The following is a 72089-nucleotide window of genomic DNA, read 5'->3' as shown; positions in this document are numbered from 1 at the left end:
TCATGTTAGCAATTTTTGGCAGTAGATTAAGAAAACTTGTGTTTCAAAAGGGATTCACGGGATGCACTTAGTGCAGTGTTTTAAGAGAGTTGGCATCCAGCCATCTTAACTTAGGTAGCATCGGCTCTTAGACAAATTTATGTGACACTGAGCCAAGCATTAATCAAGATTTAATTGATTTGCCATTATGAGGCAGAAAAAAGTAGGTCTTCTTCCATGCAGAACAGGTGTTTTGCTATTCTACACGTGTTGTGAAGAACAGACTTTCTCTTTAGGAAAATACCAAAAAGATACCTTAGGTATCATGTATAGTACAGATTCAAATCTAAAACTCCAATAATTCAATAGATAAATGCTTAATATAACTACTACTGGCTGGCAGTTCTTCAAAGGGGAGATTAATAAAATAATTGGTCATTAATTTCTTCATAGCAAGAGGTTTATACATTGAAATCCAGTGCTTTGAGTAGCTCTTCAACCAAAAAAAATGAACTAAAAAAATGGTATTGCAGAACAGAAATTTAGAGTTTGATATTTTAGGGTATGATAAGCATTATTATCAAAGTTTTTGAAAGTATAGTACTATATTTTAGTTTAATTTTCTCTCATTTATTTGTTCATTCTTACACTACTTTTATAAATAAATTGTTTTGTCAGTTTCTACATAGTTCAAATAATCTATAAGATTTTTTTAAAAGTTCACACATAAATTATATGTCTTGTTTCAGGTATGCCATTCCTTAAATACAAATTCTAATATAAACACTTTTGTTTGTTAATAGTAACCACAAAGCTGAGAAGACTTAACTGAGCTGGATCCAGAATTCTGTTAATAGGCATGGAAACACAATAACTATTTGTCATATTTGGAATCAAACAGGACTGCAGATTAATAATTTCAGTAGACAAAACTAATGATTGATTTACAAAGTTGAAACAATATATATTATTGTTCTGTTACATACAATGCCTTCTAAAAACACAACTAAAAACTTGTTTATGTTGTTCTTTGGTTTTTTTGCTATATGACAACTTGAAGTACTCTTCATTTTTAAACTATTTTCCAGTAAATGTTTTGCTAAAAACCAAGAGCGAACTCGTTAGTGTTTGTTAATGAAGATGCTAAACACACATAAAGGTTTTTTTGTGACTAAAAGGTAAACAGATGATCATTTTTCTCTCATATCATCCCTCAAACACTTGTGAAAGTGGGAACAAAAAGTATTGCATGCATAATTTTGAAGCCAACATTCAATGGAGAGGATGGCACATTCTCATGTCTGTGAAACACTTGGTGTCCCAGAGGGATTCCTAAAGACTTCAGAAAATACACAGTATAAATCTAGCAAAAGAGCCAGGGTGGAACAACATACCAGCCAAAAATTATTCTAAAGCTTGTAATATGGAAATTTGGATGGCCCTTAAAGATGTTGAAGAGCTCATAAGGCTGTGCAAATGGAGGGCTTGTGGGGTGAGCTGGATCAAGCAAATGAATTTACTGGAGCTTCTTTGGTGGAAAAGAATTATAATCCTGTATTAACTGTACTGCTGTTAGCATGGGACAGCTTGATACGAAAGTAAGTTGCACATAAATCTAGGAAAGCTACAGTTTAGTTCTTCAGTTTCCAAATGCTCTGTTAGTATTTGTATCCTATACCTGTGGGACTTCTCTCAACAGAACATACAATGTGAAGATCACTTAAGATCACTGGAAGCTGTAGGAAGTTGGAAAGGGACATTTTACGCTGGCAAAAAATGGTCATCAGCATTTAAGAAGATATCAAATGTTGTCATTTAACAATTAGTCAATAGAAAAATTAGTTTTCTAGAGGAAAAACTTGCATAGTTCTCCCCCCACAAGACTATTTATTTTCTTGTATTCAGAAAAAGAACATTTGAATTGATGATAATTCATATTAAATCTTTTTATTCTTCTTATTGAAATATCTTTTAGTGTGCTAGAATAAACAATTCGAAGTCAACCTTGGGTTTAGAGTGTGGTTTTGAATTATGTTAATATTTCCTGACTTCAAACATTGTCAAGGTGTTGATGCAGAAGCCTTAGCTGGCACTTTGGATGGTTATGCATAGAGGTGGTGCAGAAAGCTGCTGACAAACAGCTTTGGGGAGCTGGAAGAGAGGAGGCTGGCTGCAGGCAGAGCAGCCTTTGCCCCTACAGGATGCGTAAAGAAAAGTTGTGGGTAGGCAGTGCTGGCTGTTACACCAAAAGGAAGGCAAAGTTGTAGTGTAGACATTTAAGGCAGTCCTGGCAGTTTAAGATCACCTGAAATGGTGAGAATAGATCAAAATCTCCTTTAAAAGTTCTGTAAAATATTTCTTATTTCCAGACTTAGCAGGCTGATTACCTGCTTTATTTTTTTAATTTAGGTTTTAGTTGCCTTCCTTTGTATAAGGCTAAGAGAAAAAAGTATGGGTTAACTGAATACATCTGTGAAATGGGAGAAACAGAGACCTTTTCTGCGCTATCGCTGGAATGCTCCACTTTCCCTTCTGAAAAAGGGCATTTATTAAAAAGAAGAGGAAGGTAACAGTTATATTTGACATTACAGATAGCTATATAGATGCTAAGAGTAAAGAATTATAAACAGAATCATGTGAATTTCCTTTCTGCTTGCCCAGAGCAGCAGATACTGAAGAGGCACAGGTAACATCCCCTTTAGCTATGGATGTCACTCATAAGGATGTAGTAGTTTAAGATAGCTGGCCCCACTGCACAGTATTTCTAGACCCATTCAATTCCTGGCAAGAGTAGCACTGACCCAGATTTCTAAATAACAGTGTAAGAGAATTTTGTTTTACTGCCTGCAATTTTAATTAGGAAACTGTTTTTCTTATTTGGGTCCTATGTTTCATTGAAGTAGGAAATGGTCAGCTAATACAGATGTCTCAAGAAGCTTGAGCTAGAGTTAGCTCTCAGCAGTTGTATCATTTAATTCTAACAAACAAGGGATATATTTTTCCCTCAGACTGAGGATTCAATTTTAGGAAAATTTTAAAATTAATTTCAGTATTTATTTGGACTCAGGTGAAAATGCACACAACTCACACAAATACATCAGCTGGCTGTAGGACTGTACTGTGGCAAAGGGAGTTCACTCAGGTAGGCAGAGTAGTCTCCCATTTTGTTTTCTTAGTAATTTAACACAGGCTAAAATTTAAATAAATGGATGTTAGCCACCTGAGTAGCCAGAGTAGTATCTACTAAATGGGAATGAGGTTGCTTGATTTGAATTAAGAAGAGTAAAAGACAGAAGAAAAAGAAAGAAGGCACAGTAGGACACTTTCCAGTTACTTCTGTGTGTTCTTGACTCTTGCTCCTTGAGGATAGCTGAAGCACTTCAGTTTCATTGTTCCCTGAGTATCTCATGAATATTTCAGTTCCAAATGGTTGAATGTTGTTTTTTATTAGTCCATTTAGATTGCAGCACAAATATATTTTCCTGCATGTGGCTGAAATTTGGAATAAGGGAATATTTGTGGCATGAGGCAATAAACAAAAAGAAATGCATAGTGTACAGTTTAATACAGTTGCAACAATTGAATGCTTTTTACAGTTCACACATAGTATTTCACAGTCCTGAGACTTGACATAGAGCACCTTTTATTTTATATTTTAACATTAATTTCTTGCCAATAACACTGTGTGTTTCCCCCTGAAAAGTCATCAGACTGTGAGAAATAGATAATCCTTATAGTAGTTTCTTTTTATTTTTCTGATGTAGTTTTCTTGTTTGCTTTTTCAGCTGTCCTCAGTGCACCAGTTGGCATCATTGAAAAGAACAGTTGTGCTGAGCCATTAGCAATAAACATTTGTAAAACATATTGTTATGCATGACTTTGATTACTTTTTTTTGTAATTGACAGTATATTGTGGGCACATATAACAGATCCCTGTCCAACTTGGATATCAGGTAAGCAAAAAACTAGGATCTATTAAATATCTGATATAGACAATCTGTCTTTATATTTGTCAATTGGTCTATGCATAATTTTCTTATTTTCATTTTTAAAAGTATTTAATTATTATCCTTTCTTATTGGTGAAGTTACCTGGGTTTGGTTCTTTTATAACTAAGGCAGACAAGAGTCCTCAGACACTCACTCTGGCCAGGTTTCCTGAAATGCTTAGCAAATGTCAGAATGTGATTTCCAAAGAAGCTTATTTTAAAATATTTTGCATTGGTAATGAGAGGCAGGATGTTAGAAAAAAAAATCCCTTTTTTGATGCTTTCTGCTGGAATATAGCATGGAGCAGTTTGTTGGGTAAAAGCTTCCAGTCTAAATGGTCAGGTTATAGAACCAGGGATAGTTTGGAGATGTCAGGTAATGATAAGGCCCAGAGGCCAGCAATTGATGGACACTGTTCCAGCATCCAGAGGTATCTGTGTTGCTTCTAGATTTTTTCTGGGTCAATGGAATGTAATTAGATTGTTGATGGATCACCTAATTTGTTGTGTTGACCTTGATCCCCTTTGGGGTTTGCATTTGACTTCAAGAAATTAGAACACCTTTGTTTGGGACTTGGATAAGGTATTTTCTGAGTCTCCCATGAGATTTATGCACAGCATGCTTCTGTAGTAAACAATCTTCACCCACCCTTCTAATCTTTTTTTTTTGCAAAATATACTCGGCCTGGGGCACATCATACTTATCCACCAAGTAGCATCTGTTTAAAAACCAGAGCTAAAATTTGCAGCATCTCTGTCACCAAGAAAAAAAATTGCAGGTTTTTAATATGTGCATGCATAAGCTAATTCTTTAGGAAAAGGGCCTTAAGTTATAGATACAAAAAAGAACATCAATGGAATGTTGTTGCTGCCAATCAAATCAGATGTCTCTGAAAGGTGTCCAGCCATGTGCATTGGAAAGAACACCATTCTTTCCTCATTTTCTTTGCTGGCACAAGCAGCAGTCTGCTGATTTTCACATAATTAAGGATTGCATGATGAAGGCAAGAGGCATATTATTTGATATAAAGGCTTAGATGAAGGTTCCAGCTAAGTATGGAAGATTCTTTAATTTGATGTGACTGCTGTCAAGAGCACAGGCTTGATGAAATTAGATCTACTGGCTACCAGCAGAGTAGTTGGTGAAGTGAAAAATGTACATGCAGGGCTTAGATGGGTTTTCCTGAAATCATTGACTGTATATTTTCATCTATCACTGCAGGGCTAGGAAGTGCAGTGTTAACCTTCTGTGTACCAAAGCTGAAAATTTGCATTTGATAAAATTCTAAAGCTTCAATAGCTTTAGCTGTTTTGGATCCTGACTGTCAAAACAAAAGCAAGGCCTTACACCATTCAGAATGCTTGGCTCTTTGCATCCTTTATTGATCTGCCAGTGATGTGGGCAGGGCATTCTTAACTGATAGCTAACCAGAGATCTAAAAAATATGATTTTGCAGGGCATTTGAAATCATTTACAATGTTTCATGCATCTAACCATTGTCAGAGAAGACATAGAGAAAAAATATCTGATTTCTAGTAGGCTACTCAATATGTGAGCAGAAAGTCCTGCCCCATTCTTCTCCCCATCTCTGGCTTGCACACTCTGGAGCAGGGGCTGGAGACCTGTCTGACCCCTGCCCTTCTTATTTGTACCAGCAAATTGAAGGTGTTGCATGTATGGGTAATTTTCCCCTAACAAAACCAATATTTGTCTTATGTCTTTCTAAGCTTTGGAGAGATTTTTATTAAGTTGTCTTCAAAACAACTGAGTAGGGAAAATCTGGATTTGGTCATCAGAGTGTGAAACAGAAACCTGGTGTGTCTCTGAATCTTGTTATGTCATATGACCTGCTGGAGTAATATACAATTTTTTGCATCCCTGGTTTGAGGGAAGAGCAGAAGAAAAATTTGCAATTTGCTCTTTTACCTGTTTTTGGTTTCCCACAAACACATGACATCCCCTTCTCAAAATTGCTGGTAAACTTAAGAACTTGTGGGCTACCTGCTAGGAGTCTAGACTGAATCTTCATTTGATCTACATACCCCTTTATCTTAATACTGTAGGGAATAGAAGTGTTCTTGTACTTCATTAATTGTCAATAGCCACAATATGATTTACAGATTTACAGTTTTTTGTTAATATAGGCAACAACATCTAATTAGAAAGAAAGATTTTCAATGAAATGAAGTAATTTCTGTGCAATTTGGTGCTGATTGATAAGACTGTGAGTTTTCTGAAACTCCATTTAGGTTATTCCTTTAGCCTGGGAAGAAGGGATATATCAGTATGCAAAGGCTACAACTGCTTGAAGAAGCTATGAGGGGTTGGTAAAAAAAATTTGAAGGCAGCCTGCAAAAGTAAACTGTCCATTAACCACTTAATTACTAATCTTCTGAGCCACATATGTCTACAGGCTAAATGAAGGCAATGAAATGTGTGGAATTTGTATCCAAGGTAATTACTGGGACACTGCAATTTTCAAAAAATATTGATTTTATTAATCTTAGGAATGCAAATGCACAGAGGAAATTTGTAAAACAAAAGCTATGGCAAATGGGATGAATAAAAATACTTTAATGCCATTTAAATTAGTGTAAATGTTTGTTTTATGAAGCTCTATTATCACCACTAAATTCATTTGCAAATGATCTACTGAAAGATCTAAAAATGGAATGTGGTCATGTGCATGTGTAAAACAAAAATGTGAGGCTTAAATGCTTGTAAATTATCTGATTTATTGGCAGCTGGAAACTGGAATCTGATTTACAATTGCAGTCTCCCTCACAGCGTGGATCAGCTACCTACAGTTGAGGTATAGATATTACAAAATTAATTACTGTTCAGTTATCACTTCACTTGCAAAGTGTGTGCTTTATGAAAATAGGTCATTACAACCGTGTCTTCTACCCTTTTATTGTTTCTGTTTCCAGTTCTTTTGGTTTATTCTTTTGTTCTTTTTAAAACACCGAATACTGTCTTCTAAATCAATGTTTATTTAAGCTAGACTTTTCTGTGTTCTCGTAATGTATGGCTCTCCCCATATTATTAAGAATACACATAAATGAAGTATGCATAAATTACAGGAATAACACAATTTTAGTTCAAAAAGTGCCAAACTTCCTGTTTGGGCTGCCAGAAATATCTTAATCACAAACTCCTCTCCCCTCTGTTTTCCAAATCTAGAAGAACATAAATCCTGTATTCTGCTATGTTTTTGACTGAGCTCTGGGGGATGGCGCAGTTTCCCAAAAGGGATGGCAGAGCCACTGATCTCCACTGAGTTGGACCTTTGCTGTAACTCTGCATGAGAGATCCCCATACTAGGGCTAGAATGGGGATAAATTAATTATTTGATAAACTGATACATTTTGATAAATTTTGAGAGGATGATAGGTCCCCAATTTAATTCAGTCCTGTCACTGCTTTAAAACAAGAATCACTCTTGATGATGGAAACTGGTAACTAGTGGAGGGCAAAAAAAAGAGGAAAAAATCCAAACCAAAATGCTTATAACTATAGAAAACCTTAAAAAAAAGTTTTCTAAGTTTTTTAATGAGCTATTAACCCTGAAGACCAGGCTTGATAGTTCATTCAACTAGATTTTTTCAAAAGTACTCCTGTTAAGTGTTGTGCTGAGGGGGATGAATTCAAGCATGGCCATGGGTGCAAGAAGACTTGGAATTCCCATCCATTAAGATGATAGACAGTTTGCCAGATGGAGCCATTGGAAGCAGCCCTTTTCCTTCCCAACTGTAAATGCTGCACAATGACTAAAATAATGAGACTGAACTGCTGCAGTGGCTGGGACAGAGTTCTGTTTCCATTTGAAGGGGGTTTGTTGCAGCAAACACCTCTTTCACTGTCTGAAGATTTTTAGATTGGAAAAAGCCAAGCAAACAAATCAGAAAGTGGACAAACCTGGGTTATGGAATTATAACAGCCATGTCAGCAGTAAAGGCCACAAAATAAGATATTTTAGTTAATATCCATGTTTTTGTGGGAACCAGTATCCATAAATGATTTTAGGAAGATCCATAGATGATTTTTTCCAGTAGGCAAAAGTGTAATTAGCTAAACTGTATTTAAACACATTAAACAGAAGAGGTATAAATACCATTTCAAACATAGCAATCTAATGTGTTCAAAATTTTCTTGAGATGAATGACTTCTTTGCTAAAAGTGGTGTCTCACAAAGATCTTTGATATTTTCTCCCCAATCACAAGTTACTCAGTATTTTTGTCAGTCTGTTGTATAAATAGAAGTTTTCATTCCTACAATAATTTTACTTTTGTTTGTAATTATTTGACTCTCTTGTTTGGATAATGATGTTTTGCACTTTTCTATTAGTTTTCATAGAATACTTTCAGTGACTAGTTTTCCACATACATTTGTAAGATTTCTGTGTGCCAGAAAGATTCTTACAAATAGCACTGACTTACCTGAGTAAGCAAAGCAGAGTCCTTAATGAGGGGAAAGAAATGAACAATTTTGATTTCAATTGTATTTATGTCTTCCTTTGGCCTTAAATCTACTTGGATCCAAAATGCTAATACTGTACATATTCTGCTTCCCAGTATTTTGTTCAACAGTTGGTATGTTGGCAAAATCAAAGGAAAATTATTTAAATATTTGGTGACAACAAACTATTAAATTAGCTAAATAAAGCCAAGGTTGTCTGTTTGGGATGCCTGTTTTAAGCTTTCTTTTGAGATACATAGTTCTAGCTAAACACAGGCTGTATTTTTAGAAGTCCTGGGGTCAATCTGAGCGTCAATTAAATTATAGAATGGAAAATCAAGAAACTGATTATTTATGAATGTATCTTCAGGCATTCAAGTATTGGGGTTAAGATAAATGAAAATGTGGGGAAGTATTACATTAATACTTTTTATAATGGTAACTTAGTGACCTAATTTTCCAAAAAGCCCATTGAAAGTTAAGGAGATATATGTGGCAAAGTACCCAGTTTCTTTTAGAAGAAGCTTTCTTTTAGTCAATAAGCTTTTAAGTGTCACTGAAAAGCACTATGTCACATTTTGGTTTTAGTCCAATGTCAGTAGTATATATTGGTTTTAGTGAGACAAAACCAATACTCTGTTTTCACATTGACAAGCTAAGAATATTATAATAATTTATATTTTTTCCAACTGATATATTCTGTAACTATCTACTTTTCAAGATGTTTCTTATAACATGATGATAACATAAAATGGATTTTCTGTGCCACTTTTCAGTACAATGGACTATCATGTGTTGAGGCAAGATTGTTTCATTATGATTATGTGGCATTCTTTAAAACTTTTCATCCAGTATGTTGTCATTAGAACTGATAAATCCATGAAAATATCTGACCAACTTCTACAAATTTTATTTTGATGTGATTAACTCTGCAGCGTAAACTGTATAGATTACAAATGTCATATCAGTACATGCTGATAAAACAGGAAAAAAAAAATAAAGAAGAAAACTAATGAAGAATATCCCTAACTGAAAATTTTGTAGATATATTTTGAGGTCATATACTCCTGACAAGTTCAGCATGACTTGTGGAGGTTAGCATAAAGTTTTATGCCTTATTTGAACAGAGAAGGAAGAATCTGTGCATGCTTTCTTGTAAAATGAATTAACATGATATGTTACAGAATAGCAAATGAATGGTTAATAACTGAGCAAATTTGACAAATACATGGAGCATAAGTAAGAGAGAAATTAATCTCAAAAACATTGTATTTATCTAGTTAAAAGAATAATGAATGAGTCTCTGTTAGATTTCTCTGCAGCCAACTTGTTCTCAAGAACCTACTTTGAAATGCAAAAGTTTCTGTGACTGTTCTGCATTTATTTCAGCTCCCAAGGGAGGTGTTGATCTATCTTTCCAAATACATCCGGGACATTAATGGATAAACCTGTTAAAACAGTGAAAATGTAAGTATGAAATCCCATCTTCACTGAACAAAATTTCCTCTTTTTTCAGTGCTGTCCAGAATTTTCCTCTGTGGCGTGCAGCATTTTGTTTTCAGAATTGTATGTGTACAAGTCCAATGATATAAATGCAAAAAGGGTCTCTTAGTTGATGATTTGGAGGTTCAGACAGGTGGAGCTCTGTTTAAGAAAACATTGTTTAGGGGGCCACTTGAGAAATCAGCATATGCAATAGAGCATTTTATTGTTTTTCCCTTAAGTGTGAAGAAGGCTTTCAGCATTTTATCCTCTTAAGTGTTATTCATAGATGTGTAAGCAAGATGCCATTCACAAAAGGAATGAGGTGAACCTGTGTTCACCTTGTTAGGTTGGCAGCTGGTAGAAAAAGGAAGGAAGAAAAAAACTAGAGGAAGGAATTAAAAGCAAATAGTTCTTTGTGGGGCCTGATTTCACTGATGATCACTAATGGGCTCTTTGACCAGCCTCACCTGGGAACTCCCACAAGCCTTGCACAGGGTTTGCCTGAGATGTGGACCTTTGCCTGGCCTTGTCTTGTCTCATCACCAACTGCTCCTGACAGGAATTTATCTGGACTTGGTTCACTGCCATGTCTAGGGCTGATGTCAGGCCCTCTCACCAGCACTGTATCCTGCCTGCTGTGCTCAGACCCTGGGGGTGCTGTGAGAACATTGCTATGCTTGAAATGGTATCTATACCTTTTCTCTTTAATGTGTTTAAAATACAGTTTAGCTAATTACACTTTTGCCTACTGGAATAATCATCTATGGATATTCCTAAAAACATTTAGGGATACTGGTTCCCACAAAAATATGGATATTAACTAAAATATCACAGACCCTGTCTGTGAGAGCACAGCCAGCATGGGGCTCCCCTCCAGCTCCTGGCTCCCCATCCCTAAGCAAGCAGCTGACTCTCGCTGTGCCCTGGCAGCAACACTTTTCAGCACAGTCCTCTGTGATGAGTTCATCTTGTCACAGTCAAAATTTGAGGCCCACCAGTTTTCCCTTTGATCTCCTTCCTTAAATGAACACATCTGTCAAGTTTACAAAACTGACACACAGCTATCAGATTCAGAAGCTTGAAAGAAAAAAGAAATAGCTCCTTTACAAAACCAAGGATGAAAACAAGAACATTTTGTCATACTACTTGTAAATACAATAATAAAGTCATTGCAGAACAGAGAAAGAGAAAATTATATGCCATTTTCTAAAGTTAGTTTTACACACAGATGTTCCATAAGTTATACTATTACCAAAATAAGATATCAAAAAAAAATAAAGCATGGACTCCATTGGAGCCGTAATTTCATTCTAAATCTTCATATTTCAGATGTCTGTGATAAAGAAATCCTGGCTAGTCTGACACCAGTAGGGAAGTTTCTTTATGACTTGTTATTGTGCTCCCAAGGTGGGTCTCATTTCTTCTATTTTCCTGGTTACATTGGCGAGACACCCAGAGATCTTTAAGCTAATCAAGGCTCTATCCCATATAGTTATACTAAATTTTAGTTTCCACTCCAGTGATTTTCTAAACAAATGTTGAGACAGAGCAGATGAGGAGCTATAAGATGAAGGCATCTTTAATAATGACATGACTCAGTTTTGTTAAGCTGGCTTTCCTAGATGAATTGTTTTGTTTCTTATCAGCTGGGAGAATTTTTGAGATGGCAAAGCAGATGAAGAATTTAGTCTGCAGTGACATGATGATGTGGTTCTGAGGACTTTAATCAATGTTGGTATAGAAGGACCAAAATAGGAGTATAGATAAGGGAGCTTATAAGAAAAGACCTTCCTGAGGCTGGTAAGACTTATAAAAAATATTGAAAATTAATAGCAAAATTGGTATTGATGCATTGGAATATTTCACTTTGATGTGAAACTGGGTGTTTAAAAATTACTAAATCTAATAATTCAGATGTCACAACAAATGCATGCTTGCCTCTGTCATAGGCAGGAGTTTGATTTACATACACCTTACGATGAAGAGTTTAGAGTGTTCTATTAAGCAGTGATACTTAATGACTCTTAGATACGAGTACAGGATGGTTACAAGAGGGGAATAATGAATGCAAAGATGAAGCCCATAAATATTTAATAACTTTAACCATACTTAACACGAAACAGAACAAACAAGTCCAAAATCTAGACCTCAGAACAGATAGTTCTATTACCATGACTTGACAGGGCCAAAATTCAAAGAGGAATGGGCTGTAAATGCAAGGCTCATGAGGCAGGAAGTACCAACTAATAATTACTTTGGTGTACCACTAAAACAAACAAAATGAACACCATTAAAAACAGTGAAGATTTCAAAAGACACAAGGAAAGAAATTCATCTAGAATGTTTACTGTGTACCCAGTAAATAGTACAAGTATCTTATCAGAGTACATTTTCAGATATATGTCTCAGAAATGCCTAATTTGGGTTTTGTTAAACAATTCAGTTAAACAATTATGTATTAAACTCTGATTTGGACCTTCCCTAAATGCCAACACCTAGACTTTACAAAATTAATGAAGACTTTCAACATAGTTTTATCTGCAAATGATTTACTTCATAAATCAATTTTTATAGTTGTACTTGATACCTTGAAAAATGTCTCTGTGCTTGATAAGCTACAGCTAGACTTCTCCCAGTTCTAGTACAATACATTTACTTCAGAGAGATTCCTTTGTTGACTTAATAAGCATTAGCACATTACACTGCATATCCAATTTAATGTGAAACTTTAAAAATACTTTATTTTCTGGTTTTGTTAATTTTTTAACCCTTGTAATTGAAAAGGGAATTCCTCTGGTATATAGACTAAGAAAGAAAAAAATCCCAAAAATGTTATAAAATTATTTTCTGACCTAAAATTTTATAATAATATCTTTAAATTAAAAGGGAATTATCTTACTATTCTTTCTGTATTGTGTATGCTCCAACTAAAATATGTATTAACCATTGACTGAACTATATATACAACATGTAATCCTTTTAGAATTCATATTTGTAATGTTCTCTTCTTTTCTGTTTTCCCATAGTGCAGTCTAGGACAACTGCATGAACCTATGATTAATCCTCTACATATGGTTTACACAGACTTTTTGTTTGAGTCTTTATTAAAATTGATATATCACAGGATTAGAAGCCATGCTGAGAATCTGTTTAGATATCAAGAACAAATCTGTACATAAAGCTGTTCATGTTTTACAAAACCACAGAATGTTCTCAGTTGGAAGGGGCCCACAAGGGCCCCAAAACCCAACTCCTAAGGGAATGGTCTACACAGGGATCCAACCTGCAGCCTTGGCATTTATCAGCACCATGCTCTGGCCAACCAAGCTAATCTCATTATTTACACTATAATTAAACAATATGGAGATGAATTTAAAATCAATGGTGCCTTAGGCCAATATCATTGACCCAGATAATCTGATCTATGTGCAGCCATACTCCGTGATGGAATTATCATTACATTTTACACAGTAGCAGCAAAGATGATGACAGTAGGAAAGTGACCATTAAATAGAGTCCATCTGCATTGGACTGGGGATTGGTTTTAGTGATCACAATAAAAATTACATGTACAACGTTTGATAGCTGCATAAGGTGAAATAGCCATCAAACTTTTCCAGCGCTGTATCCTGGCTTCATCAGTGTGAAGATCTTCCTTTCATCAATGTCATGGTCACACATGGCATGCTCTGTAAAATTCTTTCCTTCTGGAGGGAGACTGTTCCTGTCAGACACATTTTGTATGATTCTCCATGTCTCATATCACTGAAATTGAAATTAAGCAGCTACCGAGCTGCTTAGTTAGTAAAATTGTTGAAATCTTGAATCTCTGAGGATCATTTTGCTGTTGGCAGGTATCCTTTATGGGTCATAAAACAAATTCCTAATATCTTCTTTTTGGTGGTAGTGAAGTAATAAATATGTTTACATATACTTAATATAAAATGTAAATTATATCAATATAACTATAGGTCACCTTTATTATATAAAATAAGTAAATGTAATAAGTTGTGATAACAGAATAGTCCAACATTCCTCATATTTTTCTGCTGCTATTTAGAAGATTCCTTTCAGTTCTTTTATTGCTCTTCAAGAAGTTACTCTTCTCATTTCTCATGGGTTTATTTTTCCTGATCTTTAGTTCCTGTTTGCTTATTATCATTGATGAGCTTGTTGCCTGGCTAACAGATAACTGTGGCTGCAAATCACATCTCTTCTGCAGTTTGTTCCTTTGGAATACCAGACTCTTAACATGGAAGGAAATTAAAGAGAGTTTCCTAAATGAAACAAATAGTTTCAGCAACACCATTCATTTGCACAAGATCCTGTAGAGAAAGCACCACAGATTCCAAGGGAAAAAGGCAGATATATAAAACTCATCTTAGTCACAGCAGTTTTGGGAACTTATGCATCTAAAACTAAAGTTTACTTGGATTGTGTGGTCTGGTATTGAGCTTCTTTAGAGCCTTGGCTGATTTGTGACAAAGAAGATTAACTTTATCACTCCCATTGGAACCTACAAATAAATTCTATAGCCAAGCCAACTATCAGTGAGAGAAGTACCCTTCCCTTAAACTTGGGATACTTGGGTCATTGCAATCCTATTGTCTGCACTGCTGTCAACATCCAAACCCTGCTCTGGATAAACCTGGCTGGCCTATATTGCATTTTCAACTTTTAAAAGTAGTTTTGTAAATGTAGTGGTTGAAGCATAGATAAGGTAGAGGTTTTAGGGAGAACTGACACCTTTTGTTGTGCCAAGTGATACAGCTGACAAAAAAAGGAGTGCTCTACAGAGGGATTTTTAATCCGCCACAGTAACAGTGGAACAAAGAATACTAAAGAATGACAAAACTGAGCTGAGATTTTCTTCTTCTGGGAGGGAAGGAGAAATAAAAAAGAGGAACTTTTTTCCTCCATTGTGTAATGGGATTATGCAGAGGCTAAACAGTTGGGTGTCCTGCCCACACATAATTTGGAATGGAAGCAACATGTCTAACAGCCATTCCCAGCGAATCCACATGGAGAGAACTACTTTGAAGAATATCTGGAGAAGACTGTGTCCTCACCCAGGCACGTAAAACTGCCCAGTGCATAGGACCTTTGTGTGCGTCCTTATGGAAGGGGGAAGGCAAGAAGCCAGTAAGAGTGATAAAGGGAAGCTAACGAGTCCTAGGTCTCTTTGGAAGCAGAGAGATTTTGGCTGCAGTTTGGGACACCTGACAATTTGGATTTACTTGTCTGATTTATTAATATCCTGAAATGTATAGCAGGAGATTTGCAGAACTTTACATGCCTCCTCTCAACTAACCAAGACTTCTTTCAGTGGTCAGTAATTACTTTCTTTTGATCTTGGTTTAAAGTCCTCCCCCCGTACATTTAATTTTTTTCTCTGAAAGAGTTTCAGGAATACCATACAAAATTTTTTTCTTAAAATACACCAGAAGAAATTGGTGAACACCCTGCTAGAAATAGCACCTGAAATAGGGTAGCAATCCTTCCCATTCTCTCACAAGAGCCAGTTAGCTACTTGTGAAATACAGAGTTATCTTGAATCTGTTTGACTTTCCAAATCTTTTAGCTGCATTTATTTGCAATATATAACTAATTCTGAGGTGCTGGATACTGCATAGATTTGGTATTACAGTATCAAAACCTCCTTTTCAGGTTATTTGTAAAGCCTCAGTGATGAAGCACTTTATCAAAGCATATGGAGTGACAAAGCTAAAAGGAATTTAGGTTTTATTTTCCTATAGAAAGAAAACAAACTGCCAAGAGGAATAGAAAACAAACAAGACACCTGCAATATATCCTCTACAAGAATATTATAAAAGGTCTGATATTTTTATATGCTTTTGGTGTGATCTATGCCTTGATCTCAAATAACAAATCAATCTACTAAAGGAACATAAACCCTAAATTTGCATATCTGACTGAATATTCATGTGACATGTATTTAAAAGGCATTCAGCTGCAAAGGCTTCACTGAGTGTTTCTGTAAAGGCTACATAATACTTTGCATTTCTGTGAATGTTTCTGAGTTAAGCAGATAACACCTACTTCCAGCTTTCTAATTTGTCATAGTAAGAGCTGTAAGAAAAACTAAAAAAAGAAAAAAATTCCCAGCTACCCAGGCTTGAAGCTATTATATAAAGATTCCAAATCTATACACTGTGCTAAGATTAATTGTCTAAGAATAAAAAGGTGGGTAATTTAAAATTATTTTAAATATTATTATTTTATTGAAAATGAACTGTTACACTGTCAGTCCATCTAGAGTCATGCAAATTTTCCTCTGACACTATCTAAAACAAAGCCAAAGTATCAAAAGCAAGCTGCCACAGATCAAACTCCGTAAAGCCGACATTGCAGAACTACAATGAAGTCAGGAAACCATGTCTCAGAACACAGGCTATTGGTACTCACTGTTCTTAATTGGCATTTGTAAAGTTTTGTAAATTTTCATAGAGTTTCAGATCAGAAGGCATTATTTAACCTAATTTAGTCTCTTTTATATCACAGTCCTTTGTGGGTCATATCACCAGAGTCGGGAGATCTTAATTAGACTAAAGCATTTTGTTAGAACACTGACATAGCAGAGAGCACAGATATTTTGGTGTCACCAAGGTACCTGTCTTGGCAGGAGACTGGTTTGGTCATATCTACATAGATGATTTCAGCAGGTAAGTACAGCCTGCAGAGGAGGTGCCAAACCTCAAAGTTGTGTTCCATACTGAATACATTTTTACAGAGAAATTTCTTTCTGACACCAAGGTTGCTTTTGGCTAAATCTGTCAGTTTCATATGACAGGTTCATCTGTCCCTGTTTTCTCTTTTCAGGAAATCAGAATGAAGGATCTCTGGACCACTACCCTCCATGTGTTTGGGAGATGGATAAGAATTATTCCTTCACCTTAGGAGACCGGAATTCCTTTTTGTGCAGTGAAGTATAGCCAAAGAGACTGTAAATATGTGAAAAGGCCAGATTAGATACAAAAAAAAAAAAAAAAAAAAAAAAAAAAAAAAAAAAAAAAAGCTAATAAATCCTAGTTGCAGTAGTTCATCCTTTTCAATAAACTGCTTCGAGTTTTGGCCAATTTATCCTTCTTCAGCCAGAACAAATCCTCCATTCCACCCAGGTAAACTTCAGCATCCGCATGTAAAAGCTTTACCCAAGAAGATGACAGTGTTAAACTGTGATGCAGAAAACTGACAGTAATTCTTGTCTTTTATAGGAAGTGTCATAGGCATATGAGGTAGTCTGTCAACCTTCATCTTATTAAAGCCCCAGACTGGAAAGGATGAACAGTACGACTCATCAATCCACAAATTCCAAGGCCAGAGGCAGCTCCTCTTTTGGGTGAGATATAAAGCTGTTTTTTTAGTACAACTCCAAATGTTAGCTAGCTCTCAAAAAGGTCCTAGCCATGTTGGCTGTGAGAATCTGCCTTTTCAGTTTAAGTGTTTATATCTATCTATATCTATCTATATCTATATCATCTATATCATCTATATCATCTATATCTATATCTATATCTATATCTATATCTATATCTTTATCTATATCTATATCTATATCTATATATCTATATATATATAAATATGTGTGTGTGTGTGTATCATGTATATGTATATATATACACATGTGAACAAAGGCATTTTCCCTTTTTCACCCATGCTAAGCATTTATTTATGAAGACTTCTGAATATTTTGCCTTCTGTTCACACTGTCATTTTTGCAGTATTATGTGTGGTCTGTAACTTAGATTATTTCACAAGGTGATTGATTGTTAGAGAATGGTGAAAAAGACCACAGAAAAGATACCTCTAGCTCATTAATGTGTGAATGGGACAAAAATCAAATATCTTATGCTTAAAACAAACAGAAATTTTTGTGTTTTTTCTGGAATATTCTGGAAATTTTTACCAATTTGAAGCCTAGAGACCTAAGTATACCATTTTTATATCTGAGTTTCTTGGCTTTGTTTTTTTTTTTCCCTGAACTTGCCTAGTGCTTTTTTTGGACTTATATAAACACACCACCCAAAAAAATATTTAAGTTAAGAAGTTATCTCACTTAATGAGAGTGTTGTTAAGAACCACTTCATTTTTTTATGTGACTTTTCTTCTTGCTAGTTTCATTTGATGCCTCTAGGTCTTAACCTGGAAGACACAGTCAGTAGTTGATCTCTCTTCACATTCTCTTTTCCACTCTGTTTTATACACCTCAGCTACCATCCTCCCAGTCATCTGGATAATTAACTCAAAATTACTTTATCTTCAAGAATTTCATTATATACTAGTAGTTCCACTAATTTATAGGGGATAATTGTCAGGCTGATCTGCCTATAATTCCCCATGGTTTTGTAAATTGAATATATTAGGATGGTTTGGCAGGACAAGGCTGTCTCTGGAAGGTTTTTAATTTTGCAAGATTTGCTAAAAAGTATCATTAGTGGTTTAAAGCTACTTTGTTTAAGGTTCTTGGCTAAAGATTTCCAAGCTGCTGGTTTGAAAATGCTTTTCTTTTAGCTACAAGTAGGTAGGTCTTCCTACTTCTCAGCATCATCATCATGAATATTTGCTCTTTTTCTATTCCAGCTGTAGAACACAAGTATCTGCTCAACACACTCTTCTTTCAGAAATTCTACCAACTGCGTCAAACAATTGTTCTACAAAAACCTTGGAATTTTCTTTGCTTCTTTTGCTAGAAAACTTCTTTTCATTGAAAAGATTCTTCAGAGCAGTTTCTAACAATGTGGCACTTTCAGGCCAAAGATCTAAAATTCAGGCATCAGAATTTCCAAGTCCCCTTTTAAAACTGTGGATTACGAAACAGACAAACTAAAATTTTGTTCATTGGGGGCAGGAGGCACGTACTTTTAACTAGAATAGAAATTGCAGTGTTGTTTTACACACACATGAAATCAGAAAACTTTTTTTTTATATTCGGCAAAACTTTTTTCTATAGTGTAGGTGACCTGCTGTTAAGGAATTATTCACTGAAAATACATCCTTAAGAACAGGTTAAATTACAGCTAAAGAAACACAGAGAAACTTGTATTTTGTGTTAAAGTAGTGCCATAAAAACATACTGTTTCTCTTTGGTCTCCTAAAACATACACATAAGAGTTTTTGAACACCTGCTATAATTACACAATAGTCTACTGTAAGAAAAAAAGAGAACCCCTTTCTTCATCCACAAGATTCCTTAATTGGCCCTGCAGTCTTGGAGGAAGGAATTATCTTGCACAGCTGTTTGTAGTGTTGCATGGCTTGTTTAGAGTTGACAGAGATAAATGACACTATGATTGACAGTTTACTTTTCCTCTATGCAGTTTTTTAAGCTACAAGATCAATTGGACATCTCTAAATTTTGCAAGGGAGAAATAGATCTATTTCTACTTCCAATTATTTTTATTCTACATGACATGCTGAAAGCTGTCATAGCTAAGACCAAATTGTCCAGTTTTAATATGGCTTACTCTCTTTCATCAAAATAACTTCTATTACACTTCATCAAAATAGATGACACTGCTAAGGTAATTGGAGGCATGTATCTCAGCTTACTGTGAGCCTGGAAAACTAAATGTAGAGAAATACCCAAGTAACTTCTTTACTTCAAATTAATCATGCAAACAAAAGAGAGGACACTTCTGTGGGCAAACAGAAGTTGCCTCTTCGTGGAAGTCTTTCTAAAATGGTAGTGGTACTGGGAACTGGAGAACAAAAGCATGCAGTGACCTGCAGCGTTGCTGCTGCAGGTTTTCTAGGTAGCAAATGACTGGATTGTAACTTGTTTGTGTTGGAGATAGAAGTGCTGACCTTAATGGTGTACAGGGTGTGCAGTGTTTGGATAATGGAGTGCAAACACGCACAAACTCAGGAAATCAGGTATGAGACCTTTTCCTGAAGGAGCAGCTTGCCTCTGTCTCCTTCATGATGGCCTACTGTTCTCTAAAATGCCTTCACTTTACTCACTCTCAATAAGCAGGCAATTATACATAGTGTGACAATATACTTCTTTTCCCTAATTATCCTGTTGTAACTAATGTGTATGCCCTTAGTCCAACACCGACCAGCAAATGAAGCTGAAAAATAGAGTTAATGAATTTGCCTTTCTAGAAAAAGAATGAAATGTCTGATTTTCCTCTCTACATACTCATTTTTGTACTTCTGAGGAGGAAAGATACACATGATGGAGAGTCTAGGTTGGGAAGGTAAATTGTTCTTTTGAAATAAACAGTGACTCCTTCCAAAGAATCCTTGTGTGTGTGTGTGTGGATCTGCACCTGGGTGTGTGTACATGGGGAAGAGACAAGAGCTTGAGAAGTTGCTGGTAGGTGTGGGGATGTGCTGGGGTTTGTCTAGAGGCTCCTGACAGGAACTGACAAAAATATAGAAGGGAAGAGGTGATGGATGTGGAAGGCTAAAAGGAACAGATAGGAGACTGAAAGCAAGCTGTACAGGGAAAGAGAGAAATTAATTAGATGGGAAAATATGCCAAGATAAATACCAGAGTAATATAAATTTAAAGAGGAAAAAATTACAGCAAAGCAAAATGAAAATGAAGCAAAATGAAACAAAACAAAATCAAGACAAAGTTTAAAAAAAGTCCAACACATGCAGGGAGACCTAAGAGTTGAAAAAATGTTTACTTAATGAAAGCTTGAGGCAAATATGTTTTCTCTGTTTTAAAATGTTAACCAGGAACAAATTAGAAAAAGAGAAATAAGAAGTCTCATTTCCTAGTATGCCTGAGGCAGCAAAGGGCCTAAAGCTTAAATGATGAAGGAACATTATCTAGCAGAAATTGGTGTTCAGAAAGGGCTGTGATCCTTTGTATTGTGAGAGAATGTGATTGTCATGAAAGAAAGAAATACTTTTTCTGAGCTGGAAGATTGCACATCAGTAAGCACTTTTGGTCCCACTGTGCTTTGATTTCATCTGCAGGACCTCCTGTTATATCAAGACACAAGGCATGCCTTTCTGGGATGTGCTGCTGTAAAGCAGAAAGCTGCAAGTAGCTGCAGTGGTTATGAATGATTGATGAAGGCCAGAGTAGTAGAAAGATGAATTTTTCTCTCTCTCTCTTTTTTTTTTTTTTTTTTTTTTTTTTTTTTTTTTTATTGCTTCTGATATTCATTATCTTTCACCGAGCCTGTCCTGGCAGCTTTTGATCATAAAGATAAAGACACACTTGAAGACACAGCACTAACTTCTAACTTTAAGGGTCATAAGGCTGAAATAGTAATGGAAGCCCACTGTCTTGTCAATGTGGAATCCTTGAACAATGTTTGTATTGCATGGAGAAGGTGGGAGAGCATTCTGTAATGTTATGGAATCAATTTTCTCTCATATTATTTTTTGAGGGGTGAGTGGGAGTTACAAACTTGCATTTGTACATATGTGGCAAAACACAAGGGTCTATAAATCTTCAAAAAAACTTAAGTAACCGGAGAAGCCAAGGTACAGGATCACTATTACTTGACCTCCAGAGAGTGGAACATGACTTTACCTTGGTAACACTATTTCAGACTGTCAGCTGTCTGCATATTCAACAGCAGCAGAACAGTCCAATGTAATTTTATTTTTGCATTCAGAGTTACTCCTTTCAACAGCTGTGCTTTTGCTGTAATAGGACAGGATGCATCAATTCACTGGAACAGCTTCTGTCCTTTGCTTTAGCCTTACTGGTTTTTTTTGTGATCAGTTATTTACTTACACTCTTCAGCAAGGCAAGTGCACACTCCTTTTCTGTGCCTGTTTCCTATTTGTTTATTTTCAGTGAAAGCAGATGCATGTTAGAGCTGCATTTTTGGGTAATTTAGCACGTGCCAAATTACAGTGATATCTCCAGCGCTTTGTACAACATTACATCAATGCAAAGCTGGTTGATTACTTCCTGTTGTCTTCCAAACATCAAAGTAATTATTACAGTAATGCATATTGTTACCTTGATGTTCTTTACACCCAAATGTTTTTCATCCAATAACAAAGTAAGCTAAATAGCTGTAAACTGCAGCCCTGAGTCAATACTGTATCCAGCAGCAAAATGCAAAAAAAAAAAAAAATAAAAAAAAAAAAGAAAAAAAAAAAGAAAAAAAAAAGAAAAAAAAAAAAGAAGGAAGTGTAGGCTCAGGCTATACACTGACAAATAGCAATGAACACATTGAACATAAAGTAAAGTAATAACTTAACCCTTCTCTTTCTCTGCCTCAGTGTCCCAGAAAGCTGTTATATACATGATAGTATGCTACTGATTTGTTGTAGCTGCTTCTGTTTTCTGTCAAAATGAAGCCCACTCCAATTTTGTGCTCTATTTTCACTTCTCTTTTGTACAGCTCTAAATCTCAACATTACACCCTTTATTAACATTTTTGTCAGATGTCTACCCTTTGCAAGAAAATTACAGTAATTCCAGTTTATAATTCATCTTAAAAAAAAAAAAAAAACTAATACCTGTGTACTCTGGGAATGTAAAATTGCTTTTTCTTTTTAAGCTATTCAGGTGTCAGTGCAATTGTTATCACTAGGACTGCAATCACTACAGATTTTGGTTGATATATGGGTGTTATGAATGTGAATGTAGCTATATAATTTTTTTCATTTTCAGAGTGCAGACACATTGAAATATGCGTTTGAGTAGTTCCTTGGTTTCAGTGCTGTTTTTAAAGATGTGATCTTTAGCTGCAAATCTTTGGTGGCCTGGAAATTTAGGTTTACCTGAGTCAATGGGCACCCAGATACTTTGAGGCTTATTGGCTTATCTCTGTGTTTAAAAACCTTTTGTGTTTAAAACCTCTGGGTTTAAAAAACTTAGCTTAGAACTTTGGCAAAATCTGGGAAATTTTCACCTTTCCTCTCTTCCTAGGTTCCTAAGCAAAATCAGAAAGATAGTAATTTTTCATTCTGAAAAGCTGTATTTCAGACACATGGAAATAACATTAGCTCACAGTCTAACTACCTGCTTTAGCTTTTGTTTGGCATAAAACTGAGATTGGGTTTTGTTGGATGTCACTAGAGTAATTCCTGTATTTTTAGAGATTATGAGATTGGTATGCTTTGATATTTGCTATCCAAAATAAAATGGTCATTAACAAGAGGTCAGAGGAAAACACATTGAAACATTGGTTTATAATGCATAACATAGACATGAATATGACAATTGCACAGACAACTCAGTTACTAAGATTTTGCCAGGTTTGCATGTTAGCTGTATGAAAAGATCTTATTTAATCTCTGTATTTAAGACTAAAATTAATATTCTGTTTCTTACCAGCAGTCACAGGTGGCAGTCACAGAACAGAACCTTAGGAATGTACTTTTTTTTTTTTTTACAGTACCATAATTCAAATGTTATTTTTCAAGATTTCATTTTGACTTAAATTTTCTTCATCTGTTTTTCCTTTTCTTTCCCCTAGTGCTGCTGTGTCTGAACTGTATGGGAAAGCACATTTAAAGCTACAAGACCAGGAAAACAAAAATAAAAAAGAAAGGAATGATAAAAGTCTTGGTATCCCTTGCTATAAAAGGGAAAGAGAAAACAGAGGAAAAAAAAAAGAATTTTAAAGGTGTGTTTTTATTTAAATTTTGGTGAGACAGTAGCAGAAATGTGATTCTTGTGATCATTAACCTGATTTTGGTCCTTGAAGCCCATCCTTTTTGGAGCAGGAAATTAATTAGGTGACTTAAGCTATGTAATGCTGATTGGGTTCAGTATTGGTTTTTAAGGATTAACAAAACTGGTATAAAATAAGGTAGCATTTAGAACTCAGATTTTAAATCTTGGTTTGATTGTACTTCAGTTTATTAAATGGCCAGAAAATATTTCTAGTCCAGGACTGCCACCATCAAATCTATTGTCAGGAGTAATGTATTTGGGCTGGAGTTTGTTTTTGTGAAATGGACATACATTTGCACATAATTAATGCTTACAAATACTTTATTTTTTGGAACATATTTTTTGGATTTTCCTCTATTTATTTATTCTTTTTCTGCAGAATGCATTCTGCATTCTTCTTGTTCACACTGATGTCTCTGGTTTTATTTCTTGAGCATTTAGATAATTGAGCTTTATTCCTAGTGTTTCTAATTTTGCATTTGTAATTAGGCTCAGCTAACCAAACTCTTCCAAAATTTATGAAAACTTGTGAAAATCACTTATCAGTTTTCCATGGCAGAAGATTTTGTTTTGTAGACCTTGATACACTACTATATATTTTTTTAATATATAATGCAAGCCATGTATTAGGAACCCAGTAGTAATATACATCTTCTGCATCATAGTGCTGTTTCTTTTCCACACCCATGGAAAAACAACACACACACACACAAAATCTTAGTCATTCTATTACAATAAATTTGCTTCCTAAAATGCAAACTATTAAACTTCATAGTCTCCTACCAAGGCTGACCTTGACGAACTTGCGTGCATTATGTGGTAGGGCTATTCAGTCTTCTCTCTTCCTGACTCCAAAATGTAGAACAAATTAATTATTAAAAATCTCATTGATACATTTAATGTCATTGTTGGAAGTGGAAACCAAAACATGGACAGGAAAATTTTAATCCTGCTCTGTAATGAACAGGCGCAACTTTTTTAGTTGCTTCAGACGTGAAGAATGCAGGCTTAGAAAATTAGATATTGCTCCTTTCTCATGTATTGCTGAACCTTCAAGAAAAAAATATTACCCAATGTGAACCTTGGTTATTTTTACATTTTCTTTTCCTTTTAATAAGGGTACTTACCATATTTGTGGAATGAGTGCATTCATTTTTTAGATATTAGATACTCATCTACATATTGCTCAATAAAAATACATTTAAAATATTTTCTCAGTAGCCAAAAAAATTTATCAAATATGTGCATGCTTCTCTCTGCATTTGTGAAAATAACTTTTGTATGTTGGTCAAAATGTCAAAACAAAGTATCAAATACTGCAATGAAACAGAAGAAAACAACAATCAAACTTTTGGACATTTTAAAGCATTGGCAAGGAATTTCAGTAACTGACTAGGCTAGAACCACACTGTGTACTTTGAGCAGGGGTATAATATAATTGCATAATTTTCTTTGGTCTGTCCTCTTTACTCAGAATCAGGAACAACTTTTCAAAGCTCAAAGTTACATATTTAACCATCTAAAGGTTTATGTGTGATATTCTCATTTACTGTCATGGGTGGCTTTTTCAGTATGAAGCAATATAAACAAGGAGAAAGAAATTCTAGCTGGAATGCAGACAGCATCCAGGAGGAGCTGCTCTGGTTACAGAATAAGATCTTTGGAATTTAGGCCCTTTGTTCTGGGAAGAGTAGAAAAGCTTGCAAATGCATTTTAGGAGATAAAATGGTCATTTTCCATGCTACATTTTGAGCTCTGATGTTAGATTACTTGCATAAGTACTAGACAGTCCCTGTACAGCACTGTGAAGCACCCTCATTCCTTAAAGTGTTTGAGGAACAGAACCTTACAGACACCACCAAAATAAAATAAACCATTCCATGTGTGAGCAAATGTGGAGTGTCCACCTCACAGCAGAATCCTGCTTTATCTCTTTTCTTGAAACATTGAGTCCAACATGGTTCCTCAAGTCCTTTTCAGAACGTTTGTGTATGTATTACACCACTCTTTTTATTAGGTATATTCTTTATGCTGGGGTCAGGCTAGAAGGAAATTATACTGGTAGGGCTTAGGATAGTAATGATGAAACAGACTTTTGCAGTTACTGCTGCTGAGATCTCCATGATTTCCCAGCAAGGGACTGCAATTTTGCTCACAATTGTTTCCTCATGTGCAGCACACAGCAGGATCATAATCCTGCTTATAGCAATGGGAAATGGGACAGAAAGTGACAAAAAAGCAGACCCCTTCTGCACTGAAGCAGCCTGATGTGCAATATTTTGTCTATTTAGAATCATCCCTGTGGTCTGTACTAATGACATTATCTCCCAGGAGACCATTATCTGATGATTGCATCCCATCACGGATTGCTCTGTGTGGCCTGAGTGCTTTTGGAAAATATTATTTTTGTGACATGTGCTACATCCCTGTCTTCTGTTGGAAATCTAATTCCTTTTTAGGCCTGATGCTTTTTTACATTTCCCACAGTCTGTTTTCCTCTGCTGCAAGGCCAGTTTGGATTCCTGTGGTGTAGCTGTACAGGGCTACTGCCCCTATCAGCCTTGTCTTCCTCATCATCTCTATATCAGTCTTATCTGATGTGGTGTTATCTTTGCTGCTGGCATATAAATTACATTGCTGATTTTCTGTGTTTTCTCTGACTTAAGGCTTTTAAAAGCATAGGATCTGATACTGACAACTTACCATTCCTGGAATCTGTGACTGACTTGTCATGTATTTATTAATCTTCTAAAACTCACTATTTCTGCGTTCAGCAAGAGTATAAGCTACTCTGTTAGAATTCTTCTTCATTACATCTGTCAATAATTTTCTGAAGGGTCTTGTTATATTTCCTATTCTTTTTCCTACACATTTTTTTTCATTTCTGTTATTCCCTCTCTGTCATTTCTAGGGAACTGACTATTTACGTTTTATTGTGTGGAGCAAGTAGTTATATTTGTATCAAAATATAGCTGAGATGAAAATTGCTTGTGTTTTCAAACCAGAATTTTAAACCCAGTATATTTATATATTTCTACACATGCCATATACTTATAACAAATTCACAGGTCTGGATTTGCATATGGCTTGCATTAAGCTTCCTATGTCTCCTGGAGGGTTTCCCAGTACTTTATTAAAATCATACGCCTTAATTTTTCATAATTAGAAAGATATTTGCAGTGTATTAAAATATTAAAAATTTGTAAAGATAGGATATGCTTTATCTTACAGCCTCATACTAGCTATTCTCAATCTTCTTTATCCGTATTTCTGAGGGATTAGTCATTCTTACCCACTGAGGTGAGTTACTTTTCTCACACTTCATATGAAAAGTGTGGAAAATGATACAGATAGATGGTATTTTTTTTGTCCAAAAAAGCTACATAAAGAAAGCCCAATTTTAAAGGCTTTAGGGCTTCTGAAATGTAAGAAGAAACAGAATTTTAAAAAGGGAAAACATCTAAAGGCTAATTTTTGTCTGTTTGAATCTTAAAGCAAAAGGCAGTCTTAAGAAAAGCATCTTAGATGAACAGTGCACCTTAAATTGCAAACTGAGAACTCATGTTACAAAGCCTTTTCATTTTCAGAACTGTATGCAGAAATTACTGTGAACTTTTATGCAGGTTTCCCTTTTTCAGGGCTTTTTGAAGTTCTCCTTTAACTGTCTGCTCGGCATCCTGATTGAGGTTCAGCACATTTATATCCAAAGGAAATCACATCACGGCTGAAAGTAAATGGCATTGCTTCAGAAGACTACTGCTTCTTAAAGAAATAATTTTTTCCACCTCCTTTTGATCTTCCAAAAGAAATATTAATATAATTATTTGAAGCAGAAAAACCTTTAAGCTTTCAGCCATTACTATAACCTATAAAAATAGCCCTTTGTAATAAATTAATTACCTTTTCAGTTCATGTATCCATTTAAAACTGTCTGTGCAGAATCACTGTGTTACCTGTGGGTGTATTATTGGGTCCTACATGTAAGTGAGAGCTTGAACAAGGTCAGGTTATTTTTTGCTTCTGAAAATTTTTAACCAAGTAACCATTTTTAAGTGATCCCAGACTGGAGAGGTATGGACTGGCTTACCCAGCTATCAAGAACAATGACTTATAACTTTTTTCCTGAATCTGCCCGAAAAGCCTGAGACTCTTTCAAAAAAATGATTTGATTTGCTGGCAAGCTACAGTTAACAGTTGGAAAGGAGGGGTTTGGGTGGGATCATTCATCTTGTTTTGGTTTTTTATTAGTTTTTTTTCTCCACAGAAAGTATCAGGCTGATTTTCATGCCAAATTGGAATTCTGTCCTGTGAAGGGGGGCAAGGCAGTATATACAGTGGAGGTCACATGGGTTTTTTTCTTCTCTTGATGATCTGCTTGGCAGAATCTATCACACAGTTAGACCCTCAAAAGGGTCTCTAAAATGTCCACAATGGTTATTGGCTACTGTGAATTGAATTAAGGGCCAGTTGCTGGAAAATATTGTGTCCATAGTATTTTCACCAAGGCAAGTCAACATGAGGTGACTTTTGCTTTTTTATTTTGTGAGAAAATGCAAAATCCATCTTTGAGCCCAAGCCTTCCCATAAATGCTTTTAATCAGTAAACTCATTAGCCTTAAAAATAAAACTATGTTACGTATGAAACTTTCTGCTTGCCAGCCAGCAAAAAGAAAAGAGAAATATATTTCTTATATTGCTCCTTGGAAGTAGATGCCTTGGTATCCACCTGAACACAGAGGTCAATTTTTAAGGTCAGCTGAGGTTGACAGAATTTATTTTAAACTGGTTTCTCATTTGAGAAGCTGCATCTCGGTTGAGTGGTCAGATTCGGTTCAATGGGAGGAGAAAAAACCCAAACAAACCACTTCTTTTAAGGATAGGCCCCTGTGTCCATCTACTTGTGTTAGGCAGTGCCCTATACTTATTTATTACCTTCAGTAATAATCTTCAAAAACTGTCTTTTATTCAGATAGAGGTATTTGGCCTGAAATGAGTGTCTTCCACTTGTAGAGTGAGACGTTTTGATTTCATCAAAATGAGTTATTTTTGTGGGCAGAAACATATCTGTTCTTTATTAAATACTACACTTCCCATGAACAGGAAATGTCTTAAGTTTTAAAGGAACATTTAAAGGCTTTCTTTCTCATGCAGTTGCTTTCTTTTTTTTTTCAAAATTTAAAAAAAAAAAATTATAGCAACAGGCTGTACAGGATCTTTGGCGAACATATTCTTTTGTCAACAGCAATCCAAGTTATCATAATGCATCAGATCTCCTTGAGCCCATCATTCATTTTTTTATTAAATTAAAGAAAATAATAAAAACAAAATTTCATTTTTTTAGCTTGAGATTTAGCTTTGAGTAGCATGGTGTTTCGCCTGTATTCCCCAATTGAAATTTATTCAGATTTGACACATGTAGGAACATTTCTTGCAACTTAATCCCACATGATTAATCCCACCAATCGCATTGACTTGTTATTTGATAAGTTTCTATGGTCCTTCTGGAGTGTTTAGTGGATACATTGGTTTCAAAAAAAATTGCTACATTGTTTTATGTGTTTTGTAAAATATGAATCTAGATGGGTAGGCAAAAAAAAAGGTATTTTCCTTGTCATTTTACCAGCAGCAGCATCATTGCTAGCAGCCATAGAATGTGTATAGTAGATAGAAGTCATGACATAAATTATCATAATAATGAGCTCTTTGGATCTATTGATCATTGAGAATTTCCTTGATATGTATATTGGTTCATTTCTGTTGGACTTTCTGGGAAAGACTAAGCTCAGGAAAAGAGGGGTGCATTCAGAAATAGTAATTAAAAGAAATAATAAATGAGTAATAATGCACAGGAGGAGAGGATATGATTATATACACTGCAGACTGGAACATCAGTGACACTGCACCAGCAAAGAGAGCTCCCTGTGAGGTAAAGCCTCCCTCACCTTTGCTTAGTGTTGTTAACACTGAAGGAGGCTGCAAAACAGCTCATTAGCTACAGCCAGATGTTTTTACTCCAGACCACTGCTGTTAAACAGCAGGTACTGCCTGGCACAAGGGTTAGGTACACAGAGCCGTGACCTGCAAAATGCATGTACTTACCACGTTCTACACAGTGCTCCTCTCCCTGGTTGTGGTTACTGCTCTGCCCTTTATGGAATGATGGAATATTGGATTTGCTAAGGGGGATTTATTTCCTTTCTAAACAATAGTGAAAAACAAAATTAATATGCCTATATACCATAGGGGAAGAGAATAGAATAACTAATAGTCTAAGTACCCTGATACCAATTTCCTTTCTACTACTTTACTGGAGTTAAATACTTGACCTGAAACACCAACACAGGTAAAATTAGTGTGAATTTAGATCTGAAATTTGGCTTTCCCCTGCTGTGGTCTAAGCCTTACTTGTAGGAGGCTGGATCTCTAGAATTTGATTTCAAATCTGTTTCTTCAACACTGATTCTCTTAGATTTTTAGAAGGATATTTTAACACAGGTCTCTCCTCGAAGAGCAAAGATAAGTAAGTTCATATAGAAAATCATCAGATATTCATTAGGAGAACTTTTCTTTTATACATTTCAGAGAAAACGCTGCTGCTCAGAGCAGACAGTCAGAATGGAAGACATACCTGTATGTATCTCTTCTCTGTCTTCTTCAACACCCTTTACATATCAGTGTTTATCCAAAATCAGGTTTTCTCTGGTTTTCTTGAAATTTTGGAACTCTTCCATGGGGTGCAGTCTGTCAAGGACAGCCTGCTCCAGGGTGGATTCTCCATAGGCTCACAAGCCCTACCAGGAAATCTGTTCCAGTGTGGGCTCCTCTCTCTATAGGTCTGCAGATCCCTGCCAGGAGCCTGCTCCAGCATGGGCCTCCCATGGGTTCACAGCCTCCTCTCAGACATCCCCCTTCTCCAGCATGGGTCTCCTTTACAGGGGAATCTCATCTCTGGAACACCTCCTCCCCCTCCTTCTCCACTGATCTTGGTGTCTTCATAGGTGCTTAAATATATTATCACAGAGGCATTAACATAGTTTCTAATTGGCCCTGCCTTGGCAACCAGCACCTCTGACCTCTGTCTTGGAGCTGCCAGGCATTGTCATTGCTGGCCATGGAGGAAGATCCTGGCAGCATCTCACAGGAGCCACTCCTGTAGCACTTCTGCTACCAAAACCTGGCGACACAAGCACTCTTGCTTTATAAATTGCAGTGCTGTGGGAGATAAGTATCTTCAAAGTAGAGGGCACACAGTTTAAAGCAGTGTTATTAGGGGGAAAAGAGCAATCAAGTTAACAAAAATAAAGTGTTGTAGAAAGAGAAGGGGGCTAGAGAAGGCTGCAGGGAGAGCTGGAACACCGCTGGTAACTGCTACCACTGAGAGCAAACCAGACAAGCCAGGTGATTTTTATGCATGTCTTGCCTGAGGTAGAAAGGGAATGAATGTTTTCTTGCTCTGGTATGATATTTCAGTGGGATTTGCCAATCTTTTCTGAACTGAGTTGTATGGAGAGTTTGCAGAGCAGGGCAGAGGCTATATGGAGCACTGAACTGCTCATTGTTTCCTAAGTGTGACACCTTTATGTGTCATGAGGATATTTAGTGGGTTTAGTGGTTTATATAACCTGTAGGGCACTGTTGGAAGAAACTTGCCAGAGAAGCTGTTACAGAACATATATTAACTACTGAAAAGGCCAGAAAGAAAACTCCTTTGGGCCACTCAAAGATATGAATTGCTGGTGCAGTTGTGTCTGTGTAGCAATAAAGAGTTTTATGCACTCCAGTCAAATGGCTTTAGCATGCTAACCTTACTGCAATCGGTCCATCGGAGATAATTTAGTGTGTGAAGGAATGTGTCTGCAGCACAGAACAGTAAGAAACTTTCTTGATTGATAAGGCATCAGGGAAAAGGCACTATCTTTCTGGTCAGCTGCCAAGAGCTCACCATCTGATTCATAAGCAAAGGAAGATGTGAAAATTCCCTATGGATTAGCAAATATCACTCAGAACAATTTACAAAGGCTGTCAGCATAAGGCAGAAGAGGCTCTGACATGTGGCAGGCTGTAGGAGAAAGATTATGCTACTTAATTCTGAATTCTCTTTCAAATCTGTCCTTTCAAATCTGTCCTGTTTCTCCATGTAGACTGAAACAAAAAGTGTCCACATCATGCACCCCATGACTCTGTGCACCTTGATCTTTTTGTAGGCTTTCTGCCTGAGAGGTGAATGCTGCTCTTTGGTGTGGCTGTCACAGCTTCTGCCTAAAAGCTAAATCCTAAAAGCTGGGTGACAAGTCAGAAGGTGGGGATAACATTCCCCTCCTGCCAGGGGGTTATTTGTTGCCCCTTGTAGAGAAATATTGTATAAAAGTGAAAGCAAACATGCCATCTCTCACACAGCAGCCTTTCATTTGCACTGGTGATGTTGTGAGAATTATGTATATCATAATAATATATTATGTATATCGTAATCATATATTATGTATATGGTTAGAATGCATGGTCTTTGCCAGTTTTAGGATTAGAAAAATGGATATATATATATATATATATATATATATATATAATTTCAGTCAGTAACAGCATAAAGAATGGATAAGATATAAAGAAGAGCTGAGATTACTGTGCATTTTTTTGGCAGCTGAAAATTTAAATTCTTTTACTTTTTAGAAAAACAAATTTCTGAGATTTCTCCCAATTCAGCAAATTTCTTCAGAATATCGCCAGTCTTTAGTAACTAATATTGAGACTATGTCACCTGACCTTTTGGATTGCTGCAAAAGATAAGAAATGTCAACCAGGAAATGGTTAAGCATTTTTTTAATGATTGGAAATAGAGAAGAAAATAACCTCTAAACCAATGGCATATATTTTAAAAAATGTAACATTTATAACAGTAAATATGCATTTAAGCATATAAAATTTCATTTTTCCATCTTCTCCAATTTACTATTAAAATCACTTCATTTTAGATGTGCATTTATTAATGGAAAAGTTAAAGCAATGGTAATTTCATGAAGCATATTTATTTTTAATAAACAATTTGTCCATTGAAATTTCAAAACTTAATCTTTCATAGAGAATTACAGATTGAGTCAGTGTCTATATTTATATGCTAATGAATCTAAGGAAGAAAGCAGAATTAAGAATTAATGCTTAATTATGAGAAAAAATGCAATAATCCTATAACTTGGATGTAAATTCTGGTGCATAATAGAGGTTTTAATTATATACTTGCAGTGTAGTAATTCTTAAGTTATGGTTCTGGCACTGGCTTTAAGAGAGAGGAAAAAAGTCCCTATGAAAACTATTGAAACAAAATAATCTTGTCCAGTTATAATTTTGGAAAGCTCATTACTTACGGTCTTGTTTGTGCATTTGCATCATTGAGTAGAATGGTTTGTCATTAAATATTTCACATGAGAGATTTGAATGCTGCCCAATGCCTGCCATTGTGCAAGGTCTGCCATTCTATTGTTCTTCAAAAAAGAATCAACAAAAATATTCAAAAAAGAATCTAAAAATAATCTTCAAGAAACAATCAAAAAAGAATCAGAGTTTTGAATGCTGGGTTTCAGGGTCATATTTAAGATCTTTTCCTAGATTTTTATACAAGTCATTGTTCCTCTTTGTACTGTTTTAGTGGTCCAGAACAGCACTGGTGCTTCAAATTGCTCCTGTGGTTTCTCTACAGGAGTTTACCAAGAAAGTGCACTTTGAGACCAAGAACCAAGTCCCTTTGGTTCTACACTCACCAGCTTTTAGCTGTGGTCTGTGTGGCTGGTCCAAAATAAAATGATGTTTCACCCAATTCAAATGGAAATTAATCTCAGAGAAACTGAAGGAGTCTACTATTCTTCACAGAAATTTTAAATAAATGATTTCTCAGCATTTTACTTTTAGACTTAAAAGATCTAATAAGAACAAAATTGATCATAAGAGGCAAAAAGTCCTTCATAACAATTTTTAATCCATTAGCCATAACATTTCAGTCCCTCACACCAGCTCTGTAAGGAAAATCAATATATCATATAAAGAAATAAAGAAATGCTAAATGGTCTGCACACATATATATCTCTTTCAGTCTTTGAATGATGGTATTCATGAAAAAACCTGACTACTGACTTTTTCTGAAGAACAGTGTAAATATTACACAAATATATTGATATCAGGAGTAAATAAGAAAAACTTAAAAAAATTAAACTGCCAGGCTCTCCAGATTCAGGACTGCTATCTGGTACTAGAAAACAATTCAAAAGAAAAAAAACCCCAGCAGCTGACTTACTGTCTGTCTGTGTGTGTGTGTCCAACTTTTGCGTCATTAATTGTATAATTGGGTTGAAGGTAATTTTACATATAGAGATATGTTCTGGTGAGCTGCAGCTTTCTGCTAGCTGGCAGTAAAAATATTTAATTTCGTGTTTCTCTACATCCAGACCACTACCATGGTGTTCGTATCCAGGTGTTAGGATGCTCTATGCCAGTTCACAGCAGCTGGCAATCCTAATCCCTGCTTTTAGCAGAAGCTGTGCATAAATTGGTTTTACTTGCTTGAGGGTAAAATCTACCCTCAAAGGATAAAAAAACCTGCCTGCTAAACCCTGTTTTGTAAATGTAAGTGAGATGACAATCGAGGGATACGAAATGTACTACTCATATGCCCTGTCTGAAGGTACAAACTTAAAGCTGCTTCTTGCTTGTAAAGTGTCCAATAAAATAGCAGGAGAACTCAACTTTGGGAAATTGGTGAATGGTGGGGGTTTGGGTGCAAACACAATAGGTGATTAGTAGCAGAGCAGCTAGAACACAGAAAATATTAGTTTTGTCACTGCTTTCCCAGACTCCTTGCCCATTCTTTCCCCACAGTTGTTTCCCACACACTGTGCTGATAAAAGATTTACTTCTGAGGTTACCTACCCCCTGTGTTCTTGATTTTGTGCCTGTGTTAATTTCTTCCCCCCTATTTATCTTATTCACTAATGTGAACTGCAGCTTTTGTGTTAGGTGGCCGTTCAGCTATGTAAGCCTTTGATGAAGCATTAGAAAAAATGTCAGTGTTTGTTGTATTCATTTTAAGATTTCCCAATGTTTTTTTTTTCCCTTGAGTTTTTTACAGCATAAAATTCAAAATTCTGAAGGCCTTAATTTGCCAACAGGCCAAATTACATATATAAATATTGTCTGAACTATGTAAATATTATAATGGGCACTTGAAAAGTAGCCCACAATTTCTTGCAGTATAACATCAAAAGAAAGCATTTCTGAGAAAACCATTTCCTATTCTTCACTATTTTAGTAAATGTGCTCTGAAGAAGCATAAGATTAAAGTGTGAGTAAATACAGGGCTTATAAGAAGCAGCTGGTCAGAGAGATTGGAGGTGCTTCATTTGAATAGGAAGGTGGGCTCTGAAAACAATTCCTGAAGGATGGTGATAGTTACTTGCATAGAGAGAAAACTTAGGAAATAACCAAAAGTTTTAGAGAACATTTTTAAACCCTTGATTCACATGTAGGCTATACTCTGGGAAATGTTTAAAGTAATCCATATTTGAACATAAACGTCAATTAACATTTTCTTTTGGTAAAAGTCACAGGCATCTACATTCCATTCAGATTCCTCAACCAGATAGGAAGTTCCCTGTCATTCAGAGGAATGAGACCAGCTTTGCAGTGAAGTTCTGATTAAGCTTCAAAAGGTAGCAATGCAGCTATGGCACTTTAAAGGCTGATTTTTTTCCATATGAATAATAACATTTACAGTTATAACAACTGTGATGAAAATGATGAGGTTAATGAATCCTTGGGGTCCAGGACACATAGTGAGTACCGATTGGGATCAAGAATAAGTTTTATCAGAAGCTGTAACACTGAGAAGTGAGGAGCTTTCTGGATAAGGGGTTTCTGCCTTTTACTCTAGGAGCCAACAGAAATTTGCTGGTTTGTAATAATCTCTGTTAGGGGAGATTATTACAAATAATCTCCCCTAACAGAGGAATATTATGTGATTGCTTGCTTAGATGGTATGTTTGCCTTAAAAATATAGAGAGAAGTTTTTCTTGTATTAAACTAAATAACCAGGACCTATAAGAAAATTGCACAAGAAAAACTGGCAACTTGTTTTAATTAATTCAGAACTAGAACTAATGGTATGAGTCCTAAAAGCACCTAAAGGTTCAACTCTTTAAGATCTCAGTTACATAATTTGTAATTGTAGCTTGTTAAAACATTGGATGGGCAAATAATAAATTCTTCACTCCACATACATGCTGTTTTCCTCTTTTCTCAACAAGATTATAGCTGTAGCAATAAAATGTAGCAATAATCAACATCAAAAAAAAAAAAAAAAAGGGAGTTTTCTGGAGGTTCTTCTCATTGCGTAGACCAGATAACATCACCATGAAAGTGCCTTTTTAATTGTTATTATTGACCAGAAAATGAGTCAACACCTTAGTTGACCCCATGGGGCCTTTAATGGATATGACCATAGTGGGATTTTGCAGATGAATTTCTTTGCCTGTGCTGAACAATTTAGACACAGAGTTTTGCTATTGACCATTCCAGAAAGGGAGAAACACAAATGTGGAACTATGTGCAAGAAAGACTGACTCATAATCTTTTAGCTCAACATCAAGCCTGCACATCATGTCTCTTAAGAAATAAAAGGGAATACTCAATTTTGTTTTAAACATTTCAAATATAAGGGAATCCAGAGCATCCCTAGTTAAATTTCCTCACTGGTTAATAATTCTTACTGTTTAAAACAGACCTTATTTCTAATTTCCATTTTGTGAGCTTTAACTCTCAGTCAAGGAATATAGTTGTATCTTAGCCTGCTATATGGAAAAACCCTCTGGTGAAAGATACACTCTCCCCCTGTCTGTTCTTACAGATCCCTTAAGCTTGACTTTGATGAGCTAAATAGATTGAACCTATTAAATCTCTTTCTGTAAAGCAGCTTTTCCAGTCTTTAAATCATCCTTGCTGTTTGCTACTTTCTCAAATTTAGCAGCATGGTTTTAATCATGTGAAGAATAGACTTGGATATACTTTTTCAGCAAGCATCTTGAATAATATCTTCACTTTATTTTTGTCCAGATGTCCACCTGTTAAACACTGCTAAAGACCTTACTAACCCTTTCAGCTGGACATCCTTCTAAGAAGTCAATCTGAAATGGACATTTATAAAGATTTCTCTCCCCAGGCCCCAGAATCACTGCTAGAACAGGACCATAAGTATGAACTGTAACCTTTGTTTCAGAAGCATGGCATTAAGATCAGAAAAACTTTAAATATGTGGTGCTTAATGATTTCAGTGATATAATAGCAGTTCACTGCCTAACTGAAACAGTAATATAAATAACTTCTAAAACATTTTTTAAAAATATTTACCATAGAGCATTTAATTGGGAAATATTAGCAATTGTCCATGCTTTTCAAAAATGGGTGGCAGAGATAATGAATATATCTGGCAGGAGAAATGTTATTGCCCAGGCTGTTGTTTGGATGGGACCCTTACATGGTACCTGGTCGTTGTCCACTGTGCAAATCTGCACAGACTATTTCAAGCATAATCAGGACATCTTAGAGGCAGAATAAGAGTCCCTCTTGTTCCTATACCCTTTAAAGAATTTGTAAATGAGCCTTTCAGCACAATTTTTTTTCAGTTTGTCATTTTACGCATTCAAGCTGAATTGGGAGAGTTGCAAGTTCAACCTATGTTAATTACTACAGAGCAAGATGACTTGGTTTCTTTCATACGAGCTACTTCTAAAACAGGGGGAGAAGAAAATATATCCTAAATTCTCTAGCAAATCACTGCCAGTGTGTCTTTATGAGGAGCTGAAGCAGATTTTTGAGAGTTCTATGAACATGACAGGGTGTATCTTCTCATATACATTCTGTTCAGAGTTTTGCCATTAAATAACTGAGAAATACCTACTTGAAAATGTCAAATCTGACTGTATTGAGCCTTCACAATGAAGCCAAGTATGAAAAAGTCTTAGTGTTTTTAAACCGTAGGTATAAATTTGTGTTATAACACATAAGGATTTTAATGTTTGACATATTCTTTCTGTATGAAGAAAAACTTAGTAAAAGGTCTCTTAATAAATGGATAACTCAATTAGACTGAGTGGATTCCAGCAAACTAGATTAGGTAAAGGATGATTTAACTTTAACTTCAGTCAAGCTACTACTAAGTTGACAGCTGAATTAATGATGTCTGAGTCAATAGCAACTCTTTTAAGGTTGGATATGTCCAGAGGGACTTGGTCCAGGAGGTACAAAACCAAATAGTTACAGATCAAAAAAGTTATGAGCTCCACTGGGTAGGACCCAGACATGAAAGCTCAGGTTCAAGGAAGATATGTACTAATAGAAATCATGAAGGAACAACTCAAATGTCTTTGAACTTGTTTTCTTTCTAACAGACGTTAAATGGACAGTGAGCATTTAAAAGTACAAAATATTTTCTGTCCAAAGTTTTAAGCCATTTTGATCAAATGCTCAAAAGTCTGGCTCTTTGAAAATAAGCATTATTTCTCTAATTCTAAAAGATCTTAAGTTTAAAGTCACATTAATTACTTTGATATGCCGCAATTACCGTACACCCACAAGTATTCTAAACTTGAGCAAACCCAAAATTGGGTTCAACCAATCTGTTCAACCCAAGATTTCTCTTATGTCTTATAAAATGTGCATGTCTTTATAAAGTATGCTCACACTGAGCTGTGCAGGGAGAAGGGAACTGAGTAACTCAGTGTTTTGGTGCTACTGACACATCAACAAGAAGAAAAGACAGATGTTTTTCTATTTGGAAAGTCCTGGTATTGTCCATATAAGCAAAATGGTGTACTATGGTCCTAGTATGGAATCTGGAATTCAGGAGAAATACAGTCGTGCCCTGATGGGCATGTAGGCAATAATCTGTACAATTCTACAAGGTCTTGAAGAGCACATGCAAGGCATGGACATCCCACTGGTTTTTTCAGTGCTTGAGTTTCCATAAGTTTTCATGGGTGTAGGAGAAGATATACTTGTCTGTTTCTGTAAAGACTAATTTATCTCTTCATTTCAAAGTGCTATGGCATGACAATGGAGCACAAATGAAACAAAAAGTGGCGTCTGAATCCTTTGAGTGATTACAGTTTTCACTAGGAGCTCTCCCTGGAGTTGTTCAATGGACACAGGAGAGCAGCATGCTCTGCAGCCTGCCCTAGCTCTCTGGAAATCCTCTCCCACTGCCTTTTCATAGAGAAGACGGCTTGTCAACAGCAGGACTTGATGCAAATAGGTAAGAAATCTTACTAAAATCTGTGAAATATCCCTTATACTTTCTAAAATGGTTTGAAAGCCCAGCATATTTTGCAAAGAATACTTCCTTTCCTCAATAAGCAGCATACATCATGGATTTTTTGCTGAAAGGGTGACATTGGAAAATTGAAAGTATTGACACTGGAAAATTCAACAATATATATAATTTTTGAGAGATATTTTGACTCACTTTCCCTGCTGCTGAGAGTAAAAATCCAGGCAAGTCTCTTTTTTGCAGCTAACTTTTCTCTTTCAGTTTCTTCCAACAAAACGCTTCTTCAGGGTTACCTGTTTGTGTGACAGATGACCTAGATTTTCATTCAAATCTGATTTTTGGGCAGCTTTTCTATTAAGCTCTGTGAATATTCATGAAGAGATTTTGATGTACCTAGAGTTGACTTAACTGGGCAATGAATCAATTGCTGCTAAAACTTATGTTAAAAGAGAACTAAAAGAGAGCTAAAAAAAACCCCTAACCATATTTCCATCTTTTAGAAATATTGCACTGATTGGGAGTATTTTGGGGCTGAAAAAAATCTCACATGGGACTGAGAGTAAAACTATTGTCTTTCAACTACATGGTTGAATCTGAATTAGCAACAGAATCCTGACTTTTATTTTGTTTATGTAAATGGCTTTGCTGTTCAACATAGCTTGGTATGTGCTACCACATTCTCCTGACTTAGTGCTCTGCCCCTGCTGATTTCCCAGTCATTGCCAAGCTAAATCTATGCCAGGGTTAGTAGCCACACACCCTTAATTTAGCAATTGCATTTTGAACTCCAGGCATTTTAACAAAGAATTTATAAGAGGTATTTTTTCCTTCCTAGATAAAAAACTTTATCTCAGCTCAGCGTTCACATAGACTGCTCTGTCTGCCTGCTTGATTTGTTTTCTATTTATAAATAGAGTTATATCTCCAAAGAGGTTCATTTATGAGGGAGATCAGCTCTAACCAGTAGCGTGAACCGAGCAGATTGGGGAAACAAAGCTTTGGAGGGAAGCTAAAATAAAACAAATTAACTGTTTAGTTTTCATTTGGTTCCCACTATTCAAAGTAAGATAGCACTGCAGATTTTTTTAAATGAAAAGACAGCGGAATCCCAAATATCCAAGCATCCACAGTCAGAGTCACTCTTTCTGATGAATTCTCAGCATCTTTACTCCCCTACTATTGACTTGCTATTAGTCATACTTCCATTAGTTGTGTTATCCCAAAATATTCATGTGAGAATAACACTTCACACACTCAGTATGTAAGAATAAAAAAATCCTCAATAAGAATAGTCATGCTTTGGGACTGATGTTGAGTATTCTCCTTTAATCCACAGAATCTTTTAGAACTTGAGTTTGGGAGGATTTTTCATCCCATGGGTGAGATTTCACCTGATGCTATTTCCAGCAGAAGTGCCTGCATCTAATTTCTAAGTCTCATGTACCATCTCCCTTTAATATTTTTTTCCTTCAGAGATGGAGATAACGTATCTGTGTGCCTAGAGATACTGGTACATATCTGACCTTTATGTCTTTTGGTAAATGGTTAGAATTTAAATTGCTTGGCTGATGGATTCCTTATGAGAGCTGAGCTTCTGTATTTGTGAGGCCCATTAAAAGTAGTACATGGTCACAAACTAGCACATGAGCAATCTCTTATTTTTTTATTCAAACTGTCACTTAAGCCAGTGTGTGATTTCTGAAGTTCTGTTTGTTATATAACAGTACTAAATAGCATCCTGCTCAATAGAATATAGGCTATAGCTACCCAAATTATGTATATGTCTCTTTTGTCATGCATTCTAGAAAAAGATAAATCAACCTCCTTTGTTTAAATTTTACAGCTATGTTCATGAGAAAACCACAGGAGCTACACATATATGAGGTACAACTTAAATCACGAATTCAATTTCTTCACAGTAAGCTTCTCAAAATCCCTATAAAATAATGTTCTCGTTTTTTGATGCCTTTCCATCCCATATTTCCTCTAGTCATAGTATACACCAAATATTTAAGTAAAGCTAGCTTCATCTGTGTTTATATGTGTACATATAAATGGAAAAAAAATGAGACCTCCTTAGAACTGATGCTAATATCTCCTTTTATGAAGTTCAGTGCCTTGAGTAGAATGTCAGCTTTCAATAAAAGGAAGAACTATGTAAGTGATTGTGTGTATAGTAATTTTTCTGAAGAGAATGAGAAAATGAAACTTGCTATTCTGGATTCCTAAAGTCTGAGACTTGTTCTGACAGAGCCAAGAGCTGACAGGGCTTCCCCAGCTGTTACAAATAAAAGCAGAAACAATTTAGAAAGTGTAAATAGGAGGCTAAGAAAAAAAATGCTGTAGAATGAAACACTTTGATGCTTTGCATTTTTTACATACTGTCTGTCCCTGTGACAGATCTTCCACAAATAAAACAACAGTCATTTAAACACTGGCAAGCTTCACCCCTCAAATTTTAGAGAAAGCCTGCAAATCACTTCATTTGCTAAGAAACCTAGAAGGATTAAATAGATAAAAAAGCTGTGATGAGCAGCTGACTCCAGTGTTTTTAAGGACATCATAAGATACTAACATGGACCAGAAGAGCACTGCAAATATTCTTACAGAAAATAACAGGTTGTCTCATAATTTTTAAATGTTTGTCCCTTCACTTAACAAGTTCACAGTCTGAAATGCTGTCAGACTTTACCTGATATCTCTTTTTTTTTTTTTTCTTTTCCCTAACTGTGTTTCTGTAAATCTTTCAGGACTAATTACTGGTGAATCTCTACAAGATAAAAATGAAGTAAGTTGGCAGCATACTTGAGGGAAAGCAATTCCACTGTTTTTTTTTTTTTTTTTGCAAATTAAAGATCTCACTCCATGGTGAATTATTTAATCCAATTATGTTAATTCCACGGCATTACTTGGAATTTTTTTAGCTCTAAGAGTTGCTGGATTTTTTTTTTTTACTTGAAATCAGAGAGGACACAAACTGGTATTTGTCAGTAGTATAATTTTAATCACTTATTCTTACCAGAGTTCAAGAAGCATTTAGACAATGCTCTCAGGCACATGGTGTGATTCTTGGGGCTGTTCTGTGCAGCGCCAGGGACTGACTTGATCCCTGCGGGCCCCTTCAAACTCAGGATATTCTGTGATTGCATGAATGCTAGCTGTATGATGTAAATTCAGCATGTAACTTTTTTGAAGCCTTGAGTCCTCAGTAATTTGTAAAATCAGGCTTTATATGAATAAAAGTTACAGGATCAGTCTCTGAAACCTAGGATATTATTTTTAGATATTTTTAGATATTTTTGGATCAATTGCTGAAGAATAACTTGAAAACAAGAGGCACCATACCATTTTGTCTGATAGGTATTGCCAACCTTACTCATGGATCATGTGGGAAATTATTAAATAATTTTTGCTTTCTTCCAAACACGCCGGAAGCTCGAAATTTACCTTGCAAAGGCTGAAACTGGATGCAAAGTAGATTTAGCAATGTCTCCCTAGAAAGTAAGAAGAGGAAAAAACGTTCATGAAACCTGAAAAGATGATTACATTTCTATTGCAGCCATTTTTAGCTATACAGAGAAAATTTGGAAGTCTTGGGTAGCCAAAGGAAACAGAGGTGCTGCTATTGCTAATGGAGTGGTTCAGGGGCATGTGATCACTCAGGGTGGAACACTGGCCTCTCCCAGCCTCACCCAAATTCTTAAAAGTCTTAATGTTCAAATTAAGAATATTAACTTTGATCTGCCCACTCCCACAAGTGAGTCTAAATCCAATTGCTAATGTTGTGTGCAAATAAATACCTATGTGCTTATATACATTTAAATTTATTACATTTTCCTGTAATGTGAAGAGTATCAGAAATGCCAGGATAAGCATGTTTCCTTTTTACCTCTTTTTTTTTTTTTTTTTTTTTTTTTCACTTGGCTGTAGCAATATGATTGTAATTTCACGCTGTTTGGCCCCTGACACAAATAATTTCAGTGAATCATCTTTGACTGTTTTCTTTTTCAGAAGAGATTCCCAGTTATGTGCAAAATACTTTAAAACTACAGCAGCTTTTTGAATTTCAAATTCAGAAAACTGTAGATCACAAATGACTTAAGAAGAAATTTAGACTTTAGAGGCATATGTAGAAAGCAGGAGGACATGTAACTGAATGAGCATGCTTCTTCAGCAAGATTTTATTCAGGCTCCTTCTAAGTTACACATTTAGTAGTAACTCAAATTCAAAATTTAGAAGAGAGGAGAATGGATTGGCAATATAAGAACAGCCATGCACAACAGAACATTATTGAAAAATTAAAATGATTTGGGAATTTTTATTATTTATCATCCTATTTTAACAAGAATAATTTGTTCTAGGTTTCTGAACATCAAGTTTTCCTAGTCTTGCTCTGGACTCATGAGACCTGCTTTGAAAAATTTGCTTTTGTACTTAGTAATTAAGATGTTAATATATAATGAGTACTTGGTAATCAAGGTGATACTACATCAATATGTATTATTTTAAGTTGCGCTCCTTGCTGCTTTCTTAGTCTCTTTGTCTCTGTGTATGTGGTTGAATATATTACTCATACATTTTTTTAGCAGTGTGAGAATTAATGCCCGTTTGCTCTCATAAATGGAAGCCCCTTTCTTTGAAAGAGTTGACAGCAGATGGCCAGTTAGACACTGGCTTGTGCAGCAGTGTTGTCAGTGGAGTGGGATTATGCTGGATTAGGCAATACTGTCACCATCCAGCTATAATAAACTGCCTTTGAAGACAGGGGAAGAACTAGAAGGAATAGATTCTGCCTTAGGAAATACACACTAGGTGTTTTTTTCCACAGATGAAACTATGATAATTTAGCATACTCGGGACTGTGGCCAATGCACTCCATTAAAGAGAACTAGTGCAAAACTGCAGTCATTTTTATCATTTGTAATTTGTCACAATAAACACTGATACAACAACATGAACTGATGAATTGAGACATCAGTTGATGAATTTGAGAGGTCAAGGACTATCTGAGCCTTTCCTGAGATATAAGGTATAATGTTTCATGGAAACCAAATTGAATTGATGAGTAAGGAAGACCTCCTTTGCAATGTTTGCTATTTAGGTTACAGCTCCAGAAGAATCCATGTGATTGGAACACTCTATTCCATCTGGAAATTGAAATCCCTGAAGTCTATAACTATAACTAGGAGTTACAGTACTCTGGCAGCCTCACAGTGGGTCACCCAGCATAGTTCTGGCATTGTAACCATACAGAGGCTATTCACTAGCAGCAAGAAAGTTACAGGCTCTCTAACCAGACTCTTTCTGCTGAAATATGAGTTTCCTTGTGCATTTGGCTTGTATGATCAGGCAGTCTAAAAAAGTTTGTCCGACAAGATGAACTCCACATCTGTTTTAGTGTATTAATCCCTGCGTTACTTCATTTAGTTGCTGTGGGAAATAATATTTACAATATCCTGCTAGTGCAGGTGACAATCCAAGAATTGGAATTTTACAGTTTTCTTCAAAATGAAAACCATGTGTTAAAAGTCATATTGATTGTTTTAATCCCATCTCCCACACCAATATAGTTAAGCAGTATGACTCCTCCTTGTCTGTAGCATGTCTGGCAGAAGAGAAACGAAAACATTGATCTGCTATTGACTAAATATACTGGAAGATACTTTGTGCTAACCATTTGAATAGAAAATAGACGAATGCTCTAAAATAACATTTGCTACCACGCTTCATGATATTACCATAGAAACTAAGAGTTTTGTTTGAATGCTTTGCTTTGGTATTTGTATTTTCACAAAGAAAAGGGATGTTAGCTACTGGTCTTAAATAAGAAAACTGATCATTAATGCATTTTGTAAAGTCCCACTAACCAGAGCACCTATGCAAAAAGATAGGCATTAAACAAAAAACATAGCAATTTAAAATTACAGAAAAATATGATTCAATACACCATTAAAATGGCTTATTTAAATCTGTTTTAAAATATAATGATGTTACAAAGCCTTTAAAAATCTAAGTAAAGAAAAAGGTGTCTAGATAGCTCAGTGCCTTTCAGTAAGATGTTGAAGCACACATCTATTTATGTCCTTTCAAAAGCAGCTTGAGTTGTCAGGAAAAGAAAGCTGTGTCAAGGCTGTGATTTGATAGCACCAGTCAAATTCACTTGTGATGCTCAGGGAGCTCTTTAAGTATTATGAAATGTACTTCTAATGGCAATGAATTGGCTGCTTTAGTAATGGTGATGGGAAGATAAGCCATGAAGATAAAATATGCAACTAAGAGACCTTGAACTAAGAGATTTCTTCTCTCTGGTGGACAATGTGGAGACACTGGATTTCTCTCTGGTGGACATCTCTCTGGAGATGTATGTGTGTTATGGTTTCTGTGTTATATCTCCAGCATCACAGTAAAGCCAACTTTCAGCTAATCTCAACATATTTCATATTGCAAACCCTGTTATTCATGTGCCTACAATTGTGGGAGGCGGCCCAGGGGAAGATCCGACAGGGTTGCCCTGGGATACTGCAATAGTGTAATTGTTTAGGGTTCCCGCCTTTCCTCATGTCTGTCATTGGTTGTATCCTCCCCTGTTAATGTCCATCACCCTGTTGTACCATCCCCAGTTCTGGAGAGTTCTCTGTTCTGTGTGTTGTTATTGGTTCTCTGGCTGAAGCCACACCTCTCTCCCTCTCCCATTGGTTTTCCCCTGATCACCCCATCTTATCCTACTGGTCCTTTGTACCCTGACCCCGCCTTTCCTCCCTTGGTTATAATCCCGACCCCTCCTCTGGTGCGGGGCTCTCAGAGCTTTCTTCCGTCCAGGGTGGTTGTCTCCCTGCACCTCCTCTCCTGCCCTCACCGACTGCCTTCCCTTCAATAAACCCTCCTGGATTACAGCAGCCTGAGCGTCCTCTCGTCTCTCCAGTGGAACTATCTGTATCTATCTGGGCACCTGTGGATTAGCCAGTTGGGGGGCTACCCCGCTGGACCGGATCCCGGGGAGGCCCGACATACAATTATGATTCAGATAGTCACAGTGGCTTTGGTAATTAATATTGTTGGTAAAACTGACAATAGACTTCAATAGTAACAGTTCTCATAATTTTAATTAGGATAGTACTTTCCTCCATCCTGTGCAGGTCCAGAGAACTACAGTAGGAGTGGACTAAGGGTTTCAGTCTCATTTCCCTCCTTGTGAAAACAGTGTGATACAAAATGCTCATGGAGGTTTGCTTGTCCCTTTAGCAGCTTGGCTCCACTAGGAGTGTGGCACAGCAGTGGATTTCAGGAAGTACAATATAGGTGAGCCCAGTGTAGAATGGAGAAGGAAGAAAACAATAGGGAATGGCTGTGCTGATTGAGTTCTTAAGTAAGTAAAAAATAAGTACCTGTCCCTGCATCAGGAGAAATTCTCTTTCTCAAGCAAAGAGAAATTCCATCACCATGATGCAGCTTCTTGATTCATAAAGTTAGAGGGATTAGACACACTACATGAGACATGAAACTGGAATGGTCCCTGTGATGATCCCTGAACTGCTAAAGCTGATAACAGAGCAGCAGCAATTTATACACTGTCAGGAAAAGGTTGGCCTGTCCCAGCTGAAGTACTCAAGCTCTTGATTTGTACACATGAAATTAATTTTAAAGCTTTACTCAACATTCCCCATGTTTTTGGTTTTTTTTTTTTTATTAGCATGTGTTTCATTAAATGCACAAGATATGATTACCATGCAGTTAAAATAAGGTTTTCATAATGAAATGCATGAAATTCTGTCCTTAACAGCCATATTGCTTGATTTAAAACTGACATTAAGAACATTTAAAAATGCCTCTATAGGATGCAGCTAGCATACAGAGCACAAATGTAGCCATTGGTGTAACACACTGTGATAAGTTTAATAGATTAGCAGAAAAAACATTATAGCAAGTGAGTAATAACAGTTAACAACTTTGAAAAACTAACTGCTTTAAGTGAAAATCTTTGGAAATATTATCATTTGTAGCACTGTTGAGTATTAGTGCAGCCCCATACATATATCCCTTTAGGGCTCTTTAATGGTACAACAATGCACCATGGAATAGTAATGAAAAATTTATGTAATTTCAAAAAAAGATACGGATAATATTCATTCATTACTGGTCAAACTTTCCTGGATGTTAGAGAAGTGAGTTAACTGTAAGTGCTTGTTTCAAAATAGATTTCACACTGGAAGTAAGAAAAGACATTTGCCTTCCAGGTACTTAATGATTCCATTAGACAATGATGGATTTTTTGTATTATAGAGATTCTTAGAAGATGAAATTACTGATTGCTTCCCTTCTCTAATATAGCAATAGTTCATGTCTCAGAACTAGTTTGATTGTCAAAGTGAATAATATTTTAATATGTTTAGAGATGGCCTCATTCTTCTTGGTGGAAAAATGAAATTACTTTTGACATTAGAGTGTTTTGTTATCTGTTCCTTGAGTAGCATCAATATCACATAATTTTGATGGCATACTTCAGGTGTGATTTCTGGAAACAAAATGCAAGATAAAAATATCATTAATGCATCACAGTTTGAGTTCTTTCTCTGTGAATAGAAATTGTGTTTTATAGCAAAAATATTTGGGTTTTCTATGGAATGAAAACTAAACTAAGCCAAAGGTCTCTACCAGAATGTTCTCTTAACTAAGATAAAATTTTAAAAATAATAAATCTCTAAATTGAAATAAAAGTTTTAAAATTTATTCGTTAGCATTAAAATGTTTGCAACCTTATCACACAACACTGATTTCTAAGCCTGACCACAGTGAACAATGATAATATCTAAGGGAAGTTGTGAATGAAAGTAAGACTCTACCCATTTTAAGGATAAGTAATTTATAGTCTGATTTATCTTTATTATAAGTGGCAACTGGCAACTCTGTTGAATGTTGTAATTTAAGAAAATAGGCTTAATACTTATTGATTTTTTAAAATTCATGTACATAAATACAATTTTTCTCTAATTTTCTTAATATTGTTATGACTAGTGTCAATCAGCTTCAATGCTCTCTGCAATGCTATTACAGTCTTTGCATTCTCTGTTTTTCATCATGACATTTAGGTTTAAAAAAATGTTAGGAAGGCATTTTCCATCTGGGGGCATTTATAAGATCAAATGCCAGAGATCCAGTTTTACATATCTGCCATTCCCAAAGGGAAAATTACCTTGGATTCCATCTGCTTCTGTTCATTTTGAATTAGGGAGGAAAAATTAATCTGAGTTCTTCAAAAGTAGAAACATTTGTGGACAAATCTTTACATTTTAGATGCAAATGGAAATTATCAGTGTGAGTGTAAAAGAGGATAATTAAGGAGCTCAATTTCATGATCACAGAGGTTTTAAGAGTATGGTGGTGTTACCTAGCCTGAGGAGTTTTGTCTATTATATAGTGTCTGTGTATTTCCAGGCTCTCAGGTTGAACACAGTAGTCAGTGTAGCAGAGTAACTATTTGAAGAAAGGAAATAAGATATGCTGTAAGAAAATATGTTTTAATGTCTGCTCTACAGATCTAGCTGGCATCACATCTGTTCAATAACTTAGCTGTTCACCTCTCTGGGTTTGCTGCTGAAGTAAGCAATGAATTGTGGATGGCAGGCTTAGCTCCTCTCTTTACATTCCATACCCCCTCACAAGTGCAAAAAAAATTGCCAGAAGCCTGAGGAATGTTTTGTCTTCTTGGCTTTCTTTTACTATAGCAGTTCATTCTAGTATTTGCATCATTTAGAGAGCTGGCAGCTGAAATGATACAAAAGCAGAGAACTGACTTCAAAGTCAGAGATTTGTATATTATCTTGCTGTCAAAAGTGAATCCTGAATTCAGTGGCATAGAGTAACACTGAATGGACACAACACCTAGAACTCCAAAGGATCTTTAGTGCAAGGGTATCACCTCTCTTGCTTAGGCATTTGTTCTGTGAGCAGGCTCTGTCAAATTTTTCAATCCACTGGAGTACTGTAATTAATTGTTTAAAATAGTAACATTTTCATGTACTATTTCATTCAGTTCTTGTACACATTTCTGTTGTGTGTATTTCTTTCCAGAGCTGGAGTTGGAATAGGTTTTGCATTGGTACTCCCTGTTATTCAAGTATTCAAGTAACATCTATTTACTTAACTAGAAGACTGCAATGAAATTTACAGTTGTTTTTGGAGCACTGAATTCTCTTGAAATTAAGCCTAAATATTTTATTATTATGTTTTCTATTTTAAATATTGCTTTATGCAAATAGATAGTGAATGACAATTTAAAAGATTTACCCTCTGTGGTGGAGCACCATTCATGACACCCTCTTCTTTTATCTTTAAACTATCACTATTATCCACTGGTACTATTTTTCTCCAGTCACTTACTGCCTCTTCCTATCTCCATGACTTCTCAGCAATCATTTGTATTACTGCCTTGATTCATTAAAATATATAACTGGAATAGCTAATTTGTATAGATTTATAAAATATTATCTATCATTCTCCAATGACACTTTTCAAATGTGAAAAGTACTTTTAAAAAAGACCGAATTGTCTTGTGGTTCTCAAGTTTTCAGTATCGCTTCTCCACAGCCAGACACACTCTGAAACATGAAACAAGAGAACAACAAAAACATGCATTAAGAAATCTGTTCTGTGGAGTTCCTAGTATCTACCTTAGTCTGAATGCTTCCTCTAACTGTATTTCATGTTATGTTGAGGGCACAGCTGCTCTCAGAGTCTGTAGCCAGTAGTGCAGTTGTCACCATAATATGCAGCAGACAGAGAAAATGAGAAATCATTAGGTTAGTCTAAAAAAAAAGGTGAAAAAAGTGTGTAACACACACACTTAAAAACCATTTTAAATCTGACAAAGAGGCAGCCAAGTCTGGTAGGATGTTGATACAGTTCAATTCCACTGAGGATCTGAGTTGTTTTAAGCTGTGCATGTTGAAGCTTGTGAGCGACAAACCACTGTATCAAAGAGGCGTACAAACAGGGTATTACAATAATCCAGACTTGATGTTATAAAAAACATGAATCAAGAGCTCAGCACCCTATGGAGACAGTAAGCTTTAATCTTTACCCTCTACTAAATTCCTGAAATGGTATTAGGTACTTACGACTCTCAATGTCTCATCATGTGTACTGAGCTGAAAATGGTAACTTTTCCGTTGACATTATTGAAGTTTCCACTTTACTTCAAATAAATGATCTCCAAAGTTCCCTTTTTTAATTGATTGGGATTTCTCAGGCTGTAATTCATAACTCATGCAAATTTCCAGCACTCAGATCAATGCAATTACTTTTTTCCTTTACCTTTCCAGCAGTAAGATATTTTAAGCATAGAATTGACACTAGTGTTCCGAGAATGAGTTTGTCAAAACAGGGTAAAAGGCCTTTAAAGTAAAATTAGTCCTCCTTTTTGTACCAAGATTATAGCAGAAGAACAGTTATTCACTTTTTTAACTCCTTCCATGATGCCTCCTGAAGATCACTGACCCACAGTGTTAAGTGATACTTAACATATTTGGGTCAATGAGGTGGAAATATAGACTTTAAAAGTACCAGTATTCCTCCCTGAAATTGTATCATCTGCTGCTGTGGAAATCCTAAATGGCACGATTTTTCTTGTTGGATTACCAATATTGTTCTACAGAAAGAAAAAAAAATAAATACATCCTGGAAAATGTTCTATTCTCTTAGACATGCCATATTTGTGAGAGTGAAGTGATTTACAGGTTTTTATTGCCTAGTTCCAGACATTAAAATTTACTATTTCCTGATATTGAGCAAAAACATAACTCCAGCTTTATTTAAAAGGAGAATTTGAGAATTTAACACATAATATAGCATAGAAAAGATGCAATAAAACTTGAAAAAAAAAAGTTAGTAGATAACAGAGGAAAACAGTCACACAGAATATGCAAAAGAGGTGGCAGTAACAAGGAAAAGCAAATTAAAATTCTTATGTTCCTAGAGTTTGTATAGGAGCATCACTCACATGCTCTGGCCTAGAATTAAGGAGTTCCCTATATTTCTAAACATTTATAGTGTAGATATAGCTTCTTCAAGGTTAAACTTAAATTTCCATTTGACAAACAATTGATAAACAATAGACTTCTAAGACAGAACGGGAAAAACATGTCAGTTTTATGTTGTCTTATTATGCAAACCCTTTTCAAGTTGGAAAGAGTGGAAGGTTTATTGGTTGGTTTTATTAATCTTAGGAGAAAGAGGCCATTTCCACAATATTTCAGGATATTTCTTCAGTTTCATTTCTGTTTTAAATACTAGAAGGAATACATATTCTAATTTTTATGCAATACACACCAAACTATATAACTTTGGAAATATTTTTTAGGTGCTGACCAGAAGATGGAGAGATACAAGGCAATCAGATCACTCCAAAGTTAGAGCTGAATTACTTGTTCCTCAAAAATGCACTTTCTTAAGTGCTGGAATGAGAATGCAATGCTGCAACAGTAGTTCTGAAACACAGAAGTGTTTCAATGATTGCAATAAAAGCCAGAGAAATGAAGCACCACATTCAAAAAAACTGCCATAGCAGGAAAATGGTATTTTTTCCTCATTTCCCTCAGTATCCCATAGATTAGGATATTCTTTTATGAGTTCTCTTTACAGGAGCTTTTACTCATCATGTTCCACCTACCTGGTGGAATGTCATAGGCTCCATATTGCAGCTATTTTTATTTTTGGTATCTTGGCACCATTTCTGTTTAAGTAGTTGATCTGAAGTTCCCTCTATCGGTGCCTTAGTGATCCAGTGTAAGGCACAGTGACAGGGGTGTCAGGGATGTGAGTTACTCACAGTCTGTGGTGAACAACTGCAATCAGTAATATCTGTTTACATGAAGAAACCATTGGATGAATTCTGTAACAGCTTCCATTTGTTTTCCTTTGTTCCAGGCAGGCTGGGTGCATCAGAAACCCTAGAGCATACAGATAGTGAGTGCTGAGCACACCTGAGGAAATAGAGGCAAATTTTTTTTGGGGGGAGAGGAGAAATTTAGGTTCATTTCTTCTATTTGACTCAGATTGTGGAGGAGAAATTAATTTCTGATGGAGGTATTTATAATGAACATCCACACTTTTTGTGTGTCCTGAGTATATGCAAACAGTGTATTTAATATTCAGCAATAATATGTTTTCAGTTTTTGTCATGTTACAATTGGGAGCACTGACATCAGAATTCAAGCAGTATATATTTAAATGCTGCTCAACCCTGTGAGAGGTATTTTTGCAGTAATACTTGAGTTACATGGATTTAATTATTCTCCTGGAGAATTGTTTTTAAAATCAAATAGTGTCTGTGCCTTGCAAAAAAAAAAAACCCGAACGTTAAATAAGTTCACATTTATTCCATGTGGTTACTGCCTTTGCTGCATATCTGTCAAATAAGTAAATACACAAACAATTTACTGAGTTAAGAAGGGTTATCCCTAAATAAGGAAAATGATTGTTAGAGTGTTATTTCAAACAAGGTTATTATTATGCATTTATTCTTAACTGCCCTCTGTTGTAGGTTTCATTATGCTGCCAGCTAGAAATGACAGTCTGACAGCTCTGTTGTTTCTCTGGGTCAGTTTTATCTCAGTTGCTGAATACTCAAACCTCATTAACTTGTTGCCAGACCTCCAGAACTGCATGGATTGATGTCTGCAAATATAACCCATTTAGTAACAAGTAGTTTTGCATTAATTTTATTTTTCTGATGGGTTTAAAGGGGGAAAACCACAGCTTTTTTACATTGGAAACATTGGAAAAGGGGCTGTTGGTCTGGGTACTTCAGTGAGTACTTACATGAGTAATATTTGAGTCATTTTTCACATATAACAGATTTTTGTTTTGCTAAGTGAACTGAATATGTTTTCAAGTCACTCAAAAATTTTGGCCTATATCTAGTCTATTCCATTTTTTGTTGTTTTACTCTAGAGCAGCTGGATTACTAGAACCTCCTCTTAGTAAACTAGCCTCACATATGTATCAGTAAAAAGAATCCAACCTGGCAACAAGTGCTCTGCAGTTGAGTGAGTACATGTGCCCAAATAAGTCTGTGTTTATGCTCAAGGGGATCCTGATTATTATTCTATATGCTTTTACAACTGCTCTGAAAAGTCGAGTCAGAGTCAAATTTTTATATAGCAATCAAAAGTAATTGAAATGGAAAATGTATCCATGGCTGGCAAAGTAGGAATGTGGCTGTGCTTTGTGTGCCTTACAACATCAACAGAAGGAAGAAGTGACAAACCTTCAGGAAAAGTTCTAAGGTGAGGCATCTCAAGAGATTTAATAAGAATACCCACGCAGAACAAAATAATAATTGAGATGACTCCTTCCCTTTCTCCACGGATGTATTTATCTCGCCAGTGTCTATTGCACAGCATATAAAGTAGCAAACACTGAAGACATCTTCCCTTTGAATATTATCTGCAATCAAAGCAATTACTTAAAAAGAAAGTAAGATTTAACTTTGAGGCCTGAGTATAGGCTAAGCATTTCTTAAATTTTAGTTGTCAGTTTGAATATAATATAATTTGGTGATGTGCAAAATTAGTAGGTGTTTTTCTCCATTAGCATCATATTACCTGGTGAAAGTAGGACCATGAATGAGATCATGAATGACATTATAACTTGCTAGTATGAGAAGATTTATTTTGGTTAATTTAATATATAGAAAATATCTTAATTTAAAAAAAAGTCTTTATACTGAAACTCTTTAAACTTCTGTTTCAACCATTTTAATAGGTATGGACTAGGAGTCCTCTCCCTGAGTCACAAAAACTACAAGAAGAATGCCAGATAACACTATTTAGGAAGAAATTGTGGGAAGGTGGGACCTATATGTGTGTCCTTACCTGCATTTTCTTTCCCAATCAGGATTGAGACATCTTGGCAGAAAGTAAAAGAAAGCTCCAACCTTTTACTGCTGAACTGTGCATGTCAGTGGCTATGAGCAGCACATCAGCTGTCAAGGCTGTAAATCCAGCACTTCTCACGCTGTAAAGGGAACAACCACATATTCACATTTTGTTTCCAAGGTGATGGATGTAAAAAGAATCAAAGCCTTCCACTAAACAAATCAAGGTATTCTTGTGCTATGCTACATAAGTGGTTTAGGTAAGTAACCCTAAACCGTTTCATGACATTCCAAAACATTCTGTAAGGGGTAAGTCTGTAGTCTCAGAAATTCAGGTTTCTGCTCTGCTTGAGCTCTACAAGTTAAAATCACTGAGGGTAGCATAGACACTTCACTAAAGCAGAAGTTACAGTGCTGAGCAGCACTGACTGCCCCAGGCTGCTTGATGCATGTACAGCAGCACAGACTTGATTTCTGTTTTCCATTATCTTTTGACCTTCTGAATGAAATGCAGTTTTGATAGTGAGAAATCTTTATCTTTGACCTAATCCTGCTTCATACCCTTAGAGTAGAGTTAGCACCAAATAGTGTAAACACACAGAAGGGTCAAAGCTTCCCAGCTTAGTCTGTGTCTGATTACAGTTTAATCATTCCTGGTTGCAATAGCTACTTTATTTGTGTAGGTGTTTGGCTCAATAAATAGCACTACTTTCTTGTATAAAGAATCTTCAATGTTCTGTAAAAATTGTAAACATAACTTTACAGGGGATTCATAAGCATTCTTAATCCCATCAAACATGCATGGATACTGTAGCACAGACTCTTTGAAACAATGATTTTTTTGGATATGACTGCCTAATATTAAGCAATTAAGGGTCAGATTTTTCAGGTGAGGTGAGTATCTGCAGCTTCTGCAGATTGCTGAATAGCAAAATGTCTGGATTTGACTGGCACTATCTAGGAAAGGCACACTCATTGAAATACCTAATTTCCTCAGGACTTCATACATTTTCACAGTACATCTTGTGCCATGCAGGCAGAGCTGCCAGGTTTCTTATAAAAACAGATCTGTCAGTAGGATTTTAATTAGTTACACAAATATATCTTTTTCTTAATAGACCTTTTGTAAATATGTCCTAAGAAGAAAGGTTGAAATGCCTTGATAAATACATATAGTAAAAAGCATAGACAGAGCGGGATATAAAGACATATGGCAATATGGATAAAGAAGCTTCCTTGACAAAAGAAATAAATGGCATATGTAGTTTGAACACCTGAGTAGGGACAGTTTAGATGAAGAAGAAAGATAGGCAAATTAAAACCTAAAAATGACTGAAAATTGGTATAGACCTCCCAGGCAAGATTTAAAAAGAAAAGAAAGATAAGGAAAGCCTATAAAAAGGATACATCATCAATCATTGGAAATTCAATTAGTTTATATTGGCTGGCCGGAAATTATGGACTTGAAAAGGGGTACCTCTTCCTGGAGGACAGGACTCCATTCTGAAAGATTTTGCAAGCTATTCAGTAAAAGTATAGGCTATTTTGTACTTACTCCTCATATTGCTGGAAAACAAGACAAGGATGATAAATAAGATAAAAGTTGAGAGTTATCTAGAATCTAGTGATCTCAATGTCATCAGAGCTTCAAATGCCCTTGAGGTTATAAATATGAAAGACAATATCTCAAAATCACTGGACTTTAAAATATAAATAAATAAAAATAGAGAGTGAGTGCATGTGGAATCAGCTGGGGGAAAAAAGTTGATTAAAATCAATTTGGGGTTTGGGAATTTAGTGTACAAAAGCATCTAGATAGCACAGAAGCATCCCTGGGAGCTGGCCCTCAAGAGACCTTGTTTAATGAGAAATGACTGGATTTTTTTATTCTCCTGGATGGTGTAGTTTGGAAATAATTTTTGTAGCCTCTTGGGAAATATACCAGTCAAACAATTATTTCTCAGGAAAGCCTTGCCTGTTGCTTCAGAAGACTTTGTTTACTTACACTGATTCTTTAAATGAGACATTACAGTGTGAAGGGGAGAGATTACAATAAGGAATGATACTTCTAGAAAAAAGAGGGAAGAAAAGGTGCATTCACTGAAAATGTTAATGACTTTGCAGATCTTCCTGTTAGAATAGGATTAATTTTGTCTTCCCAGAAATAACATTCATCTTGAGTTATGTGAAATCAGCAGGTTGAGAAAAGTAAAGTTGTAAGGTATGCATATCATATGGAAGTCAAGAGGGGGTTCTCTTAAAATAAAATTGTATCATAATTTCATAGGACATGGAAGGCTGATGTTTGTCAGGGCTTGTCTAGATTAAAAACAGCATTTGCTGTGATTTTTTTTCTTTAGCTTTGTTGCTCTGGTCTTCAGTGATTGTAGTAAGAGATACTGCTTAGGGAATGTGCAATCTGCTAGACTGCAGGTAGTGGAGTCAAAATTTTCTTTTTTCTCTCAGAACTACAAAGCAGCTTTGTTATGTGGAGACATCCTGTGTTCCACCTTTTAAGACAATGCTTCCTAATGTTCTCATCTGTGTGTAACCAATGGCTTAGTAGTTAAAACACTTTCATGAACTATTGGAAAATTTTGCTCTATTTGTGACAAAGGAAATTAATGCCTCTTTTTCTGAGTGAATGAGTACTTGTATTGCTGGGCTATTCATTAGAAATACCAAGGATTCAAGAAATTAATGAAATTCTATGGAAGTAGCTTTTTCCTTCTTGCAAAGTGTTTGAAATGAAAATAAATTTTAAAATAATACGAGTATTTTATGTAACATGTATTTTTTCTGTTAATGGCTTATGTTTAGGCAATAATACATAGCATTTTATTAAAATCAGTTGTCCTGACATACATGCACACACATCCCCCTTCTTCATATGAAGAGTAGGCTGGGAGTGGGTGTACTTTGGTTTGGGGTTTTTACTCAAGTATTGAATGGAAGAATCAGTTAATTCTCTAAATCTAATGGGCTGCCAAGACACCGATCTGGAGAGGACATGGAATGGAGAGGTTTCCATCTGTGACTTTATAGTCCAAATATTTAAAGCATGTTCTTTGCATTTAAGACAAATTTATTTTTTATTTAGCTAGATGGTTTCCCAGTAATAGCAGGTGTAATTGTTACTTTAATAAACCAAAATCTTCCTGCTGTGAGCCATTTTCCTTTTTCAGAATGCTACCTGGAACTTTGGCCTCAGCCTACAGTGACATCTGTGGAATTTCAAATTGCTAATTACATCAGCTTCCTATTCAGTGTTTGGCAGGACCTTAATGTACACATATCTCAAGATGTTTGCTTTTGCAACTTACTTAAAGAAGTTTGACAAGGCAATTCTAAATCAGAGGAGGAGCATTTCAGGTATAGGGGTCAGGGAACAAACATATTTCGTTAAGGTAAACTGATGATTAAAGAGACATAAATTACAATTAGACACTGTCAAGATAACTGAGATATTCCCAATAACAGAACATTTTAGTTTACACAGATAGTGAACAATACTCTTAAAATCTTTTTGCTGGAGCTTGTAGCATAAAATCTGAAAAGCAACTTGGATTTTCCATTCTTGATGCTGAAGTCTTTGGTAGAAAAGAGAGAAAGAGAGAGAGAAAGAAAGAGAGAGAGAGAAAGAATGGAATGGTTATATCAGAGAAACATTTTGCTGATTTTGGTTTTGGTTAATATCATGAAAATTTGATGACCATTTATCAGATCAAATTAATTTTGCAAATTAACCTGTGGTACTACATAATGTGGATTATCTTAATTATGGAAATGTGGTTTCCATTACCATTCCATTATTATACCATCCTATTTATGACTTTATGGTAATAATTGCAGGGCATAATTTTCACTGATATTATCACACCCCAAATTGCTCATTCTGCTGCACATTATTTCATAGGAGCTGTTAGGTGCACCTGCTAAGAAGGTATATTGCAAAGTTTAATAATATTTCAAAGAGAGATTCAAAATTAAGAATGTCTAGAGATGATTGATAGTGTCTAGATGCAATGGTGACAGGCCTCTCAAAAATGTTTCTATCATTATAATGGTGAACTTTGGTGTAAGATACTATAGTATTAATGTTTCCTACTTTTTGTGATGGAAATTTAATTATTTAATTTGGATAAAGTATTTCAGTTCATTTTCAAAGATAAACTCCTCAATAAAACCTTCCTCAGTGCCTTTGGTTTTCTTTTCCATAGTTTGACAAGTCCATGCGATTTTCCCCAGACAGAGCATGCCCACACAGGTGAATTAAATTCTTTGCAGTTGTATTGGAGAGTGGTTACTGGAAACAGCAGAAATTAACAACTTCTAAGTAGCATTGTGCTAGTGCAGCACTGTGGTGTGTGCACAAATTATGGAGGGTAAGAAAGAGTTTGATGTCTTTTGGTTCAGCCCAAGTGACTGTGACCATCAAATAAAGATGTCACAGAGCTTTAGCTGCTGCAATATCAGCCAGTGCTTTGCAGATTTGTTCAAATTCTGGCTTTTCTGATTTGAACAGATTCCACGTTTTACTCAATTCACCTCAGTACTGCTCATTCTTTCACACTCCTCAGTAGCCACTGAAGCGTCCCCAATTATTTTGAATTATTTTGCTGTGAGATGTCCCAGGTTCACAAAATGTTGACTTTAACAGCTTAAAAAGCCAAGTCTGTTGTCACATAAAGACCCAGTATGAGTGCTTGTTGTAAAGGAACATTATGGCTTCTCAAAAACCTCTCATAGAAGCAGCAAGGACTATATTTTTAACTGTGGGCAAGGCATGATAATAATTTTGAGAACCTAAATTTGAGCAAGTAGTCCCTGGCAGCAGAGGAATGCCAGTCTTTTTTTTTTTTTTTTTTTTTTTTTTTTTGCAGCAGGCAATTAATATGCATGAGTCTAGAATCCTCTCTGGGTTTGTGTGATAAAACACCATGAAGTTGATTGGACTGCTTTTCCCTTGCAAAGTGTAGCTTCCCTTTGATTCTGAGGAAAGTCCTAACTCTGTTTGATTATAAGGTCCTGCACAAATCCTCAAGGGAGGTAAGCAGAGGTCCCTGCACGTTGTGTCTGTCATAATTTTCTTATAACGGCTCTATTATGGATAATTCCCTGGAAGTCAGCTGTAAAGCTCAGCAGGTCCCCTTCTGATATCCTTCACATTTGGATAATTAACTGAGCTGTTTGAACAACAGAAACTTTATAATGTTCAGCAGTGGGAGTCTTGCAGCTGATCAGCTTTACCTTCATCTGTACTTGTCATTTTAACACTTGAAGGGTAATGTTTCAGGATGAATATAATCTTCAGGAGGAAAAGAAAAGATTTTAAACATACAGGAAAATAAGGGCTTCTATAAATTTGTTATGCAGACCCTAATATTCCTTGTGTTGCATTGCCCGTGTACTCTGTGCTGCTGCCTTAAGAAGGATTTAGTCAACCTTGTATCTCCACAAAACAGGCTTTGCTTCATTGCAATGGAAAAACAAGTAAAGAATCCTCACAAATGCATCCCTGACATCCTGAGAAATGGCATGCAGGAAACCTTTGTGCTGATCGCAGCAGTCTTACCCAGACAAAACTTAATTTGTTTAGAAACAGTAAAATTAAATATCTTCTTATTCTTTCTTCAATTCTTTTAATAGTTAAAAACTGCCCAAATACCAAGCCTCTCCACACAGCTCAAACAAGCAATGTTGTTGGTTTCTACTGAAATTCAGGTCTACAGGACACTGAAATGTGATCCTAATTGGAATTTATTTATTTCCAGCTGCCACAAAGACTCTTTGTAATTAAGACTGGTTCGTAAATCACGGTGCATTACTTACTGGTCTGAAAGGTTGTTGCAGTAGAAAATTAATAATTATAGTGAGATGTTCTTTTGAGACAGCTAAACGTAACTGGAATAGGAAATACGTTTTAAAATATAGCAAAAGCAACATATGCACAGTGGTTAGAAATATCCACATTTTTTGGAAAAAATTTAATCTAATTTTAATGACCTACAGTTCAACTACCAAAATAATCCTCAAAGGTTTATTCACGATACTTAAGTTTCTGGATGCATGGAGGTCTAAAGAACATAAATATAACCTGACAGAATACTGTAAGTTTAAAAAAAGAAAATTCTCTACACTGAGATAGTTCATATATCCTGGTTAAAAACATTTCCATGGATGAGTTTGTAAGAATAGGCATTGATTCCCACGAGATTCATACTGATGGGCTTACAGTGCACTACGTTAGGTCAGGTTGGTGTTTGCCTTCTGAAGAGAATTGTTCAGCATTTGCTTCCTTCCCTCCTCTGACCCCCACAGCTCGGGTAAGAGTGAGCACAACAAATGTTGGGTTATATCAGAGTGGCTGATGGCAGAGAGGCTGTTCTAAGCCATTCTTAGCACAAAATAGGCTGCTTTCTGTGAGATAAGTGGAATGCCTTTTCAGTTAAAGAGGTGCCAGTTTCTCTAGGTCTTTATGCTCCTCTGAGATGTAAACTTATTTTTCAACAATACAAGCAATGTCTAGGCTTGTTAGCGTAGCCTCCCATGATAATATTTCTTTATTCTAATAAAGTGAAAGTATATGTAGTACAGTAAGTCTCTCTCCAGCCAGGTTAATTTAAATATTTCATTAAGTCAGAGACCATTAAACTGTACCTGCAGTTAGATAAAACAAAACTCAGTATTAAGGATATCAGGACATATGATATATTCATATTTTCTCTGATATATATGAGAAAGATATATTCATATCTTTCTCATATTGCTCTACATATTTTTTGTAATACTTAAGGAATATATCTCTAAGTTTTACTGATCTCTTTCTTATGAGTGTCGTGTTAGAATTGTCTCTGCAATGCCCAACTCTAAAAAAAATTGATATACTGAGAGGCTTTAATCACCTATTAGAGCTCAGATAAGCCAATATTAAAACACATTTATGCATGAACAACTAATAACTAATAACTGAAAGAAATTACTTGCAACTTGAGAAACCATTTCTTAATTGTTACTCATTAAAATAAATTATGGCATAATATCCCTTTAAATTCTGGAAATAGACTATAGCAGCAGTTGTTTTGTCAATTTGTCTTTCATTCTAGCTTTTTATGGCAGTTATGTTTTGAAAATAATTTGTCCTGATCAGAAGGTGTTATATTTTACTAGCTAATAGCTGCACCTCCTTGCAAGCATATCCTTAGAGAGGCATTGGGTTAAACATTAAAACTTACACTTATTAGAGCTAATTGAATGTTATTGTAGTGAACATAAGGAGCTGTTGCTATGGTTCAAACAATCTGCAAATCTATAGATCCTTACAGTTTCATTGCTATCTACATCTCTATTTATTGTACGCCATACAGGATCTTTATAGAGAACTAATGTAGAAAAATTAACTGAACACAGACATAAGATAAACAGCAAATACTTTGTTATTATTGTAGTGAAGGTTCAGCTCATTCAGTGAACATGGCCTTTGAATCAGCTGTGGACAATCTTGGTACTGCTCCTGTGCATCTTCAGCTGGATGCCTCACCTGGAGTTAGGGACACCTGGACCCAAAGGAGGAGAGAAAACCCACAAACTGGGAGTACACTGATCATCTGCAGTTCCCAAATATTGTGAGTCCTTCAGGATCTGGGCCTGATTGATGTGAAGATTTTGCTTCAATGTACTAACTCATAAGGGCTAAAATATAAAACAAGTTTTGATTTTCTTGCAATCCAGTCACAATTTACCACTTCCTTTCTTTGTTGTTAAACCAACGTCTCAGCTGCCAACACCATAAGCAGACAGGAAAATAATTTTTCATTTTAATCTGAAATTAAATAATTCATTTCAAATATCTGTATTTCAAGAATATTATTCCAACTTACTTCATCTTTATCTTGGTTTAATTCTCAGTTTAGTTAATTCCACTGTCTCCAGCTGGTTCTGTAAAGGATAACTACAGCTTAAATTACGGAGCTGTCTATTCTATACAGTGGAATCAGAGAGTTTTCTGAAGTGACATCAGACTGAGTTGACAGAAAATATTACTGTAAATCTCCCAATGTTTATAGCTAAGCTTCTCCTTTATTAGACTTACTTATGTTTATTAGGGAGCATTTGGCACCAACAGGAATGGCTATAAAGTTGTTCTAATGGGTTTCCCAAACAGCTGCTCGATGAGTGGAGCTGGGGATGTTGGAAGAAGCTTGCTGTCCTCTGCTCCTCCTTTTGCCATGATCTCTGCTTATTATAGGCATGACTGCACTACTAACTCTGCCCTGCAAAGCCTTGACTTTGGGGGCTAATAAATGTTTTCCTGTTTTCACCCCAGCTTTAAATATTTGTCTCTATTCGCCTGTGAAAAAGTGCATGCCCTTCAGGAATGTGTGGCATACAAATAATTAGTGCTTGTCAAGGGAGGGAAAAGGAGAAAGGTGAGAAATGCAGTGCACATCTAAAATGAAACTAGGAGTCAGAGACGTTTGGATAAAAACCCAGAAATGTAAAAGTTAGAAAAAAAAATCTATTTTCAGTGACATTATAAACTAGAATCTGCCTCTTGTTTCTGTTTTTTTTTAAGAAGGCTGTAGTACTCAACTGTACAAGTAAATTTTTTAGGTTGCACTTTAGAGACTTTATACTGTAGAATATCTATCTCTTTGCTTCAATTATTGTTTCTCTGAGGATTTGCTACAAAAGAAAACAAAAGCCCTTTATACCAGAAGCCCTCTGTCATATAAGTTATCTCCTTCCATCCATAGTACTACTTTACAGGCTGAAATAAAAAGTAGATAAAAAGAGTTGGAACCATTAGATGAACCCTCTCAATCTCTTTTTTCCTGGAGAAAGAAGGTCATTGTTGTTTATTTTAAAAGTTATTAAACCTTTGTTTTATTTGTGTTCACTACAGATTACTGAGACTTAAAAGTTTGGAAGCCTAGAAAGAATAGGAGGAGCCTGGAAAAATACAGGCAAGAAAGAGAGAACAAATGAGGTAAAATAGAGGAATACACTAACAAGATGAGGTAAAAAAATGTCATGGATGCATCTATGTCACTGTGAATTATTAAAACATTTCTCTCTCAGAACTATTCCCCAACTTTCTTGTTACATGAATACATTCAACCACTGAAATTTATTAATTATTATAATGAAGAATTAAGGCTGATCTCCAGCTGCACCATTCCTGATGTCAAAGCTATGTGGTATTCTCTTTAGTTAAACTAAATCTTTGCCATTTTTTCCACAAATTTGTTATGCTGTGTAGTGCATTGCATAAGACAAAGATCACAGGATTGTTGAGGTTCATCATCTTGAGTTCCATTATTACACATGCACAATTCTTTTTTATCAATTATTGTATTACTATTCCTTTTCCTAAAGGAGGGTCAACATGATTGAGGCTGGAACTATGATGTTTCCAGTAATTTTAAATATCTGACCTGGGACAACATGATCTGAATTTTTAGGCATGTCATGTCCTGCTAATGAGCTTTCAACTATATCTGGTTTTCTGGACAAGGAGGACTCTTTTCAGTTTGAGACACAGACTGCATTTCTTTGAGTTTAAAATGCAATATAGCAGCCTCCTTCTCTACATATAGACGTCCCAATTAAAAATGCTGCCCTTCACCCTGTGATCTACGGGAAAGCAAAACTTTGGCTCCATATTGCCTCCCTGTTGCTTGCCCAAGCAGTCAGAAATTAAACTTCTGAAAAGTCAGAAAATAAACTCCTCCACATAATGTGGAGGAATCCTCCCTTTTTAATCTCTTTTCATGAGAAGTTCCCTGCTTCTCCAAGGAGGGAAGTGGTTGATGTTAGGTCCTTAGATCTAAACAACTGCCTTACCAAGCTTGGCACACACTGTTTTAGCAACATCAGTATTTTGACTTTCATGTATTCAGGATACGAGTGGTTTTGACTTAGTTCTAGCTATTGGCCTTTAGATCTTTAGAAAATCAGACTTCAAACCTCTGAAGCAGAGTAATGTAAAAGGAGACATTTGAAGTAGCCACTAGAGTAAAAGTGTGATTTAAATTAATTCCCTGAACCAAATAATAACTGTACAAAAGAGAGAAGGCATTTTACACACACACATGCACACACACACACACACACGCACACCCACATATTTTTCATTATTGCTATCTACTCAGAAGTTAATTCTTTCTCTTTCTTGATAACTAAGCCAAAAATACTGTCCCAACACCATATTCCTCTAGCTCATCACACTCCTGTGTCCTATTTCTTCATGTACTTCTTTCAGGTCAGAGATGGAGAAAGAACTGTTTTTCATTGCATTGACAAGCTGTCAAACCTGGGGTGAATGGTACAGTGATGCCAGTTTAACAGATAAGAAATTGTTTCCATTTCTAGTAATTTTATTGAATGTGTTAAATTAATAGACACATTCCAAGACAATTAAATCCAAGATTCCAATCCAGAAAAAAATGCATTTCAAAATCACTTGGTATCCATACTCAGATTTAACGGCTGCAGAAATGAGATTGAACAGGTATCTGCAACCTTATCTACAACCCTCTGTCTATATAGCCTCTACAGCACTAAACAAAGCATTCAAAATACCATTTTTAAAGCTAGAATTTGCTTTTTTAGACATTAGATTGCAAGGAGAATTTTGTAGAGCAGCTAAAAGGCAACCTCAGGATACAGCTTTCCTTGCTTTTGCAGCCCTTGGTTTAAAGAGAAGAAAATGTTTGACCTCTTTGCAATTTTTATTGCTGCAAGAGAAACATTCCATGTCTGTTAGATATTTGGCATTGGTTTAGATAGAAAACCAGCTTGGATCAAGTAAAATGCTGGGTTTTCCTTTCTTTTTAACATATTCTTATGGCATATTTACTGTATAACCAGTAGATACTTTGCCAAGTTAGGATTAGGATTGAAAAATAAGGTTCTGTGAAACCAAAGACCAAGAGATTATTAAGGTAAGAACTTGGCTAGTACCTCTCCAGGGAACTGCAAAGCATTACTAAGCTATAGATACTGCAAAAAGGTTAAGAATCCTGATCGAAAACATCTCCCTACCTGAATAAAAAGGTCAGTTGGTTGGGGCAGTAGAAGTATTGAAACCATAGTACCATATAACTCAAATTGTACTGCTGCTATAAATTAAGAATTAAGGCAAATCTAAATTTTATTTCTGTAAATTCATTTTCTGTCCATCCAAAAAAAAAAAAAACAACCCAACCAAAAAAGCCAAACCCCAAAACCAACTAAAAAACCCATCATCGAACCAAACTAAACCAACAATAAACCCCCATCAAAAAAAAAAAAACAACAAAAAAACCCAAAGCAACAAACCAACAAAAAACCAACAAAAAACCCCCCCAACCTCACAACATCAAAACATGATTTTGATATTATGCTGGTGCCACTTTTTCACATCCCCTTTGCAATTGGAGCTGAGGTTGTAGTTTCACACTGTTACCATCTGCAGACATTTCCCCTTTAATAATGGAAAAATTCTGGTTGTTAGAATACACTCACATGAGCTCACATTATCAGCCCTTCTTTTGGAGGGCTCTGCAATCTTCCACAGAACAGGAGTGGAGCTTTCTTCCCTTTCTAATGCACATTCTTTCTTTGTGGGTGCTCTTCCACACACAAATCTTCCTGCTGTTGCTTAACAGAGACTGGTTCCAAAAGAACACCCTTTTTTTCTTCAAATGATGTGTTAGTGGAAAGGTAAGAACACAAAAAAGAAAGAATCCCCTCTAATCTTATTGCAATAGGCCTTTATGTGCTTTTATATTTCAATACTGAAAAACAAATGTTAATATTACAGTAACCTGAGTTTAACCTCAGAACGCTGCTGTAAGGGGCAAATATATAATTATCTCCATTTACCAGTGGTAGCCTGAAGCATAGATAGATTTTTGTGTGTCTGGCCCAAGGTCATGTAGAAATGCTTTAGCAGAAGTATAATTAGATGCAAGATCTCCTGAGTTCTAGTCTAATATTTAATAGCTGTCCTTTCTGTGCTCTTAATGGTAATGGAAGGCATTTATACTTACCTAGGAGAACACTAGCCTGAAGAAATGGTTCTTTTCCAAGAATGGCAGAAAAGAATTTTGTACTGTCTGTGATGGCTTTTCTAGACCTCAGCACACAGTTAGCTAAATTTTTCTGGGCTTAAACTCAGTAATAAAAAAATCAAAGAGGTTGCAAAGTGCAATTCAACAGGGCCTGTACAGTTAGCATTGTGAGGTTCCAGCTTGCTGTTGCTTCAGTGTTGTGAGTGATATATATTCTGTTTAGAAATAGAGAGGAATTTTCTTCCTGCTGTTTTTGGCTGCTGGCCTTTTACCAGTCCATTTTAGCAGTAAAAAGTCAAGCTGGTTACTGGTGGTGTACGCAGCAACAGTGTTTGTGATACTTTCTGCAGTCAGCTAATTTTCTTCTGGATCACAAAAGGTAAAATGCCTTCTTGCTCTTCTGAAAGCTAAGAGAGAAGAGAAACAAAAATTAGTGTCAGAAAACTGTGGCAATAGATGAAATCAGAGAAGGAGATTTGTTCATTCTTTTGACATTGTTTTCTCTTGTCAATATAATTTGTTTGTCTGTTTTCTGTAGCAGAGCACTGCTTCCAAGTCCTCTGTTCTGCCAGAACTGGCAGAGCATAGGGGGGCATTTCACCCACTTACTGCATTTATTTATTTATTATGTGCTCCATGTGGTCCCACTATGGACTGAACTACAACTTTCAAAGCTGAAATATGTGTTTTAGTATTTATCCTTCTGATGCCTGTATTCTTCATTAAAATGTGTTTTATGCATCGAAGATATACATGCAGGGATATCACCAAAGGATTCAGAACTTCAATTAAATTTTTATAGGAAAAATAAGATCAGTATTAGAGGGGCAAAATACTTCTTTGAAGCCTCACTAAGTTGCTTAGAAACAAAAACCAAAAACTGCTGTGAAGTCTCTGTGTTTCACAGAAATATTTTGTATTGCACAAGATTGCTAGTTACAAGGAAATTAGGTCTTTTAATATGATAAACACATCAAGTGATGCAGTTACACTAGCGACACTGAGCATAAAAACATTTGTATAAGATCCTTCTGAGATGTGAGGCAATATTAAATGGTGGGTTTGTTTTGATTTTTAATTTTTGCGTTGTTCCAGTGCCACATTTTTAAACTTAAGTTCACTGCTGTTCCAAAATGTCTCCCTTCGTGAAATCTAGCCATGGTGATAAAGACAGGACCAAGCTCTTTACATAAGACGTATTTTACAAACCAAATACAAGTTGCTATAACCTACTTGCTAATAAAACTCCACAGGAAAAAAAGGTGAATGACACAATTTATCTGTCCTTGCTGAATCCAGAAAAGACACAATTCTTTAGTAATGTCACCCAATAGATGGCAGCAGCATCTTTACAATGAAATGCTCTTTTAGCAAGTACAGAGACATTTGGGATGAATTTCAGCTTCCGGCTGCCAAATGACAAAAGAAATATGGTGCTTTTTCTTTAAGAAGTAGCATTATAGGAAAACATAGCAAAGTGCATTTTTTCTAATGGACTTTTATCAGTTCTACTTAATACAAACAAAATGTCATTCACTGGGAGTGCTGCTATTCACACTAATCAAGAGGAAAAAGTACAGGTTGAATGGTTCCAAATGGTCATTGATTCCTGACTGCAAAAAAACTTGTTTCTCTTTATTGAACAAAAGCTGCAAGAGGGAATCTCCATCCAATTATGAGAGTTAGAAATATGTCTGCACACAATGCATGTGCATGTGAATATACATGGGTGTGCACGCACACAAGCGTGCAAGTCTTCAAGCTGTCAACTGACAAAAAAAGAAAAAAATTGTAGGAAAAGGCATTTTTAAGTATACTGTTGTTGCATAGCTTTTATTTAAGAAAGAAGGATGAATAGATCTGTTTATGAATGCATGTTATCATGCTAGGAAAGATGAATCTACATAGACAAAGATGAACACTAAAAACATGAACAAGTCAAGATCAAATACAACTCCATTCACAAATAATCATATATTTGACAACAATTGTTTCCTAATTTAGTGGAAAACTGAATGTTAGGTGACTGATTTTCAGATTTTATTATAAGAAAATACTTCAAACTCATTGATGATTCTGAATGCCAGCACTGTTATATTTGGAGCAAAAAAGATTCCTCTTTGGGAAGTAAAAAAAAGATTGCTGATCACTTTCAGGATAATCTCCTCTTTTTCAGCTTTAAAATGTAAATAATTCATTCGATACCTATTTACCAGATGTAAATATTATGGGTGCTTGCAATTCCTGATTCTGAAAATAACAGGATGTGGTCACAAGAATCACCCCACCACATATATAGAGTGTTATTTTCTCAGCAGTAACAAGACTGTTTGAGGTAGACTGTCATTAAAATAATCCTGTTTACACTTCTAGAAAATACACTGTTTATCTTTACACGTTTCTTCATAGTTTTTAGAATAGATTGGCATTTTTTAAAGAGAGTAAAATAAATTTAACTGTAATTTGAAAAGAAAATTATATAACTCTCTATCAGAAGAACAAAGCTTTCCATTCAGCATATCCGGTGACATTTTATGTCCTTCCCCCACTAAAATACCTTGACTTTGAACAGGGCATTTTGCATTAAGCAGAGAAACCCCTATGCACCCATAATTACAGGCAATTGTTAATTTTTATAAGCAGTGCATGATTTTGGAATAATTAAAACCGTGAAATCCATTCTGCAATACTGTTCTTATTTGAAAGAGGAAATTTAAAATTAGGATAATTCAGGTGAAAATATCATAACCCCCTCTCTTATTGACAAGCTAAAACACATAAAGTAAGAGTTGACTGACTTCTCTGTTCTTTTGAAATGTTCTCTAAACAAATTGGTGAGCTATAGTTCAGATTGATGCTTGATGCCTAATTAGTTGTGTATGGAACTACTGTGCAACGATTGTAGCAACACATAAACTAGTAGCAGTTATATGTTATATTTTTAACTTTTGAATATAAGCATAGGAAATGGAAAGGGCAATTGGAAGAAAGATGAAATTAGGATTTGTGAAATTTTGCAAATATATGGTGAGGAACCTAATGACCTTTCATTTTCTGTGCACATCTTCTAGGAAAGCTGTGATAAAATTACTAATAAGCAGTTGAAATGGTAGAACAAAAGAAGAGCTTTCATACAGGAGGAGACTATAGTTCTTTAATGAAGGAAAGGGCAGGACATGAGCAGATGCATTTGGAGACTATTTGCAAATGTCCTTGCCTGGTTGTATTGATTTTGGTACTGCAAATACCATTTTAGCTCCCCAAGAGGTCCCTAAAGGAAGACAACACAGAAAGTGGTAAACACCCATTTTTTCTCAGTTCAAGATCTGTACCTTCCCTGATGAATCTTCCAGACATGATGTAGCATTCTATTTGTACAAAAAAGTGAGAGTAATTGCTTTGGTTGGCACTGATCCCACCAAATGTTAAGTACTTAATTGAAGATCCTAATTAGCAGTGTAGTTGTCCTAGGTTCTTGTATAAATCAATAGAGAGAAGCTTCCGGAGGGCAATTCAGGACTTCCATTAACTCAGTCACTGCAGGATAAGCAGCCTTTTTCCACTAAGTCTTAGTCATCTTTTTACTAACAAATGGTTGTTATGTTGTTTCACATTGTTGGGGTGAGGGTAGACAGTTTTGAAAATCAGACTCTTAAAGTGGTTAATTTTTTATTTTTGTGCCATAGCAGAATTTTTTATTTCCTCTGTCTGCCTTTTCTACCATTCTGTATATTCTTTATATTTATACCATTCTTTCTACCTGCTCTTAATGTTTGGGTGAATGTACAGGAATCAAAATTCTGATTCAGAACATGATTTCCAAGGAGGGGAAAAAAAGTAAAAAAATGTTACAACATTGACCTTTAAAACATCTGAAGAAGACCAGTCTTTTCTTGAAGATCTTTAAACCATGGCATGGAAGGTAATGGATATCTGCTCTCTGCCTTGAACTGAACTCTCTCATAACATTCCTTGAAGTAATTTGTATTTCTCCTTGTTTTTCTAGGAATCTTGTCATTCTGGGTTTTATATGCACGCTGAATTCTCTCTCTCATTCCCAAACACAACCTCACTGCAGATAATGACTGATGATGGATTCATTTGCCATTTTTGAGCAATTGCTTTACTCATTTCTTGTGTTCCCTACTTCAAATTCCCTGCTGGTATCAAAGCCTAGAGAGTCTTAGACCTGAAGACTGGCACTGCAGACAGACTTGACAAGATACTGACATCCATCTCAGCTGAATGTTCAGCTGGTGAGATCACAAATTTTCTGTTCCCTGCCTTTAGCACTGCAAAAGTAGTACTTTAGTTTTGATGTGAGGGTTTTGAATTGGTTGGACCAGGCTGGGCTTTCACTCTCAGGTCTAGCTCAGGTTGCTTGAAGTGCTACAGGCATTTTTTTTTCCCTTAACAAAAGCAACAGAACATTATTTTTAGGTGCCTGAAGGGTTGGCTGGCTGAGTCACAAACCAACCCATGTAATCAGAACTTAATAGCATTCAAGTGAACAGACATGCAGACTGCAGGATAAAGGAAAGTCAAATGCACATAAGAGCTCACTTCAGCTCTGCAATCAGACTCGTATTTATTATTTCTCAGGATGTCGTGGTCCAGCATTTATAAAATTTAAATATTAATTTTAGAAGTCTTAATTATAGCAACCAGAATAGTTCTGCTCAGTCCCAAAAATAATATAGCAAGAAGCTATTAGCAATTTACCTGATTGAGGAACAGGTAGAGGTTTAATTAGAATTGGAAAATATAGTTTGTTTCTGTTTGCATAGTAAGTAGGAAAGAAATGTCCTCATTTGGGGGAAGTTTTTACTTGTTTTTCAATATTGAAATAATAGGTTATCAACAAATTCACAAAAAATAATGTTCAGTGGATGAAGACAAATGTATGATTTGCATTGATATATTCCAGATTCTTGTCTATTTTGTTTATCTGTAAATATCAGGTAAGCAGATCACAATATGTAAACAAAGTCTTTTTACAGTCATCCATTTTTTTGATACATGAAAATAACATAATATACTAATTTGTTTCTCAGTGGAAATCTAATTTTAATCACGTCCTGCACTGGCAAGTAAATACTACTTAATTTTCTATTTTTGTCTCAAAAAGTGTTTGTGCAATGAATTTCCAGTGGGATTTCCTGTCTTCCCCTGGCTGCCGTGGAACTCTCCATACTGACTCCCATCAGCAATGCAATTGAAAGGTATTTCTCTTAATTTCAATGTAATTACTAGCAGCACCAGTCCAGAAGACCATGCTATCATAAATACTTAAAAAATAAGGTTCATTGATAATTACTGTAGAATGGAAAGACTGAAGTTGTGATCTGATCAGACTGGGCCAGGTCCCACAGGTCCTGCTGTGGAGACATCACATTACAAATAGATCAGACAAAACAAGAATGCCTGCTCCCCATTTTATGAGAGTACTACAAAATTTAAATAATTTGTTTTACGTCTCAGAGATGAACACTTCTTGACTTTTAACTACACTATTAATTCAGATATTTTCTCTCTTTCATGCCCTACATTGAACTCAGTCATTTTCCTCTTGTCTTTAAGGAGCACAGAATATGAGTTCTTGTTCTCTTTCTCTACTTTTCCCCTTTTCTTTCCCCACCACCCCTAGTTTTCAGGATTTGCCTTTCAGGATGTCATTCACAACCCAATGGCCCTTTCTTTGAGTTGCCAAAGTTATATATCAGAGCTGGTGTGAGAACTGTTATAATACTTCCCATTAGTCTTAATTTACCTTTGATGGATACAGGGAAACTCTTTCATGATAAAAAACCTTGTATTCATCTATCCAGTGTAGATATTTACAGTACAGTGAACACTGAGAAATACTGTAAAAATTGGTGTTTAGTGATCTCTCAGAAAAGATGCACATTTATTTACCCATTTTGTCCAAAGAGAAACTCTGCTTGAAGGAAAATGATTTTATTATTCTGAGAGAATTTTCTGTTTAAAACATTCAGTACAGTGGCCTTGAGGGTAGGAAAAAGAAGACCAAGCAGATTAAATACTTTCTAGCTTGGCAATTTTGTTATTTTTCTGAGATTGGAATTCAAGTAGTATGTTCTGGGAAGTAATCACTACTTGTAAGGTAGAATAAGACTTGCAGAATGTGAGAGAAAACAGTGAGTGGAGGACACTGGAAAATGGAAAACTGAGGTTCATTCTTCAAAATTAAATCAGCTTCTTTGTGTACCAACAATAGACAGCCAGGCTTTTGCATTGCTTTTGTTCATCACGGCCATAAATTTTCTCCTGGGCATGAGATTTTAGTGGTTGTCTCTCTC

At 35.7% G+C, this 72089-nt stretch overlaps 2 long non-coding RNA genes across 2 annotated transcripts; both read left to right on the top strand.

The window, feature by feature from the left end:
- The first annotated feature begins 11234 nt into the window (after positions 1-11234).
- On the top strand, positions 11235-23483 carry LOC137473407 (uncharacterized). The gene is made up of 3 exons (XR_010998773.1): positions 11235-11319; positions 16496-16595; positions 23337-23483. It is a non-coding gene; the product is annotated as an uncharacterized lncRNA (long non-coding RNA).
- Positions 23484-52745: 29262 nt separating this feature from the next.
- LOC137473406 (uncharacterized) lies at positions 52746-69371 on the top strand. The gene is made up of 4 exons (XR_010998772.1): positions 52746-53123; positions 53734-53973; positions 62619-62733; positions 68841-69371. It is a non-coding gene; the product is annotated as an uncharacterized lncRNA (long non-coding RNA).
- The last annotated feature ends 2718 nt before the right edge of the window (positions 69372-72089 follow it).

This window comes from Anomalospiza imberbis, chromosome 4 (genome assembly GCF_031753505.1).
Source record: "Anomalospiza imberbis isolate Cuckoo-Finch-1a 21T00152 chromosome 4, ASM3175350v1, whole genome shotgun sequence".
Lineage (NCBI taxonomy): Eukaryota > Metazoa > Chordata > Aves > Passeriformes > Viduidae > Anomalospiza > Anomalospiza imberbis.
This window is presented reverse-complemented; position numbering and strand designations above follow the sequence as displayed.